This window comes from Chrysochloris asiatica, unplaced genomic scaffold (genome assembly GCF_000296735.1).
Source record: "Chrysochloris asiatica unplaced genomic scaffold, ChrAsi1.0 scaffold00101, whole genome shotgun sequence".
NCBI classification, from domain to species: Eukaryota; Metazoa; Chordata; class Mammalia; order Afrosoricida; family Chrysochloridae; genus Chrysochloris; species Chrysochloris asiatica.
The window spans coordinates 9,507,176-9,569,278 of record NW_006408619.1 but is presented as its reverse complement, the minus strand read 5'-3'; the positions used below and the strand labels follow the sequence as shown (position 1 = coordinate 9,569,278).

The window sequence follows — 62,103 nt, the reverse complement described above, 5'->3', positions numbered from 1 at the left end:
TGTTTCTGGACTGTAAGATTAACTACAACCCCATTTTTGTTACATAACTTCTACCTTTACAATTTGACAGCCACAATTAGTCATGATAACAATTATTCACTATTGAATCCTAAGAATCTTATCCCCATCTCTCTTTATCAGACCCATCTAGACAAGATGAAAACTATTCAGTGAGGACTCTTTCTTCCCCCACACATTCTTAAACTTAACTTCCTCTTGAAACCTTGTAAGCCAGTCACTTAGTGCCTTTATTGCCTCCTCATTTTAGGTAACCAACATCTAAGTTGCCTGTCCCTACCTACCCTGTGTACAGAAGGGATAGCATTGATACTTGATGTGAGGACTCCTTCCCTGTTGGTATTTTGAGCTACTATCTCCATGAGTATAGGTCAAGTTCATCAAATTGTAGCAATTTATCCTCATTTCCTTTATCAAAAATTGTTTTCTTTTTTATCTTCCTTTAGTCGAGTTCTGGTGTGGTGCTGTGGGTTAATGTGCCAGACTGCGAAGCCATTTGAACTGCAAGGCTGGCAGTTCAAGCTCACCAGCTGCTCCTCAGAAACCCTATACAGGGTCGCTATGGGTCAGAACTGACTCAATAGCACTTAACAACAAAAAGTCAAGTTCTGATTATCAAGCCATCGAGGCTAGGTCAAATGTGTACTGTCTGCAAGTCTGGGTGTTCTTGTGCATCTCCCCTCCCTTCATATCAGCTGGATGCTTCACTCTCAGCTCTAGCCCTCTGTGGCTATGTCCTTGTCCATAGGCTCAGGGATCACCAGGTCTCACCACACTTTGGACCAACCAGCCCTTCTTCTTACTCTCTTATCTCCAGGTCAATGGGAGTCTATGGAATGTGGTTGAACTCAGCCCATTTCTTCATTGCTGCCTTTTCCCCCTCTTCCACTCACCAGTAGACCAATGTGGTCATCAGCAAGCTTACATGCTTGTTTGTGTGTTTCCTTTGAGTTTCAATCTTAAAGTTGTCCTAGTCTGTTTTAAAGGGTGTGGGGAGTTGGAATCCACTGATGGCCATGGGTTTGGGACTGTTCCAATTTTTCCACCCAAGTCCTCTTTCTGTTCCAGAGTCTAATATGCAGGGTTGGTTGGTTATGTGCCACGGAGTCGATTCCAACTCATAGCGACAGGGTTTCTGAGGCTGTAAATCTTTACGGGAGCAGAAAGACTCTTCTTTCTCCTGCGGAACAGCTGGAGTTTCGAACTGCAGATCCTAAGAATCGCAGCCCTATTCGTAACCACTACGCTATCAGAGCTCCTTCAATATCCAGGGTTGTTGTTGTTGTTGTTGTTGTTGTTGTTAAGTGCCGTCGAGTCGGTTCCGACCCATAGCGACCCTGTACAGGGTTTCCAAGGGTGTTACCGCCCTGCAATTAGCTGTCATGTCTCCTCAGTCTCCTTCTGGCCTGTGAATTTTTTTGTTGGTCCTTGTTTTTCATGTCCCCTGTACTAATTTTGATAGCAAGGTAGCTCTTTAGATAAACACTGGACTGTGAACCACAAGGTCGGCGGTTCAAGTCCACCAGTCGCTCAGCAGGAGAAAGATGGGGCTTTCTGCACCGCAGAGATTTATAGCCTCAGAAACCCTGTACAGGGTGGCTAGGAGTCAACTCCGACGGCTGTTAACAACATACTAATATTGTAATCAGAAAGAGAAAGGATTGTTTAAAGAAAGAAAGTTTTTCCAAAAAAGAGGACTTCCTTCCTCTTTATCTTTGTGGCAGACAATGTGTTTCTCTGTTTACCAGAATAAAAGCGGGAAAAGCAGGGGTGCCAGGTATGGACGGGATCCGCAGAGATTGGGGCGCCTTAGCCAAATCCCGCCGTCCTCTGTCGTGTCCTCCCACGTTGTCCCTTACCCAGCGCGGAGAGCTCCGGGCCGCCGGCTCCCGCTGGACCCAGATGGGGTGAGTCAGGCCACCACCCCCGAGGGGTTGGCGGAGCGCGCGCCGCTGCATGCGGATCAACAGTTCCGCAGCCGGAGCTAGCCGCCCCGCCTCCTGGCCGCCTCTTATAAGCCCCTGCAGTGCCCGCAGCTGCCCAGCCGCCCGCTCCCCGCCTGGCCAGGCCATCCTTGCAGCATGATGTGGAACACCAACCTCCGCTGGCGACTGCCGTTCACCTGCTTGCTCCTGGAGTTGGCCATGGTGGTCCTCTTCAGCCTGTTTGTGCGCTACGACTTCGAGGCTGACCCCCACTGGACGGAGGAAAAGAAGTACAGGCACATCACCAGCGACCTTGAGAATGACTTCTACTATCGCTACCCGAGTGAGTCCCGCCCTCCCCCGCAGGCCCACCTGAGGCATGTCCGTGCCATCCCCACCTCTGCCTCCACACCTGGCTCTGGGGGGAACCTGCCTGGCAGCATCGCCCCAGCCAGCAGCTCGGGAACGGAGGGCAGGGAGGAGACGCTGCCCCACAGCCCCGGCCCCCAACAGGAACACAGTGGAATCAGGGTTGGAAAATGGTGAAGTGTGCACAATCCCTTTCCCTGTGAAACAGTTGTGGGGAAAACTCACCAGTGAGTTTATTAGGATGCCTCCCTGCCATCATTCTTGCCAGGAAGCCCTGTTCCTTCCTTGATACGGCTTCCTCAAGAGACCCGAATTCTATCTCCATCACCAGCCAGCTCTGAGTGACCCCAATTCCCTTGTCTGCTGATGCCTTTTCCCTGCAAATACTGAGCAGTCAATGGCTATGGGGGTGGCTGATGGAGCAATGTGTGGGACCAGGAATGGGCCAGGAGGCCTTGGCAACCAGGGGTGCATTACCCAGTAAGCAAGGTATGCTCTGGCTTACTTGTGCTTAGTTACTACACTGTAAAGAGTCCTGGTGTGGTGCTGTGGGTTAATGCGTCAGACTGCAAAATTGTTTGAACTGCAAGGTCGGTGGTTCAAGCTCACCAGCTATTCCATGGAAACCCTATACAGGGTTGCTATGGGTTGTGGTTGGAATCAACTCCACAGCACTTAACAACAACAAGAAGGAGTCCTGCTGTGGCACTGTAGGATAAGCATTGGACTACTAACCACAAGGTTGGTGATTCAAACCCACCTTGGAAACCCTTACAAGGTCCTGTTAGTTGGAACCAACTCGATGGCACCACCACCAACAAGTGAACAACCAAAAACAAAATAAAACAACGCCTATTGTCATTGAGTGGACTCATGGTGACCCTATAGGGTCTTGTAAGACGGAGGAGAATTGTTCCTTAGGTTTTCCAAGGAGCAGTCATCCTCATCTTTCTCCTGAGGAGCAGCTGGTGGGTTTGAACCATTGACCTTATTATGGTTAGCAGCCTAACACTTAACTCACTGTGCTACAGGGAGGGCTCCTTGTAGTGAACAAAGATTTAGTGAAAAGCATGTGGAACTATTCACGAAAGATTAGTAAGTAACACAAGTAGGCCTGTTTTACCTTGATTACTGGGTAATGTGCCCCTCTCAGGGACTGCACATTTGAGAAGAGACTTTGATTCTGTAAGCAGGTGCTGTGGGGTGAGAGAGAGATGCCAGTCATACCTCAAAGCAGGAACTGTGCTGTGGTGAAAAAAATGTGAAATTGTTCACTAAAGATTAGTAAATAAACACAAGGAAGCTCATATGTACCTTGTTAATTGGGTCAGCCAACATCGATGGCAACAGTCATCTTTTGGCTTGGAGAAGGAGAATGAGTACCCCTGATTTTGTGGGTGAGAAGGGGTCACCTGAGTTCTCTGGCATTGGTAGCGCTGTGATGAACATGCAAACCAGATCCGGGCTTTAGGCAAATGTGTTTACCTCACCTCACTTCAAGTTCCTTGTCTGTGCCTGGGGATTACATAGAACCTGCCTCACAACAGTGAGAAAACTTGGGAGAATAATGGAACAATTACTAGAAGAGCATCAAACTCAGACACTCTACGTCTTAGGAGCAGGAAGAATCGGCCCAAGGTCACCCTGGTCAGCCCAGTCTCCAGCCTCCCAACACAGGGCTTTTACCATGGCCTTGTGCTTACTGATTTTCCACTCCATTTTCTAGCACCCCATGGCAAGTCTCCTAAGTGTTGGTATTCACAAAGTCATGGACTCAGTTTGGGAAGGGAACCAAGGCTCATTTCCAACAGACACCTGTACCAACTGATGTTCCAGTCATGGCTTATATATTCTCCGTCATGGGGCATTCTCTAGTTCCAGAAATAACATTTTATTTCAGTCCAAGTAAACAAGTACATATTCAAGATGGCAGCCTGTGGGGAAAAAAAGAGCAAGTTCAGGGGGCTTCAGACTTGGTGGGGCTGTTGCCAGAAAGCTAATGCAATCCCAGACTACATTAATAGAAATATGATACCTGGGAGAAGAGAGGTATCCTGTGTGAATTAGACCATAGCCTCTACTGGCCACCCCTCAGGGTTCAGGTTTTAGGAGAGATGTTGACAGCCGTGGCCTTGGACTTAGGATCCAAAACCACCTTTCAAACTGTCTATCTTTACTGCAAACATACACTGACAGAGAACTTCCAGAGGTTCAAGCCGGATTCAGAAGAGGATGTGGAATGAGGGATATCATAGCTGATGTCTCATGGATCTTGGCTGAAAGCACAGAATACCAGAAAGGTGTTTACCTCTGCTTTATTGACGATGCAAAGGCTTTCAATTGTGTGGATCATGACAAGCTATGGACAACATTGTAAAGTATGAGTATTCCGGAACACTTAATTGTGCTCATGAGGAATCTGTACTTGGACCAAGAGGCAGTTGTTCAAACAGAACATGGGAACACTGAATGGTTTAAAATAAAGAAAGGTGTGCTACAGGGTTGTATTCTTTCACCATACTTATTCAACCTGTATGTTGTTGTTGTTGTTAAGTGCCGTCGAGTCGGTTCCGACCCATAGCGACCCTGTACAGGGTTTCCGAGGGTGTAAATCTTTACGGGAGTAGAAAGCCTCATCTTTCTCCCGCAGAGCAGCTGGTAGTTTCGAACCGCTGACCTTAAGGTTCGCAGCCCGATTCGTAACCACTACGCTACCAGAGTAGAGAGGACTTAAAATACTTATTGAGGAATATCAAAGAGCACAACCGTGGGTATGGATTGCATCTCAGTGCACAGAAAACAAGATTCCTCAGCACTGGACCAATAAACAACATTCTTATCAATGGAGAAAAGATTGAAGTTGTCAAGGACTTCATTCTTCTTAGATCTACCATCAATGCTCACAGAAGCAGCAGTCAAGAAATCAAATGACTGATTGCATTAGACAAATCTGCTGCACAAGACCTTTAAAAATATTGAAGAGCAAAGATGTCAGCTTGAGGACACCTGACCCAAGCCATGGTATTTTCAATAACCTCATATGCATGTGAAAGCTGGACAGTGAATAAGGAAGACCGTAGAAAAACTGATGCATTTGAGTTATGGAGTTGGAGGAGAATATTGAAAGTGCCATGGGCTGCCAAAAGAACAAACAGATCTGTGTTGGAAGAAATGCAGCCAGAGTGCTCCTTGGAGGTCAGGATGGCCAAACTTCATCTTTCATACTTTGGACATATTGTCAGGAGGGACCAGTCACTGGAGAGGAATATCATGTTTGGTAAGGTGGAGGGTCAGAGAGAAAGAGGAAGACCCCAGGCGAGATGGTTTGGTACAGTGGCAGCATCAGTGAGCTCAAGCATGGCAACAATTGTGAGGTTGGCTTAGGACTAGGCAGTGTTTTGTTCTGTTGTGCATAGGGTCGCTAGGAGTCGGTACTGACTCGATGGCACCTAACAACAACAACAACATCTATACTCTTCTTGCCCTGGCACAGGGCAAATGCTGCAAACAACCTTGGGACCTTACTTTGCCTGTTCTACCCTTTTCCCCTGGCTCTTGTTTATCTCTGTCCTTAGACCCAGCCCCCCAGGAAAGTGTGAGGGGTACGCCTTTCATGGACATTCATAAGTCCTCCATGTGTGTGGGCAGTTGAGGCCCTGGAGTCCCTAGAATAAGAATGAGAACTCACCACTGGGGGCGCAGCCCTCAGTCTCCCCATCCATTCGGTCCTTCACACTCCACCCTCAATCACTCACTCAACAAACACTCATCTATGTGTGTTATCCTAACTAGTTATCCTCCAAATGCAGACACTTTTGAGAGTGAAAGGAGGTAGTGTTACTAATTTGCTGGGGGACATAGGTATAAACCTAGATTGTCCCAGTCAACCAGGGCTTATGGCCACTCAGGACAAATAAAGTTGAATATTCTTGATCTCTGGCCCCAAAGAGCTCCCAGAATCGGTGAGTACAGAGAGGTACTGCTGACACCCAGGGCCTCAGTGGGATCAAGGGTTCTAGGCAGAAGTTGCTTCCAACAGAGGAAAGCAATAGTAGGAAGATGAGGGAGGGAAAAGGAAGGGGCCGGGGGGCCGGGCCAATGCAAGGGAGTACTGGGCCTGGGGGTGAGCGGCTCAGTGTGGCCTAATAGTTGTTATCATTGTTAAGTGTCATCGAGAAGGTTCTGACTCATAGTGACCCTGTATAGGGTTTCCAAGGAGCAGCTAGTGGGTTTGAACTGTCGACCTCAAAGTTCAAACTGAACCTGTGGTCCATTTCAGAAGGGGATGGGAGGGAGGTTGCTAAGGAGAGAAAGACAGTCCCCACACCCAAGGAGGGTCTTGTGTTCCTCCTGCCGCTTCTGTGAGTGCTGGTGATATCTTAGCCATCTGAGAAGGAAGTGACAGAAGAGCGAATTTAGAGAGGGAACCCCACATCAGACTCCTTGTCGAGGGTGGGAAGTAGTGGTGGTTACAAAGTGCTCACTCACTATCTGTCAGACCTGCTGTTCCCACCAAACACACATTCTCTCCATTAATTGACAACAACAACAACAACCCCTTTATGGGAGTCCTGGTGTGGTACTGTGGGATAAAGCGCTAGAGTACGAGGTCTGTTTGAGCCACAAAGTCGGTGCCTCAAGCTCACCAGCTGCTCCTCGGAAACCCTATACAGGGTCGCTATCAGTCAGAACCAACACTTAACACAACTGCCTTATGAGGAAGTCACTTTATGACCCCCATTTTACAGATGAGGAAATGGAGGCCGGAGAGGGAATGTGTCTTGCAAAGGTCACTCAATTAGGAAAACTGGGACCCAGGGTAGGAACTCTGGGCTTCCGAGCCCACACTGCTGGACCACAGTCTACCCTCTAGTCTTTCTCTTCTCCCTCCCCCAGCCTCACCCTTTGCAAGCTCATTAGGCAAGAAGGCGTAAGGTGGCTATGGCAGGAGTTGGAAATTACATGACCTCATGGCCCAGATGGGTCCCCAAGCCATAGTTCTTGGGCAGTAAGGTGATTGCCAGGGTGTAGGGTAAGGGCAGGTCACCATGATGTCTTCCTGGGTCTTGGCTCCAGGCCATCAGCACCTGTTCAGGCCTCCTTCTTAGTGGTTTGCGAAAAAGAGTTCAGCTCCAACTGGCTGGGGCCGGGGAGGGCTCAAAGCACAGCTCTCCAGGCATGGGCCCCCCAGACAGACAGCAGGTACAGAGCCAGCCAGGCATCAGTTCTAGCAGTGGCTGGAGGAAGGTTGGCTAGAGGAGAGGCCAGCAGGACCTGGGTCTAGAAGTTTCCTTGGAGGATCAGGAGAGGAAATGGGCATTCTTCTAGGAGATGACCTGGTTTCAAACACCAGAGGAATGTTACCTCTGTGTTCCCAGGGACCTGCACCTCAGATCCAATCCCGTTTAATAAAGGACAAGCTTTCAACAAGCAGAGGGCAGCGTGGCCTGGTAGTTGGCTTTAGAATTAAACAGATCAAAAATTCATCACGGGGGCCCTGTGGATGGTGCAGTTTGCTCTCAGCTACTAACCTAAAGCTTTGTGATTCAAATCCATCCAGCCGCATTGTGAAAGAAAGACCTAGCAACTACTGTAAAGATGAAAAATAAACAAACACAAACCCACTGCCACTGAGTTAATTCTGACTAATAGTGACCAATATAGGGATTCCAAGGCTGTAAATCTTTATGGGAGTAAAAAGCGTCATCTTTTTCCCAAGAAGTGGCTGGTGTGTTTGAACTGCCTATCCTGAAGTTAACAGTCCAGTGCTTACCCTGCAGCACCACCAGGGCTCCTTTCCCAGAGACCTCTCTGGAGCAGTCTTACTCTGAAACACACGTGGTTGCCATGAGTCCAAATCAATTTGATGAGGATGGATTTGGTCTTTGATTTGTTGTGTGCCATACGACCATGTAAAGGGTTTCTGACCTGGGTGGGTTTGAATTGCCAACTTTGTGGTTAGCAATCCAGTGCTTATCCTACAGTGCCATGCCAATGGCTCATCACTAAATGGACTAAACCAATTACTTAACCACACTGCACCTCAGTTATGTTCATCTGAAAGTGGGAGGGTTATTTAACGGACAGGATCTCCAGGAAGATTCAAACAGACAAGTGACTATTGTCAAGTGTTGTTGACTCAGTTCCAACTAACAGCGACTCTGTATAGGTTTTCCAAGGAACAGTTGGTGGGTTTGAACTGCTGACCTTTAGGTTAGCAGCCCAGTGCTTATCCTACAGCACCACACAAGTGACTGGGAGGACACTGATCTCCCAGCATAAAGCGAGAGCTTTGCAAACACTAACATTTGGCTTCCTCAAAAGGGAGTGAGTGGTCTGTCACTGAAGGCTATTTAAGTGGAGGTCTGGTGTCCCCTTAGGTCTGTGGCTGAGGGAATACCCCCCTGAGTGTTAGATGAAACTAGCATAGCATTTAAATTCATTGGATCTCTCCCCGGTTATCAAGTGTTTTCTGCATGCTGAATCGGTAGGGTATTGATTCTTTGCGTTTCATGGTGTAGAGAACAGTTTAGACAGATGAGCCGAACACTGTGCTGGTCAGTGGCACAGGTAGGGATCAGCCAAGACCTCCTACCCTACCTGCTTTCTTGAGACCACCGCAGCATTCTTACCTCTTAACAATTTCCCCAGAAGAATTTGCAGTGATGCTGTGGTTCAGTGGTCAGGTCCGAGGTGTGGGAGAGGTGAAGCATGGGGTCTTGAGGGGAATCAGAATGCCAGCTCTTAAAGAAATTTAGACTGGGCTGGGCTGGTCCCTTGGTGAAAATGGTTAACACTCTTGGCTGCTAACCAAAGGGCTGGAGGTTTGCATCCACCCAGAAACATCTCAGAAGAAAGACCTGGTGATCTACTTCCAGAAAATCAGCCATTGAAAACAGTGTGGAGCACAGTTCTATTCTGAGACACATGGGGTTGTTATGACTGGGAGTAAACTTGACGGGTACTGGTACTGGTGGTGGCAGACTGGCCCACACTGAAGGGAATCAGCAGCTCCCCACCTTCCGTAGGGCGCCACCATTTTTGTGTTGGTGTGCCACAGAGGAGGGTGCTGTAATGGTTCAGCAGCTTGGCGAATGTCCTCCAACTCTGAAGATCCAGCTAGCGTTCAGGTGGGGGCGCTGTCCTGAGAGAGAAGAGGACGCTGGATTGAGGCTTGGGAACTGGGGCTAGAGAAGGAAGTGAGAACAGCTGTACACTGGCACCCCTGGGGCCACTTAGTAGCTCAGTGAAATCAATGAGTTCCATCAGGGACCTCCAGGTTGAGGGAGCAGCTTCTGGGCAGAGTTGCTTGTATCACTCCAGGGAGGAGACAAGGATGGGGAGAGGCACGCCAACATCCGCTGGCCCTCTGTAAATCACCACCCCAATGCCAAGCCCCTGGTCAGTTTTAAAAAATAGTGACTGAAGTACTGTTGTTGTCATGTGCTGTGGAGTCAGTTTCAACTCATAAAGACCCTGTATAGGGTTTTCTGTGGGTTTGACTTTTCAGTTACCAGTCCAGTGCTTATCCTGCAGCGCCACCCCAGGGCTCACTGGGGTACTACTGCTGCTGCTGTGTGCCATGGGGTCAGTTCCAACGTCTAGTGACCCTGCACAGGTTTCCTCGCAATCCTCCCCGCAAAACTGGAAGATAAGCACTGAATCAAAAGGTCGGTTTGAACCACAATGTCAGCGGTTCATAACACCAGCCGCTCCTCAGAAATCTATCAGGGTTGCTATGAGTTGGAATTGAATTGACTTCACAGTGCTTAACAACAACAACATAGGGTTTCCTCGGCTGTAAATCTCTACAGAGACAGGAAGCCCATTTCTCCTGTGGAGTGATTGGCAGATTCAAGCTGCTGGTCATGCAGTTAGCAGCTCAACGCATAGCCCACTACACTACCAGTGCTCCTCACTGGAATACTTGTTGTCATTATTGTTAAGTGCCATCGAGTCGGTTCTGGCTCATAGCGACCCTGTATAGAGTTTCCAAGGAGTGGCTGGTGAGTTTGAACTGCTAACCTCATGGTTCAAACTGACTTTTCAGTCCAGTGCTCTATCCACAGCACCATGCTTAGTAGTAGCTAAATGGAGTACTTGTTGTTATTGTTAAGTGCCGTCGAGTCAGTTCCGACTCATAGCGACTCTGTATAGGTTTCGGAGGAGCGGCTAGTGGGTTTGAACCACTGACCCTGTGACTCACACTGACCTTGCCATCCAGTGCATTAGCCCACAGCGCCACACCAGGACTACAGTGGTATGCTAGTAGTAGTAACTGAATGATTGAACGGTTACTAAAGAGCAGGACTTTGCTTGAATTATCTCAAAATGTGCATTGGAAACCTCTGAACCAAGCACTCTGAGCACCTTCAAATCATTATTCTCAAAATTACTTTAGGTAGCCCCAAACTTTATGGAATATAAATTCATAAGCTGATTTGTTTTGGTTCTAAAATAGGACCAACTGGGGAGATAAAGGGAGTCCTATGTTGTTGGGAGCCACTGAGCTGTAGATTGCTCCCCATTTCAGGGGTCCAGCAAAAGTTGGCCTGAAGGTGTCTGCTTGAGCAAAAGTCCACAGCACAAGGAGGAAGTGACCTTTAGCTCAGTGCACTGTAGAGCTAGTCAGTAGGAAAACATGCAAACATTTCTGCTTGCCTACACAAACGGCAGACCTGTTCGTCTAGCAACTGTTTTGTCCTACTTGTTCTCGGTTGTTCTGTGTACCTGGAACCAGGACTGTCCTGGTGAAACTCTCCCTTTCCTGCTCTTGAGCACTATATAATAAACCAGCTACCAGGAGTCGTGGCTGCTTGATCCTCTATCAGAGGTCGACAGCCCACCTGGCCCAACTTTATTCTTAATCTCGTCTCTGTTGTTTTCTTTTAATCTCCCGTCACCTCTATTCGAGAGCTTCCCAGCTGCTCAGGCTGCAGCACTGTGTGGCACAAACAGTTAAATGCTCAACCACTAACTGGCAGGTTGGCATTCCAAATCCAGAGGCCCTTTGGAAGAAGGCCTGACCCTCAGCTTCCATAAAGTCAAAGCCTTGAAAGCTCTATGGAGGGAGGGCAGGTCTGTGTTCCATATATGGGGTCACCATGCATCAGAATCAATTCAACAGCAAGTGCTTTCGTTTGGTTTGGGAACATACAGAGAAAGGGGGCAAGAGAGTGAATCAGGGAGAGAATAAACAAGATGGCGGATCGGGTGGAAGTGCAGTGAGGAGCTCCGTCAGCAACAACACAGAATACCAGACCAAGCAGGCCCAGGGGATGATCCCAGGACTCTGAACCACAAATAAAGGAATATTTAGAAAGTTGGGAGGCTTACAGCCAGTAATTTGTAGCAGAGGCAAAAAATCCAGTGCTTTCTAATGCAAGGTATTCAGCTGCTTTCTGAGTGGCCATCTTAGGTGAGATTGAGCTGGGGAAGTATCAGAGCAGCCACGGATGCCTGACAGAATCACGGAGATAAAGGTGTGGACATTCTTTTTTTGTATCTGTTCATTGGTCTCTCGCTGCCTGCATGCCTCCATTCTGGTGACTAGAGGGGGTGCCTGAGTGAGTGGACACCCCACCCCCACCCCGGAAGGATTCTATTATGCATGCGCACAGATCTCCTCAAAAGTTGAAGTAACAGTTTCCACTTAAAACCAAACAGCAGTGCAAAACAGCCACACCACAACCAGCCCTAAACTGATTATGACTAGGAAAAAGGCCTGAACAGGGGTTGTGGAGCAGGACAGGCAAACTAAAAAGGAAACAGGCTGAAAATTAAATCCTGAGTTACATCATAACGACCAACAGTGGCATCTTAAAATTTTTCAGGAAGAAGAGTGTAAAGGGAAGCCCATCTCCTGATCACATCTACCCAGAGTCAATAAGAAAACATAAAAAAGTACCAAAACACACACCCATCTACGTTTTAAGGCCACAGCTAACCACTGAATATTCCCAAAAAACAGAAACAGATGACCATATCAGCACATGTCCAGAAAAAAGTAAAGTGACTGAGACAAATGAGATGGAGTTAGACCTACACTCCATACTGGAAGGAGGGCATTCTTTGGAAATACCTGAGAAGGAATTCAGAAAAATGGTTATAAAATGTATCAAAAACTTTACAATGGAGTTGAGAAAAATAAGGAAGAAGTTAGGAAAGCACTACAGGAACAATCAATTAAGATAGATACAGCATTGGAAACAATTCAAAACCTTCAGAAAGAGATCCAAACAATTAACAATAGAATATCAGAAATGGACAATACACTGAAAGGACAAAGGAGTAGAACTGAAGAGATGAAAGCCAGAATTAGTGAGCTGGAAGATAAATCTCTCAATACCACTAAGATAGGCCTTCAGCCTATAACTGATTGGAATACCTAAAAGGGGTTCTAGAACTTGCCCAGTGAAATAGGCCTCTTGCGGAGCCTTTGCAGAGTATAGGACCTTAGGTGGAATCTTAAGACTCATCCAGAACCTTCTGAGGTAGGATATTCCCACTAGCAAGGACAAGCAGACCAGCCTGGAACAGATAGAGCAACAGAAGATGCATCTTCAAAGAAAGAACATCAGGAAAAACCCCAAACAAAAATGGCAGTATGACTGGCTACTGCAAGAATAAGCAAGCTGTTCACCAGGAAGCCATCAAAGCCAGCAATCAAGTTTCTTCAGGACAAACCCCCCTCTAAGACTGAAACTCAAAGGGAACACATGAGCAGGCATGTAAGCTTACTGTTGAGCATGCTGGTCTACTGGTGAGTGGAAAAGGGGGAAAGGCAGCAATGAAGAACTGTCAACCACAGTCCATTGACTCCCATTGACCTGTAGATGAGACAGAGAAGAGGAAGGGCTGCTGATCCAAAGTGTGCTGAGACCAGGGGATCCCTGAGCCCATGAGGGCTAGAGCTAAGAGTGAGGCATCCAGCTGATATGAAGTGAAGGAAGAGGCACAAGAACACCCAAATTTGCAGATAGTACCCATTTGACCTAGCCTTGATGGCTTGATAATCAGAATTTGACTACAGGAAGATACAAAAACAAAACAAAACATTTTTTTATAAAGGAAACAAGGGTAAATTGCTACAATTTGATGAACTTGATCTATACTCATGGAGGTTGTTGTTGTTGTTGTTATGTGCCATCGAGTCGGTTCCGACCCATAGCGACCCTGAACAGGGTTTCTGAGGCTGTAAATCTTTACAGGAGCAGAAAGCCTCATCTTTCTCCCACGGAGCAGCTGGTAGTTTTGAACTGCTGACCTTGAGGTTTGCAGCCCAATTCATAACCACTACGCTACCAGAGCTCCTTCTAGGTCTGGCTAAAAAAGATGGGATAAGATTCTTATGATTCAATAGTGAGCAATTGTTATCATGCCTAATTGTGACTGTCACAATTGTAAAGGTAGAAGTTTTGCAACAAAAATGGGTGAGTAGTTAATCTTGTAGTCCAGAAACAGAGGACCCTAGGACCATCAAGAAAGAAGAGCATAAGCAAAATGCAGGACCCTATCCAGAGAAGCAGCAACACCAGAGATGGAGGCAGAGATGGGGACATGGAGAGAAGGAGCAGCTGAGGACTCTAGATTCATGGGAAGAAAGGGACTAAGAGATAGCAGCCAGGAGGCAGACTTGCAAAATGTGCCCTTTGGTGGTATAAATTATTATACATGCCTGAGTGTTTTTTTGTTTTTTTAAAAAGAACTATAGTGAATAGAGAGAAATACTGTTAACTGATGGTACATGGAGGGGAATGTAATTATTGTGAGGAAACAAGTTGTATGATTTGTTGAATGTAAAACTAATGATTGGCCCTGTAAACTTTCACTCAATCCACAATAACGACCTTAAAGGAAAAAAAAGAGAGAGAGAGAAAGACAGAGTGAATCAGGGAGATGCCCAAGGAGAGGGAATCTGGTGTCTATATCCACAAGGGAAGGATTAAAAAGAAAGAGACCCCCTAGTGTTAGTCAGAGAGAGACCTCAGGGCACCCAAGGAAGGACAGGGGAAGTGGTGAGAGGGGGAGAGGTAGAGAGGAAGGACTGCTCTTCTCTGAGGCCACAGGTTGACCAAAGGCAGCCCCCTGACTACCAACACCCTGCAGTTAGCGGCTCCCATGGCCCACTCAGCCCAGCCCCTGCCGACACAGCTCCTCAGTGCTACAGGACAGCTGGCCCTGCTCGTCCTGAAGGACCCTGCCCTGCTTATGCAATGCTACTTTTTCCTGAAGGCTCCTGTCTTGTCTGCTGGCTTCAAGACATACCTGCTTTCAGCCTGGATCTCTCTACCATCAGTCCCTACTCAAAGTCATAACTCTACTTGCAGACCTGCCCAACCCTAGATCCCCACTCCAACCCCACACCCAGGCTTGGTTTCTCCCATGCAGTCCCATTCCCCACCCTGCCCTGTAGTCACCTCAGACTCACCATGGTCAGGATTAGACCCAGCATCCGCCTCCTAAACCGGCAGCCTCTATCCACTTCCAGAGCTTATTAACAGAGTTCCTGGGTGGTGCAAGCTAACATGATCTGCTGCTAACTGAAAGGTTGGAGGTTAGAGTCCACTTCGAGGCACTTTGGAAGAAAGGCCGGACCATCTAGTTCCACAAGATCACAGCCATTGGAAACCCTAAGGAGCACAGTTCTCCTCCAACCCGCATGGGATTGCCATGGGTCAGAGTCAGCTCCACAGTGACGTGGTATTCACCAACAGCCCTACCACCCGGCCAACTCCCCATTCCCAATTCTGAAATTGTAGTCTTACTGTGTCTCCTTTCACGCCTCTCCTCCCATCTGCCACCCGTCCGTTCTTCCTCAGAATAACATCAGATCATTGATGATGCTTCCCTGTACATCAGCTTCATTCCCCCCACAACGGTTGGAAACGAGATAAACGATGAAATGGAGTAATACTTGGAGTCAGCTGCACACATTATGAAACCTAAGCCAAAGTGCTGTTTGTTCTGTCGCATGTAAACTTGGCACATGTTTCCTTGAGACCGAAGCAAAACTTGAGGGAAGGCTGAGAGCACCCCACTGAGACAGGACTGGCAGCTCTCCAGCATCAGTGTGCATACCCTGAACGTGCCAGAACCCTTAAACCTCCCCTAGGCAGCTGCTAACCCAGTGGTCTGTGGCCATGGCCTGGATCTGAGAGAAGGCAGATGGGGGCAAGCAAAGTGAGGGCAGTGGTAACACAAGCATCCCTGCCCCTTAGCCAGGCTCTGCAATGGGTACCAGGGTCAGTCAGCACTGTAGTTAGTAGAAGGTGTTAGACTGAAGTGGAGCCCACCTGACCAAAATCCAGCCCACCACCTTGACATTCCTGGGTGCTGCTGGGATAGCCATGACCACCACCATTCATTCATTCATGGATATTTATTGAGAATGCTTCTTGTATGGCCCTGCCTTCTGAAGGGTTTTATAGTTTAAACTTCTGGCAAGATGGCGGACTAGAGAGAGGCACTACATGGACCCTCTACAACAAAGATACAAGAGACAAAATAAAACAGACACAGATGAAAATTCTGGCACCCTGAACTTCAAAAGGAAGGTTAGAGAGGTAGATGGAATGCTTGCTTGGAGGAGAGACCAGCGGGGATAGTGAGAGGGGGAGACTGACTGGTGAACAGCTGGCCAGATGTGGCTAGAGCATCGTGTGAGCAGCAGAGGGAAGCCTGGAAGAGCATGATTTCTTCTTTTCCCTCATGCTCCCCTGGTGACCAGAAGTGTGGCCAGTGTTTACCATCATCCACCCCCAGTGCAGACCCTGTTCTCCAGGAGTTCAGAGCCACATGGTTGGGAGCCATGCCAGCATGCGGTGAGGGCTGGCTGTGCCACTTTGGTGTGCAGTTTTGGTGCCTCGATTCTTGGCTCCAGATCTGCAAAACCTGCAGAGCCACCAGGCCAGCATTTAACCAGTCACACTACCCCTAACTTTCCTGTAGTCCTAACAGACACTGAAAACAGTTCCATCAAGGGCCCCTTGAAATACTTTTGGATTGAGTGCCCTGAACAGAGCTAACACTGAGGCCAAAAGAATTCCATCTAGGGCCAGGAACGCCCCCGTCACATCCCTTCCACAACGACCTTGTGAGCTCCTTGAATTGCAGAGATTTCTCCCCAGAGATTTCTCCCCTTTGAATTCAACAACTGTACTGTTTGTTTTTACAAATATGACAACCCCACAATGCCCCAGAGACAACAGACAATTTTAGCTCACACTAAGAGACAAGAGAGAATGGCCCAACCAAATGACCAAGATGCAGAGCCAGAAAATGTTTCTGGAAAGGTAATGGGACTAACTGAAAAAGAAGTCAAAAGGTTGATAATTAGGTCCCTTCAAAGGATTAACAGAAAGATCGAGGAAAATAAGGAGAACACAATAAAAACTTAAGAATTCAGGAAAACACTACAAGAACAAACTGACAAAATAAGTGAAAATTTTGAAACAATACAAAACCTGCAATTAGAAATCCAGAAGATTAATACTAAGCTCTCAGAAATCGACAGTACAGTAAAAGGAATAAGGAATGTACAGTGAGAATGTTAAGGCAGGTAGGTGGGGTCAGGCTAGGCCTGGTACGTGCCTTTTTATATTTTTTTAACTTAAAAAAAAAGAAAAATTAGTGGTATAAAAGTAACCAAACAGTTGCCACTGCAGCCTTCTTCAAATGTACAATTCCATGACATTGATCATGTTTGTCATGTTGTCCAACCATCACCAGTGTCCATTTCCATATTTTTCCATCACTCTTCCCCGAAGCTCAGTGTCCACGAAGCAATGATTCTCTCTCCCTGCCTTGCATCTATTCCTGGTAACCACTAATAAACTTTGATCTCTGAACACCTAACTATGGGATCATACAATATCTGTCCTTTTGTTGATTTCACTTTGGTTTTTGCGTGATTTCACTCACCAAGCTTTCAAGGTTCATCATAGCCTTCCCTCCCTGCTATTCGTTTATTTGCCTGTTTATGATCTGTGTCGATTCATACGTTTCTCTTTTTAATTCACTACAGTATGTAAACCACTGGGAGCCTTCAATCTGGCCCTCAGCTCTTGTGCTATCTGTGGTTCTTTAGTACTTTGTACTTCTGTAACTCTTTTTCCTTCTCAAATCCCTTTCCCTTTTGGTATTGACTTAGATTCTAGAACCCTGTAATGTTAGCACTGGGAGATCAGCCTCATTATTAAGAAAAATGAGGCTCTAAGAGGGAATGTTGCTTGCAAAGGCCACACTGTGACTTGGTAGAAGAGATGGGTCCTAACCCAGGATTAGAACATGGCGAGGTTCAAACCCGCCAGCTGCTCCTTGGAAACCCTATACAGGGTCACTATGAGTCGGAACAACAACGATGCCTACATAACAATAAATTACAACACCTGCCCATTTTAAGTACCTATTAAGGATCCCTGGTAGATACAAACGAGTTACAAACTGGGCTGTTAACCACAAGATCAGCAGTTCGAAAATCCACCAGCCGCTCTGCGGGAGAAAGATGAGGCTTTCTGCTCCCGTTAAGATTTACAGACTGGGAAACCCTAGACAGGGTCACTATGCGTCAGAACTGACTTGACGGCACACCACCACCACCAGCACCACCATTATGGGACAGGAGTCTCTAGGTGGACAAATGGTGTATTCACTTGGCTGCGAACCAAAAGGTTGGAGGTTTGAGTTCACCCAGAGATGTCCCACAAGAAAGGCCTAGTGGTGTATGCATCCTACCAAAAATTCAGCCATCGTGAACTCAATGCAACACAATTCTACTCTGACACACATGGGTCACCGTGAGTCAGAATCGACTCCATGGCAACTGGTGTTTTTTGAATTGTGGGACAGATGTTGTGCTAGGAGCTTTACATACACATATGCAGTTAATCCCTACAACATCTGGGAAGGAAGCATTAGAGAATAAGGCTCTGAGACCCAAGTAGTTAGGTAATTTCCCCAGAGTTCCACACTGGGGAGCAGGGGTCCAAATCGAGGTCTCAGTGATGCTGGAGAGTGTACTTGCTGAGGATAGAGATAGAGGTTAGGGATATCCCTGGAGGTGATTAACCAGTGGCTGACCCGTCCACGGGATTCCTTGGTCAGATGATTCTTCCTTCTCCAAAGCAGAGGAATGGGGTGGGGCTGGAGTAGGGAGGGCAAGGTCTAGACTCTGGATTCTGAGTAAAACCCACGACCTGGCCCCTATTTTAAAGGCCCAGAGCCCCAGCCTAACCTCAGATGAATAGAGCCAGCCTGGGAGAAGGCCATCTCTCAAGGGTAGGGGCCTTCTGTATCTCTTGGCACTATAGCCCAGTGGTCTAAAGCGGATACCTGGTCCACCCTTCAGCACAGACCCTTTCCAGAGGCCAGTAAGAGAAGATGAGGGTGGTGATGGTTCCAGTTGCCTGTTACTGCAGGGACATAGGGGGAGGGGAGAGAACAGAGTGGGAAAGGTAGAGGCGTGACGAGGACCCAGCTGTCCCAGACCCAGGGCTATCACAGGCCTCTGAGATCCGCTGCTGGACCCTTCCCATAGGCTTTCAGGACGTGCACGTGATGATCTTCGTGGGTTTCGGCTTTCTCATGACCTTCCTGCAACGTTACAGCTTCAGCGCGGTGGGTTTCAACTTCCTGCTGGCGGCCTTTGGTATCCAGTGGGCGCTGCTCATGCAGGGGTGGTTCCACACCTTCCAAGATGGCTACATCTTCCTGGGCTTGGAGAGGTGAGGGCGGGACAGGACGCGGGGTGGGGCGTGGGGCAGGCGACGCAGGTGGGCGGGACCTGGTGGACCTGGAGCTATGCGCTATCTCCCGGCTACCCAGCTATCCAAGCCTCGTACACCCTGCCTGCTACCTACATCAGCACACATAGCTCCCTAATCAACAACTCCCAGGTAGGAGTTTTAATGGAGTCCAGCAGTTATGGGAAGCTGCAGGGACCCAAGGCCAGATTTTGCTCTAGTGGTTAGGCTCAGGCACATCAACACTACCCTGTCCTGCGCCCTGAGCAAGGATCCCTGGTGGTGCAGTGGCTAACATAAAGGTCGGAAGTACAAACCCACCAAGCACTCTGCTGGAGAAAGAAGCGGCCATCACTTCCCATAAAGATTGGTGGGGGTGGTTATGTGTTATGGAGTCAATTCTGACTCATAGTGACCCTGTACAGGGTTTCCGAGGCTGTAAATCTTTAGGGAAGCAGAAAGCCTTATCTATCTCCTGCGGAATGGTTGGTTGTTTCAAACTGCTGACCTTGAAGGTTAGCAACCCAACTCGAACACTACCAGAGCTCCATTGTATGAAGATTACAGTCTGGGAAACCCTATCGGGAAGTTCTGTTGTGTCCTACAGGGTCACTATGAATCAGGATTGACTTGAAGGTAATGAGTTTGGCTTTTGGTTTTGGTACTGAGAGCCAGGCTGCCTAAGTCAGTTTCAGAAGCTTAGTTGTACAGAGAACACTGAATGGGGTGCCCTCTGCCTTCCCTACATCCATACCATTAACTCTATGGCCTGGGACCACCTGAGGGGCTGCTCTAGAATCCAGCAGAAGGGCTTTACTGCTGGCCAGGAACAGGGAGGCTGGTTAGGGAAAGCAGATAGGTAGCTAGAAGCAGCATCTACTTTGGTCACACAGCATCAACCTGGTTTTCCACCTCTCTACCACCCTTCTGATGGGCTGGGCCGGGCTTTCTGGGTCCAGACTGGAGGATGCCCTGTGTGTTCCATTGTCTCCATTCTCTCAGATGGTCATCCTGTCCCCTCCCTCTACCCAGCTCCCTGTCTCCTGTAGAAAAGCAGCTCTTTCTTCCCTGGGCAAAGATCTTCCCTCCTGGCTAAGAAGAAGGGAATCCCACAATAGCTGGCCCTGGTATGAGAGAAAAGGGCCTAGTGGCAGAGAGCTCATCTGGTTGGAGGAATTGAGGAAGGATTCCTGAGAGAGGAGGCAGTGAGTGGAGGTTCTAAAAGGGCAGGTAAAAGATGGGAGAATAAGGCAAACCTCATATGTGGAGCAGCCAGGCTACTTGGGTCAGAACACAAGTTGACCACAAGGAGGAGCTCCTGAGAGTGAGACTGCAAAGGGAAGGGTAGCACTGAGTGTGTCCCGGATGTATTGGGCTCTTCACATGTTACCTCTGTTACCTGCAGAGTAGTCCTACGATGTATGTACCTATTACCACAGATTGTGAAACTAGGGCTCAGAAAGATTACGTCACAAGCCCAAATGCATGGATAGCCAAAGCCCAGATTCAAACCCAGGACTGAAAGTGCTGCTGCTTGCTGGATCCTCAGCTCTCTGCCTGTCTCTCCCATCTGTCTCCCTACAGCCTCATCAATGCAGACTTCTGCGTGGGCTCAGTCTGTGTGGCCTTTGGGGCAGTCCTGGGCAAAGTCAGCCCTGTTCAGCTGCTCATCATGACTCTCTTCCAAGTGACCCTCTTTGCAGTGAATGAATTCATTCTCCTCAACGTGCTGCTGGTGAGCAGGGCTCAGAATGGCAATCATAGGAACACTTGATGAGACAGCAAGGGGATAGGAAAAGGGGGCTAAGGAGACATGGCTGCCTGGGTTCAGCTCAGAACTTGGCATCACTTAACTTCCTGAACCTCAGTTTCTTCATCTCTAAAGTGGGAAAAATGAAATAAGGATGATAGACCTTGTAGTCGATTCATCTCAGAGCCAGTGCAGAGTAAAGGTTCCTTGTATAGTAGCTTTTTCTCTTCTTGCACACACACACACACACACACACCAAATTCCCAGATTGTTCAACCAAGAAAAGGAGTATGCAAGGGACAAATCTGGACCCCCAAGAGCATGGCCCGTGTGGCCACGTACAGCTGCATAGAGTTTGCACTGCACAACTCCAGGGGTGTCATTTCCATAGGCTGTGGCAGGAATGATGGTTAGGAGGCACCCTAGACCTCTGACTCCAGCTTAGAACCCTTCTTGGTGCCTTGGAGAAGGTCACTCAGGGACCACACCTATTTCTTAGCTCCCTTCTCCTCTCCAGTTGAACTCTAGAAAACACTTCCTAACAATTGTTGTTGTTGTTAGGTGCCATTGAGTCAGTACCGACTCATAGTGACCCTATGCACAACAGAATGAAACAATGCCCAGTTCTGGGCCAACCTCACAATCATTGCTACATTTGAGCTCACTGGTGCTGCCACTGTGCCAATCCATCTAATTGGGGGTCTTCCTTTTTCTCTCTGACCCTCCACTTTACCAAACATGATATCTTTCTCCAGGGACTGGTCCTTTCTGACAATATGACCAAAGTATGAGAGATGATGTCTGGCCATCCTGGCTTCCAAGGAGCACTCTGACTATGCTTCTTCCAACACAGATCTATTCTTTTGGCAGTCAGTGGTACTTTCAATATTCTCCTCCAACATCACAATTCAAATCCATCAATTCTTCTATGGTCTTCCTTGTTCACTATCCAACTTTTGCATGCATATGAGGTTATTGAAAATACCATGGCTTGGGTCAGGCACACCTTAGTCCTCAAACTGACATCTTTGCTCGTCAATGCTTTAAAAAGTTCTTGTCCTGCAGATTTGCTCAATGCAATACGTCATTTAAATTCAATCATTCATTTAGTCATTTTTCAGCCCCCATACTGTCTAAACCACATCATCTCTTCCTCCTGACCCATCCTGCCTCCATCCTTGCCACATTTGTCACCTCAAGCCACTGTCTACCCAGCAGCCAGGATGTCCTTTCAGCAATGTAAATCAGACCATCCCCATGGTGAAACCCCTCCAGTGGTCTTTTATTTCACTTAAAATCAACCCCAAACTCATTATAATTCTCTTCATGTGCTGTCCCCTTTCTGGACCAATGTTCTATGTTTATTCATCAAGTAGGTGCATGCTGGAGTCTGCCAGCATGTCAGATAGTGCTCCAGGCACTGGGGTACAGAGGGGAGCAGGACTCAAGTTTGGACCCCAAAGAGCTCACAGTCCAGAGAGGTAGTAAGAGAAGGAAATAGATGGTGGTCATGCAGTGTGACAATGAGCTCAGAATCTCAGTGACTCCTGGGAAGGTGCTCAAGCCAGCCTGGCAGATCAGGGAGGCTTCCTGGAGTCAAGTAGGAGCTAATCAGGAAAAGGAGTGAGCTATGGCATTCAAGCAGAGGCAGTGGAGTGCAAAGACCTAGAGGCAGACACACAGTGAAGCAGGAGGCTGCGGCTCAGTCTGGCTGGAAAGGAGGCTGTATATGTTGAGGGGTGTTTGAGATGGTGAGAGGGCAGGGGAGCAACAAAAATCGTCAAGACTCCTGGATACTTGTTAAGGAGTTTTGCTTCTATCATCAGAGAAGTAGGGAGCCACAGAGGGTTTTAGGCAGAGGAGTGGTGAAATGTCCCTTGTCTGTGATGAAAACAGTTGGAAGGCAGGAAGTCCAGTGAAAAGACTATCATAGCCATCTTGAGGAGAGAGATAATGGGACCAGGACTGGGTTAGTGCAATGAGAAGAAAGTGGTTGATTTGAGATATAAAGGAAGAGGAATAAACAGGTCTTGGATACTGATGAAGGAGCCCTGGAGGTGCCTAGGGTTAAGCATTGGGCTGCTCATTTGCAAGGTCGGTGGTTCAAACCTACAAACTGCACCATGGGAAAAAATGAGGCTGTTTGCTCCCTTAAGATTTATAGTCCCAGAAACCGTATGGGCCTGCTCTACTCTGTCCTTTAGGGTTGCTTTGAATAGGGTCTCCTGGGCAGCAATGGACAGTGGGTTTGGGGATACTGCTGGGGGGTGAGGGAAAGAATGTAAGCCAGGTGGGAAAGTCAACAGGGGGGCTGTTTACTGAGATCTGAAATATGCTGGGAAGGTAGTATCTTAGGAGTGAGTCAAGAGACAGGAGAGATTCCTTTGACCTTCAAGAACCTTCCCCAGTCTGTTACAGAAGTTCTTTTTCCACATGACAACCTGTTAGCTTCTGTTTAAGGTAAGTTTAAGTGCAACAGTCATCACTGATGATAGGGAGCTCTTGTTCTTTGCCAGACCCTGCTCTGAATGCTTTGCATCCTCATGGCTGGAACAATCATTACCCCCATCTTACAGACGAGAAAGCTGAGGCTCAGAAAGGTTAAGTGGCACTCTCAAGGTCATGCAGTTAGGAGGGAAACAAGTAGCTGTATGACCTTGGGCAGCACATTGACTGGGCTTCCCGATCTAAAGAGAAGAGGTGAGTCTGTGGTTCTAACTGGGCTTCCCTCTGAGATTGGTTCTGAGTGGAGAAGAGAAGATGAGAAAGAAGGAAGGAGGAGGCTAGCATCAACTGAGCACCTACTGAGTTCCTGGCACTTAGCAAGTGCTTTATACCCATTGCCTAGTTCCATCCTCACAACAGCCCTGCCAAGTCCCTATAACCTTCCCCACTTTGTAAATGAGGAATTCGAGACTTAAAATCAAGTGAGAGACACAGAGTGAGATAAGGCAAGAGGCACAGGGAAGGACAGATGGGGAGGGGACCAACTCTGCCTTCTCTGACTTTAGGAGACAGAGAGGAAGAGGGTGAGATGTGGCTGACTTGGCTGACTGAGAAGTTAGAGGGAGAGGATGCCAGGGAAGGGGGAAGGCAGCTACTTAACGGAGAGTGCTATTGGTCTAGGGGTGGTTGTGCAAAGGCAGTGCAGTGAGGAGAGACCCGAGAATTAAGACAAGGTGGAAGCCAGTGGGGAACAAACTACATGGGAAGTCTAGCTGCCCTGAGTTCTAGCTCTGCTTTGCTTCTCCAGCTGTGTGACTCAGTCAAGTCAGTCCCCTCTCCAAGCCTGGGTTTCCCCATCTGGTGAGGCTGTGATGCAGGGGCCTACGTGCAGCCCTGGCATTTGGCTGGCAGGCTTTACAACTTGTCTTCATGGATCACCACCTTCTCCCTTTTCCCCTCTGATTGGTCTGTGGGGGCCGCAGAGTCAGAGGCTCCTGGACTTCTGTCTTCCTGTGTGTGGGAAGAGGGAGACCAGGAGTCAGAACCTGACAGGCTGTTGCACTCCAGGTGAAGGATGCAGGCGGCTCCATGACCATCCACACGTTTGGCGCTTACTTTGGGCTCACAGTGACCTGGATGCTCTACCGACCCAACCTACAGAAGAGCAAGGAGAGGCAGAGTTCTGTGTACCACTCGGACCTCTTTGCCATGATTGGTGAGAGCTGTCATGAGGACTGAGGGTCACCATGATGGGCTTGGGCTGCCATGATTGGTGAGGTCTGGCACGATGAGTGAGAGCTACCTACCTTGTGGGTGAGGGTGCAAGGATAGAGGAGAGTCCCGTAATTGGGGAAGTCTCACATATGGGCGAGAGCTGCCATGATGGGTGAGACACATTGTTGATGGGACAGCATGGCCTTGGTGGGTAAGTGCAGGCCTCCTTGATCACATCTGATTCGCACATGGTCTAACAGGTGGCAACTAGTTCCCTTTGGGGAAAAGGCAGAGGGAGTTTGCTTGCAGACACTTCCAGGATCCTATGGGACTAGGAGAAGCTGGTTGCTCATCCAGTATTTTCCCCAGAATGCCCTAGGGCAGACATTGTTATCCAGTAACTGGTCATCTGCTCATGAGCTGAGACAGGCATGCATTTCTACTTCCTGTGTCCATTTATCTCAAAGCACACATACCAACCCTCTCACTCTTGTTTCTTAAAACTTAGCCCTGCCCTCAGGAAACTCCTCAAAGTGTAGTAAAGGGACAACAAAGCCACCAGATAATTTCTCTGCATGGAGAAAAAGACTCTCCCACATGATACTGTAGTAGCAATCATGGCTGGCCAGGAGAGTTTTCCTGAAGTGGAGTAGAAGGCAAGAGTTAGGCACTAAACATGCCTGAAACTGCAGAGGTGGGTAGCAGCTGGAATGTATGTTTCATTTGGCATCTCTGTAGCCCAAAGGACAGACCTTTTCTAACATCTTGTCTCCCTGACCCACCGGCCTATCTGACCTGGCTCAGGCACCCTCTTCCTGTGGATGTACTGGCCTAGCTTCAACTCAGCTGTGTCCAACCATGGGGATGCCCAGCACCGGGCTGTCATCAACACCTACTGCTCCCTGGCGGCATGTGTGCTCACCTCGGTGGCACTGTCCAGTGCCCTGCACAAGAAGGGCAAGCTGGATATGGTGAGCGGGGAACAGAGATGGTAAAGGGGCTTGGTGGGGAGGTGTGATTAGGTTTGTCTGTGCCTCGTGGATACTGGTTACCATGCCAACAACTTTGTAAAGCAGACAACAGCAGCACTATTTTACCCACTTTTCAGATGAAGAAACTGAGGCTTAAGGGAAAATAATCTGTCTAAATTATTACCTGTTTTTTAGCAGAGCCCTGGACCAGATCCTGGAAAGTTCTTGTGATGATTAAGGTTGGGTATTAACTTGGCTGGGCCATGATTGGCAGTTATGATATAGTTTGGCAGTTACGTAATAATGGTAGTCATCTCCTTGATGAGATCTGATACAATGCAATCACTTCCATGATGAGATCAGCTGTGAGCAGCCAATCAGCTGAAAATGAGTATCCTTGTGAGTTTGGTCCGCATCCAACGTATATGGATGTTCTAAAAAAGTTCTCTGACTTCTAAATCCATCTGGATCCTGCATCTGGCTCATCATCATCTGACCTCTGCTTTATTGAACTTGAACCTGTGGTCTGCCATGTTGCCTGTGAATTTGGGTTTTTTTTAGCCTCCACTCTCTGTGAGCCAGCAGACTTCCATCCTACCTGCCGATCTTGAGTTTATGAGCCCCTGCAGCTACACTAATCAGAAGACTGATGTCTGACCCACAGTTCTGGGACTTTCCAGCCTCTACACCCACATGGGCCATTTCCCTCTGTCTGTATGAGGATAAGTCAAAAAGCAGTGCTCCAAAGTCACAGAAACCTTTAGTAATAGAAAATATCAAAATGTGAAGATACTGTTCTTCCACATGTCCTCCCTCTAGGGCTATACACGTCTGAAGACAGTGTTTCCATTTCATATCAAAACAGCAGTTTGGGTGTCCTTAAGGGATTCAAATCATGTTCCCTTTAAAGGTTCTTTGAGTTTGAGGAGCAAAAAGAAGTCTGAATGGACAAGCAAGATCAGGGCTATAGGGTGAATGGGATAGTCTCCCAACAAAATTATCATAGGACACTCCCCTTATTACCCTTGAAGAATGAGCAGGTGCATTTTCATGATGGAAAAAAATTCTTTGGCACAACTTTCCTGGCCTTTTTCTCACCAATGTCATTTTTAATTTTCTTAAAACTTCTACCTAATAAGCCCTTGCTCTTGTCCTGTTTCCTTCAAAAAATCTATTAGGATTACCTTTTTGGAGTCCCCAGGAACAATCACCATAAGCTTCTGATCTGATCTCTCTGCCTTGCTGGCCAGCAGGTGCCTTCAGAAGTCACTCTTTTGAATTGGACCCTGCTCTCTGGATCATATTGGTTAATCTGAGACTCATCCCTGGTTTTGAATCATTCCAAAAACTCATCCTCATTAACTTTAATATTGCTTACTTCATGCACTGCTTTTGGCACCCATCAACCCAAAAGCTTGCAAAACCAAGATGTTTGCTTAAATTGAAAATACTGGACCGTGTGAGATCCCAACTTCAATAGCGAATGCATCAGTGGTAATTCTGTGGTCTCATTCCACCAGTTTCTGGACTTCAGCCACAGTTTTTTCATTCGCTGAGGTTGATAGTCTTCCCTCTCTTGGCACATCTTTGAGGTCTTCCTGGCCTTACACAAAATGCTTATCTAGAAACTGTTTGTTATGTGGAGAAGCATGCCTGTAAACTTACTGCAAAGCTTCAGTGATTTGTGAATATGTCCACTTCAGTTTTGTTAAAAATCTGACATGCATGGGATGCCTATTAAGGATGTGGGCTAATAGTGCAAGGAATGTAAAATTGGATCAGTCTTATTGATATGGGCCCACTAAGCATAAGGAGCTCTGGTAACATAGTGGTTATGAATTGGGCTGCCAACCATAAGGTCAGCAGTTTGAAACTACCAGCTGTTCCATGGGACAAAGATGAGGCGTTCTGCTCCTGTAAAGATTTACAGCCTCGGAAACCCGGTACAGGATCGCTATGAGTTGGAACCAACTCCATGGCACACAGCCACCACCACCACCAAGCATAAATTCTTCATTCAGTGTTTCAGCTCGAGACGCTAGGAAAGGATCTAATAGTTTATTTCGTTGCTTCACTGAAACATGCATTATGCAGTCGCATACACTAAATCAAGGAGAAAGATCCAACCTGCTTTGGTACACTGTACAGGAAAATAATGAAAGGCTTAGGTAAATTAGCCTGTTGGAGTGAATTTATCGGTTACACCCATAGATCTAAACCTTTTCCCACAACAGTGAGGAACAAATTTGTGAAGGGAACCCCAGAATCCTTGAAGACTACTATGATTGGATTGCTACTTTATGTAAATCAGATTTGACAATGGGGACTGCTCTAATAGAATTAAGACACCTAACTACAGTGGGGCTGATTGGACTACGAGGTAGTAGGGCCCAAGTGGTAGCATTTAATCAACAAAGACAAGGTGAGCATGGTTACAATAATGTACATCAGATTAATGTATAAGCAGTAATCCACAAATCATATGGGCCTCAGGGACAGGAATCGCAAATTTTGTGAGTGGGTCTCTAGGAGTAATAGTGAGTGGGTCGCTAGGGGTAATAGTGAGTGGGTCACTAGGAATAATAGTGAGTGGTGCCATTCTAAGGTCCAAAAGGAGGACTGTACCCACCTAGCAACACAATACTGATTCCATTGAGATGGAAGTTAAGACTGCTATCCAGCTATTTTGGGTTCTTAATGCCTCTGAACCAACAGGCAAAGAAAGAAGTTACTATATTGGCTGGTGTGAGTGATCCTAATTGCCAAGGGGAACCCAGTTTGATCTTTACATAATGGGGTAAAGAAGAGTATTCTGGAATACAAGAGACAGAAATTGTTATGAGCATTTCTTCCTGTGTCTGTGTATCCAATAGGTTAGTTTCCCTCATTTATAAAATATAAGCTGTAAATGGCACTAGTGTGTTTTTGGTTGTGCATGTGCTGGTGTCTCATGTTAGGTGTGAGGATGACTTTTTCATTGCCTTTATTTAGAGCTTACAGCTAGTGTAAGGGTGTGTATGTGCAGGTGTTTTGATGGTGGTTGTTAAGGCAGTGTGTCAGTTTGGCGGGTCCATGATTCTCAGTGTTTTGGCAGTTATGTAAAGTTACAAGCATCCCCATGATGGGATCGAATATAATGTGTTCTGAGTTCCATGAGTTCTGTTATGAGCAGTCAGTAAGGTGAAATTTAGCGTCCTTGGGTGTGGCCTGCATCCAATCATATATGTGGATGTTCTGTCAAAACTCTTTGGCTTTTTGCTTGATCTGAAACCCATATCTGGCTCGTCATCAACTGACCTCTGCTTCTTTGGACTAGAGCCAGTGACCTGCCGATCAAGTGCATCCTGGTGTGGTGCTGTGGGATAAAGCACTGGGCCAAGAGGTCAATTTGAACCACAAGATCGGTGGTTTAAATTCACCAACCTCTCCTTGGAAACCCTATACAGGGTCTCTATGAGTCAGAACATACTCAACAGCACTTAACAACAACAAACAACAGCATCCAACAGCTGGCTGTTCTACCTGCTAATCTTGGGTATGAATCAGGAGAAGCCTCCAGTCTGACGTCTGACCCATGGACTTGCCAGCCTTTACAACTGCATTTCCTTGAGATAAATGTTGGTTATGTATATAAGAGCTTCACTGGTTTCACTTCTCTAGAGAACACAGCCTAAGACAATTCTGCTATGCCCAATTGCTCTGGATGAGCTGGTTCCTTTTCCTCTGATCTTCTCCACCCGCCCCCTCCCCCAGCCCCCAAGCCTGGGATGCTAACAGCTATTCTGTGTTGAGCTTGCTCTGCAAGGTAGCCGAGACACCTCCCCTCTGCCAGGTGCCTACTCCAGGGTTCCTCACAGCCTGCTCCTTGGATTGGCAGGCTTCTTCAAGTTGCTCTACTTGCCCATCCCAAGGCAAAGAAAACTTTGTTGTCTTGTTCACTCACCTATGGAGGTTTGAGGGCTATAGTATTGCACCCCAGGGAGACCTAGGTCAAAATACCCTTCAGCTTGTGGTCTTAAGTCATTTAGCCTCTCTGTGCCTCAGTTTCCTCATTTGTAAACTTCAAAAGATAAGTGAACTTACCTCATGGGATTTTATGGTGATCTAATGAAACCATCCCTCAGCAGCCTTTGACCCCAGGTGTGTCAGTGAATACTGTTACTGTTTTGAGTGCAGAGGTTCTCTGACATGGTGCATCATATATGTCAGGGCTGCATGTACCTGTGCTGAGTACACATACATGTAGAGGACATTGGGACGTGTGAGTTGGTGCACACAGCACGCACGGACCACATACAGAAAGGGAACTCATGGATGTGCAGCCAGGCTCACAGATCTGTGGAGTGCACGTGCTCCCCTGCAGATGTGTGTGCACACAGGAAATGGACAGACCTGCTGGTGTGGGGGCTCGTAAGTACTGCTGACAACTGTCCCAAGCTGTTCCTGGTCAGCTAAGGGGCAGTGCAAATGCTCTAGGGAGAGGGCTGAGTTCCACCTACTGGGTCTCCTGCACAGGTGCACATCCAGAATGCCACACTGGCAGGAGGTGTGGCTGTGGGCACCGCTGCTGAGATGATGCTCATGCCCTACGGCTCCCTCATCATTGGTTTCATCAGTGGCATCATCTCTACCCTGGGCTTCGTGTACCTGACGGTGAGGGGCGGGGTCCTAAGGGAGGGAGGTTGGGGGAATCCCAAGTCTCTGTATGAGAACCCCCAGAATCCTGGACTACTCAAAGCCCCTGAGTCTGAGCGGCACACACCTCCCCTCTCCAGCCTTTCTTGGAGGCCCACATGCATATTCAGGATACATGTGGCATTCACAATCTGCACGGCCTGCCTGGCCTCATCGGTGGCATAGTGGGTGCGGTGACAGCAGCCTCTGCCAACTTGCAAGTGTATGGGCAGGAAGGGTGAGTATGGTGGGCAGTGGGAGGTTGAACTCTCTCCTTCCTTCTCCATCCCTCGATCCTCTAGGATCCAAGAATGTGTCTGTCTCCCTTCTTTCCTGCTCTGGGCCACTAGCATCTCTCTCCAAGCTCTACAAACATCTTAGAGACCATTTGATCAATCCACTGCTCCCATTTTGCAGATGGGAAGGCTGAGGTTCAGGGTTTAATGCATCTGTGGCCTTGGTACGCACTTCTATTTATGGAGTACAGCAATGGTGACTTGCCTCTCTGTGGGACCCTGACCTGCCCCCTGTCTCTATCCCAGGCTTGCCCATGCCTTTGACCTTGAAAGTGGCAAGACTAACAGGACCACAGATCTTCAGGGCAGTTTCCAGGCTGCCGGCATCTTTGTGTCCATAGCCATGGCCCTGGTGGGCGGTGGTGTTGTAGGTGAGTAGGAGTAACTGGGATGAAGAGGTGGAGCCTGCCTGAGTAGGGGACCGGAGGTTAGCCCAGTGCTCCCAGGCACCTCCTCTGCACTCCTGGTTGTGGGGCTAGGGAGATGCATACCTCAGCCCAAGGATCCCAGAAGGGATTTTCCCAAGATGGTAGTTCCTGATTGCCTCTGTCCTCTCACTTTGTTTAGGAATCATTTTGAAACTCCCATTCTGGGCACAGCCTGCAGATGAGAACTGCTTTGAGGATGAGATCTACTGGGAGGTGAGTTCTGTGGACATGTCCCCTAGCACAAAGGAGCTGACTGGGACCCTGAAGCCAGGGTGGAAGGCCTGCATCATCCTATACAATCGTCTGGGAGGCCAAATCTCTTGGGAGATGAAAGCTTTCCCCTCCCTGCTCCCCAGGACCCAGGGTTTGGAGGGTCGGTCTGGTATGGATGGATGTCTCTTTCTACATATGCTACAGTGGTCACAGAAACAGCCCACAGTCTGGACTGCAGCTGGAGTTTACTTCTGTCCCTCAGGGCTTCATTCAGGCATATTCTAGATCAGTGATTTCCAAAGTGTGGTCCTCAGACCAGTAGTAACAGCATCACCTGGGAACCTGTTAGAAATGCAAATTCTCAGGCCCCACCACAGACTTGTAAAATCCAAAACTCAGAGGCAGAGCCCCAACACTCTGTTTTAGCAAACCCTCCAGGTGATGCTGATTTTAAACCACTGCACTAGACCCGTGGTTTCAGCCTTGAGTGCACACTGTCATCACTTGGGAGCCTTCAACCATTTCAGAGCCCAAACCTCAGTCGCCAAGAATTTGGGTGTAATTGCTTTGGTGCGGGGCCTGGGCATAAGTTTTTGTTTGTTTTTCAAGCTTCAGGATGATTCAAATATACAGCCCGAGTTAAAAGCCACAGTGCAGGGCTCACCTGGTCTCCCTAAGAGCAAGCTGGAGACCTTGTGGAAATGCAGCCTCTCAGGTGCTGCCCCAGAGAGCCTAATTCAGGAGAGCCTGGGGCCCTCTACATGGGAAGAAGGGTCTGCCTGATTCTGGCACCAAAACCGAGTTCTGTGACGACCCACAGCTTTCAGCAGCCAGAGTGGTATTTGTGCAAATATCCAACTTGGAAATTGTTCTAGGAACTAAAAGTAGTAGAATACCAGAAAACTCAAAAATATGACACATTTGGACTTTGTGTGACTTTGGCTAGGTCTCCCACCTCATGCATAATCCTGGTGTGGCACTGCAGGATAATGCATTGGACCACAAGGTCACTCCTCGGAAACCCTATACAGGATCACTATGAGTCTAAACTGACTGTTGTTGTTGTTGTTATGTGCCATCGAGTCGGTTCCGACCCATAGCAACCCTGTATAGGGTTTCCGAGGGTGTAAATCTTTACGGGAGTAGAAAGCCTCATCTTTCTCCCGTGGTGCAGCTGGTAGTTTCGAACCGCTGACCTTAAGGTTTGCAGCCCGATTCGTACCCACTACGCTACCAGAGCTCCTGACTAGACAACACTTAACAACAACAACCACTTGCACTGCATTATAGAGGATGAGAGAATCCCCTTAGCTTCTGCACTGTTCCCTCAAGACTGACCACAGGCCTGTGTCTGTGGACCCTGGGGATGAAGGACCATCCATCATTGGCTTTCATTTAGCTCTGTGTTTTAAAAAACATTCCAGAAATTTTCAGTGTCCTTTTAACTAATATTCATTACACATCAATGTCATGCACATATCTAGTAATCCTCTTAAATTTACTCTTTTATAAATAATTTAACTTTTTATTGTGAATTGAGTGAAAGACCAGATCATCAATCTTACTTTCAACCAATCATAAGTTTGATTTCATCTCAGTGATAAAACAAAAAATACTTATTCATTTAAATGTCCAAAGGGCACATTTTGCAAGCCAGCCTCCTACCCTCAGGCACATAGCCTTTCTCAGTCCATGGGCCTGGAGACCTCAGCTACTCTCTCTATGCCATCGGCTGGCCACGGTCTCTGCTGTCATTGTTTTTCTGAGTAGGATCTCACACTCTACTTATGCTCTGTCTTCTTGATGGTCCTGGGATCGTCTGTCCCTGAAAAAAAGATTAGCTGCTCCCCACTTTTAGTTATACGTCTTCTACAATCACAGCTGTGACCATCGTGATTGATCCTGAAAACAATCAGTCACAACGGAATCATTTAGGTCTTTAATCCCTGTTGAGTTCGTTTTTTAATACGATGTGAGATTTGGGTTTTATTTTATTCTTTTGCAAATTTATTTCCAGTTTTGCCAGCACCATTTATTGAAGAGATTATATATATATATATAACATAACCATTTATAATAGAATAATTATATATTTAATAAATATTAATAATTATATAACCATTTAATATATTTTAGTCCCTCATCAAAGATCTTAAACTCACTCTTCTTAAATGGTTTTTTGAGGCGCCCTGGTGGCACAATGGTTAAATGATCGGCTAATAACCAAAAGGTTGAGCATCTGAAGCCACTAAATGGCTCTGGGGGGAAAACCTGGTGATCTGCTCCCATACAGCTTACAGCCTGTATTGAACGTAACACTGATAATCTTGTGTGTAAACCCTCACTCAATTCCCAATGAACAATTGTTTTAAACCAAATAAGAGCTAGAGATATAATAAACAAATGAAAAGATTACAGCCGTGAAAACCTGATGGGACAGTTCTACTCTCTCACATGCGGTCAACCCAGCACCAAACAACAAATGACATTTTTTTTAAATTAAAAATAAAATAAGCGTTAAAGAAAATCTGGAAATAATGAAAAATAGAGACATTCCATCACCTGAATGCTAGCACTATTAACATTTTTGGTATATTTCCTCTGAGCCTTTGTGGTGGTTGTTCTTCGAACATAAATGTTATTCTTAAACCATTGGGATATTTTGCACACAGCTTTGCAGCCTGCTGTCTCGGTAACTCCCTATCTTGAGGACCTTTCTGTGTTGTTATATTCTTAATACATTTTTGGTTACATAATTATTTCATTCTATATTTAAAGCACTTTATAGATACCATAATTAGAACCACATAAATGTAATGCTGATGAAATAAACTCTAAAATATTTTCAGTTCCCATACACAGCAGCTCACTCACTCTTGGATCTGTTTTGATCTTTGTCATGTATTCAAACATCACACCTTCTCTCAGCTCTGTATCCTGCAGCAGTATCTAATTCCAAGCAATCTAATTCCAAGCAAATGGAAGCTCAGCATTGACAAGCCCCCTCCCTTCTCCTCTACCTCTGGATGGGTTAGCTGGAAGGTGAGATGGCTTCCCAAAAGATGAGAAGGAGATAGATGTTCCCACCAGCTGTCTTTAGGATCAAGTCTAAGCTCCGAGGTTAAGATAGGGCCTATCTGTCCCATCATGCACTCTGGATTCATTTCCAGCCTCCCCTGCATCTCCCACCTCTAATCACCAACCAGGAACCTCTCTCCTGGCTCATTCCTACTTATTTTTCAAGAGTGGATTAAGCACATCCTCCCAGAATCCTCTCAACCTGGGTTACTGGCCCCTGGATTATTAGCAAATGTTATTGTCACTGTGTGACTCACCTGAATGCCTCCCATTGCCCTGGTCCTTGCCGTGTATGCTCCAACACCCAGGGCAGTGCTTGCATGGCAAGAAGTGGTTGGTTGGTGATTGTGTACCATGGAGTCAATTCTGACTGATAACGAGCCTGTATCCGGTTTCCGAGGCTGTAAGTCTTTACAGGAGCTGAAAGTCTCATCTTCCTCCTGCGGAACTATTGGTAGTTTCAGACTGCTGACCTTGAGGTTAGCAGCCCAACTCAACCACTATGTTACCAGAGTTCTTTGCAGACAGAATAAACTGTGCTCCATAGCATGCAGAATGCACAATGTTCGCTAGGTGGCGCCTACCACACACTGTTTACTGCTCCTGGCTCGCCTGGGCTGTAGGTCTAGTTCCTCCAGGACCTCAGAGCGGCCTCTTTTCTTTGCAGATGCCGGAAAAACAAGAGACCATAAGCTCCCACCCTGAGAACCCTGCCCTCAAGACCGTGGCACCCTAAACGTCCAGGGATGGTGAGAGGCAGGTGAGCATAGGTTTGACTTGTCCATAGGGGATGAAGAACAGGTTCTCCCAGGTAGGGGCCCACTCTAGGAAATCAGGAGTTACCAGAAAAGGGACAAAAAGAAAGCATGGACTAGTAGGCACAGAGTTTCTGTTTGGCGTGATGAAAGCATTTTTGGAAATAGTGTAGTGAAGGTTGCACAATATTGTGAATGCAATTAATGCCACCGAATTGTATTGCTTGCAAATGGTAAAAATGTCAAATTTTGTTATTCAAGAGAGCTTCTAAAAGTTTGTGGAAAAAAATGGAATGAAAAGATCATGGAATTTTTTCCACGAAATTTTGGAAGCCCCATCATATATTTTACCATAATAAAACTAAAAGAAAAAAAGGGAGAAAGAGAGAGAGAGAGAAAAGTTACAAATGAGGGTGGGAGCTGCGACCCCTGCTACTTAGGGTGGCGTGATCATGCTTGGTTGATGGAAGAGACACATGCTGTGGTGGAAAACATGTGAGGCTGGTCACTAACAGCTTAACAGTAAGCACAGGTAAGCCTGTACTTACCTTTGCTCATTGGGTATTCCAACAGAGTGCACACTGGACTAGGAGGAATAGATGGGAGAAGGTCTGGGTGGACAGCTGGCTTTGTTGCTTACTGTGTGACCTCTAGAATTCTCATCACTCTAGAGACTGAACCTCAGTTTCCTCATCTATAGAAACAGAGATGTCAGGTCTAACTCTATTCTATTGAGCCCCTCAAGCAAGGCTCACCCTCTCTCCCTCCCTTCCTGCCTTTCTTCCATGAACTAATATGTAAGTGGGACTCCTGATGTGGTGCTGTAGGATCAACACTGGACTGCTTGCTATACAGGGTCGCTGTGAGTTGTAACCAACTCGATAGCACTTAACAACAACAACATGATAAGCACTGCTCTGCAAGGTCAGTCTGAACTGCAAGGTTCAAATCCACCAGCCGCTCCTCAGAAACGCTATGTAGGGTAGCTGGCTTGAGAGCACTTCAAAACAACAACAATGTTGCTTTGCCTCCTCTCCAAGCCCTTTCTATTTCTTTACTCATCTAACCCTTCCAAGAACTCTACAAACGAAAGCCAAACCTGTTTCCATCAAGTTGAGGCCAGTGCATGGCAACCCTATGTATTTATTACCTTACAGATGAAGTAGAACTGCCCTAGAGGGTTTCTTAACTGTCATTTTTATGGAAGATCATCAGGCCTTTTTCCCAAGGTGGCAATGAGTTTGAACCACCAACCTTTTCATTAGTGACTGGCCTTTAAGTCAGGTCCAACTCATAATGGGTTGTAGAGGATTTCTGAGGCTATAAATCTTACAAGAGTAGAAAATCTCATCTTTCTCCTGTGGAGTACCGGGTAGACTCGAACTGTGGTTCGAAGCCCAAAGCATAATCCACTATACCACCAGGGTTCCTTTTTTGATTAGTTAGTAGAGCCACCCAGGAACCTCAGAACATGTTACTTCTGAGTAACATACTACTGTTACTTCTCCCTTTGTAATAGATGAGGAAATGAAGGTTGGGAGAGGCTCAACATCTTTAAGGCCACACAGTTGTCAAATAGAATTGGGATCTGAGCCCAGGTTGTTATCATTGCTCTGATGGTCATTACTTGATCTTCCTGGAAGCTAGGGCTTGGAGATAGTTGGGTCTGGAGTGATTTAATCAGAGGAGGGGATGTTAGGATTTAAGGAACGAGAAGAAGAAGATTGTCACCAGTTGCTTCTAATGCCCACCTCATCCAGGAAAGACTATGTCAGGACGTAACAGCGTAACAGTGGTCCACTGCTCTTGGCTCCCTCCCTGCAGGCTCCATGGAGTGTTCCAGGCCTCTGGAGGTTGCTGATGCTGACCTGGCTGGGAACAAGAGAGCAAGGCCAGCTGCTCCCTGCCTGCAGGCCTATACTCCCCTCCACCCTTGCCTGGGAATGGAGAAGGAGGAACAACAGATTGTGGGTGTGTCCAAGCCAGGTCCTAGTTGTAGAAGGCCTGCTGCCCCAGGTCTTGGTGGTCTTATCCTGAGAATGGCAGGCCAAGAGTGGAGCTGGGTCCGACCACGGTTAGACCTAAGCCCTTGGAGGGGACTACTTAGTTGCTAGCACTGCCTGCTGGGCTCCTCTACCCCCTGCCTGCCCCTCAACCAGCACCTCCCATTCTCTGTGCCAAGCACATGGCGGCCTCCGTGAATAAAGGCCTAGAGAGTCTTTGTAGAATGAATGTGAATGCTCCAACAGGACCAGTTTGAAGGACAGAAGGACCCCAAAGGCCCGGCCTCATGCCCCATGCTCCTAATCTCAAAGGGTGGGTGTAGGGCCAGTCCTCCTCCCCCAGACCTGATCCCTTGGTCCCCTACTCACACACACATTGCCACCCATCCCAGATTGAAAAGGAAGAGCTTGCCTCATCAGTGAGCCCTAACAGGGCTTACCCTTGCCCTGGGGTTTTTCTGCAAGGCCCTTTCTTGCCTTGTAAAGAGTTGAGGCACTGATTGTAGCCCTGGGTGAGCTGAGTGTCCAAGGGATGAAGGGTCTGAGCAGCCATCCCTAAGCCTTCATCCACAGTGGAAATCACCATACCTACAGTCCCCTCCTTGAGGCCCTGTTCCTAATCTCAAAGGCAGTCTCTGGAAGGGTGGGGGTAGCGCCAGACCCCTCTCCCAGCCCTCTCTTCCTCCTCCCTGCCAAGCCCACCCTGGTCTCCCTCCACAATGGTGCAAGGCTTTAGCAGTTTAGATCTCCATCTTTCATCACCTACTGAGGCCAGACTCCATGCCTTGGGCAGAGCAAACACACAGTTCCTGTCCTCAAGAGTTCACAGTCTAGCTGAGGGCAGATCTGACACCCATCATCGACCCTGAATTCTGCCAGGGGTGGCTAGAGAGGCATTTGATGCCCTTGCTCCTCAAAGCAGGGACGTCTAAGCAGGGTTTTGGAGGCTGAATAGGAGTTTTAACAGAAAGATGGCCAAAGGGCAGCATGGGCAGAGGCCCATGGGCAGGAATAAACGTGGTGAGGTTTCCCTATGGCTAGATGAGAGAAGAGGCAGAAGTATGACAGATGGCGAATAAGAATAAGACAGAGAAGATGGAGAAGCCAGATCCTTTGTGGAGCAAAGACTCCTGGGAAGGAGAGGTGAGAAGAAAAGGAGGGAAGGTCTCTCCTGCCTCCACCCCTCCCACGGCCCCTCCATTCACACACACTTACACATGGGGCTTCCATTCCTCTTGGGGGGGAGGGGGTGGACGATGGAAAGGGAGGAGGGAGCTGAAATGCAACCTATTCATGTTCCCGCGATGTAACACCCCTCATTTTCCATGCTGCGTAAAGACAAAAACCCTTTACAACCTGTTTCTGGAAGTTGTCAGCAGCTGCCAAGAGAAGCATGTTAATTAAACGTCGGCAAAGATGGAAGCCAGAGGCCCCGGCTCTAATTGGACAGTTTGCTTCCCCGGATTGAAAAACATTGTGACAAAGGAGGAGGTGCGCGGCAGCTCGGCAGGGGTGCAGCATGGCGAGTAGGGGAGCGGCGGCTTTGATTTCAGCTGATCCGTTCCCCAGCCTCCCTCCCGCGCCAGAGCCGGCCCAGCCCAGCCGGGTCCGCCCACCGAGGGCCTGGGAGGGGCCTGGAGCGCGGGATGGCGGTGCAGGTGGGGGGGTCGTCCGGTGCCGGGCTGCCAGAGATCCTCTCTCAGGCTGAGGCCCAATCTAGAGGGCTGGGGGCGGGGCTGGTCCGGGACTCGCCCCTCCTTACTTTTACCTGGGGCCTGAGAAGTGAGCCTGGAGGGCTCCGAGAGCTTGGAGTTGGCCAGTGCAACAGCCTCTGGGCGTCGTCGAAGCAGTACTGGGAGCCCAAGCCTGCCTCTTCCGGGTCAGGGCCTCTAGTCCCCAAACCAGCTCTGGGTCACCTGGGGTCGGGAGAGAGATCTTTAAAATATTGGCAGCTGGCCACTGGGCAGGCTTGTCCTGAAAACCAATCTGTGAAGGTTCTTTCTGAGGTCTGCTGGGGGACACCAAAGACTATCCTCAGTCTGCATGTCTGATGCTGTTGGATGTTGTTTATGAGAGGGAGCCTAGCTCGGTCCCATTTTACAGGTGGGGAAACTGAGACCCAGAGAGGCTGCGGTATCTGCCTTTCTGGGTCTCAGTCATTGAAAGTGTTATACTGAAGGTGATGCTAGGCTATGCTGAGACTTGAGCCTAGGTCCCTCTGACACCTGTGTCTGCGCTCCTCTGGCTCTGGGCCCAGCCTACTGCTCAGAGATGAGGTCTTCAGGAAAAGGATATCCCACTGCCGTCAAATTGATCCTGACTCATAATTATCCCATGAGACACAGTGCCCCATAGGGTCTCCAAGGCTGTCATCTTGACAAGAGTAGACAGTCTCATCTTGTTTCCACAGAGTGGCTAGTGGGGTTTGAACTGCTGGCCTTTTTAGTTAGTCGCCTAAGGCTTAATCTCTGGACCACTGGGGGTCCTTGGAGAAAAAGATAAGGGCATCCTAACTAGGGCCCTCCAGGCAAAGGGTCCCAAAGATTGTTATCACCGCAGAGCCCCATGCAGGTCTCCTACCTCGACATGTCTGACTTTCTTCCTCTGAAGTGGAGATCTCTAGCTAACAGTAACAGGCTCCTCTGTTCCCTTCCCATCTCTATATCCTCATCTGTACCCTTCTTCCATAGCCCCACCTTTGCCCCCCACCCCAGCCCCATCCCAAGCTGCTGCTCTTGGGGGCCTCAGTTCAGGGTTTGTGGCGAGAGGCCAGGCTGAGGCCTGTGAGAGCCAGGCACAAGTATGGGTAAAGGAGCCATTGTGGCTCAGCCAGGGGGATTAGAGCTACAAATTGGAGGTGGAGGGCTCGGCCATTGACTACAGCTCCTTGAGCTGAGTTCCCAAGGGGGGAGCAGCCTGTGCCTGAGCATGGCCAGGCTACCTGCTGAGGTTAATCCCCTGGAAGCGGAGCCCCAGGAACCCTAGAAACAGTGGCTGCAATGGAGAGCAGGCTGCCCCTGAGGCTGGGGGATCATGGTCCTGGATGCCAGGGCAACCTGGGAAAGAAGATGGATGGAAGGAAGACATACCCATTAGGATGTGTGTGCTTTATGAGTTCATACCTAGTATACATATGTAATCCTGGCCTGGGCATGTGTCAATGTGGGTCACATGTTCATACCTGGTATACATATGATTTGCACATGTTCGTACCTGGTACACATGTGAGTTCATACCTGGTATACATATGTACTCCTGGCCTGGGCATGGGTCAGTGTGGGTCACATGTTCATACCTGCTATGCATGTGATTTACACATGTTCATACCTGGTACACATGTGGGTTCATATCTGGTATACACATGTACTCCTGGCCTATCGGTGTGGGTCACCCTAAAGATGGGTGACCCAGTATGCTAGGGGCAATGTCAGTGCATGTGTATCTGAGACTTGGGATGCACCTTGCAAAGAAATAGGACCTGAGGGTGACAATCAGGTGGCTCTGAAGTCCCTGGCTGTGGAAGGGCAGCATGGTGAGGGGGAATGGGTGCTCTGTGTGTGTGTGTGTGTGTGTGTGTGTGTGTACTCGTATGTGCGCACGATCGAGTGGGGTGCTTGAGAAAGGCCCTTCAGAGGCGGCTGGAGGGGCTCTGCAAATTGTAATCAGATTAAGGGGACCAATCACTTAGGGCTCTTGAAAAGGTCACAAGGTTTCTAATCAGCCCTGAGCTCTGGGCCCACAAAGCCTGGGAGGAACTCAGTGGGAGCCGCCCACTGGGGGGCCATAGGGGTGGGGGCGTCTTTCTTCCCTCTCTGTCTCTCATAATTATGCCAATTTGCTAGCCAAATTGTTTGCTCAAGTGGACAGGGGCCTTGTGCCCCATTCATGTGGTAATGTGGGAACTGCAGGCCTCCTGGCTGGGAAAATAGGAGGTACTGGGACCCTTCTCCTAGGAGCAAGCTGGCCCAGGGGGTGTGGGGCATCCAGGCCTTGGGATCAAGCCCCCTGCCCACCAACACAGGACCTTTCTTCCATGAGCTCAGAAACTTCCAGATGGGTTGTGCTCTGCAATGTTCGGTTGGGTCTGCAGAGATGAGGGGTGTGGAAGATGGCAAGGAGCCCAGAGAAGGGGTGGGCAGAAGAGGGGACCTCTAGGTACCTTCAGGGTGAAAAGGACCCCTGCTGGTGTGGCCTGAGGCTTTGGAGAGTTTGGGAGCAGTGTGGGGCCTGGGAGGAGTTAGGGTGCTGGATTTCTGAGTCGCGTCAGTGCCTCTAACTGTGCCACACTTTCTACACAATCCATCATTGAACCCACTTTCTACACAATCCATCATTGAACCCAACAGCAATCCAGAGCAGCAGCAATCCTTGGCTTTCCAATCGCACAGACTAGGAGACTGAGGTTCAGAGAAATGAAGTGGCTTGCCCAAGCCACACAACTAATTGGTAAGGAGCAGAGATTTGAACCCAGCAGGACCTGTTTCCCCTGCCCCCTCTGCCCCTCACCCATCGTGAGGGTTCATTCCTCCCTCCACCATCAATCAGAACTGACTGGAGCCTAGTTCCCTATGAGGTAATGAGGATGCCACAGGGACACAATGACCCAGGGAGGGACCAGCTGGGGGGGGGGGACCCTGAGCCCTGCAATGTGCTCAGCTTACCGTCAACACGGGAACACGGGGCTGCAGGTACACAGAAGTTGGTCACGTTGCTCCACGAACCACACTCAGTTCTACTTCAGGCCGTGATCTTTGCCTAGAATGTTACACACATCTCACATCTGCCCCTTCCATTGACCTTGTCCATTCCTACTCATTCCTTTAATTTCAGGAAACATTTCTTACAGGAGCTTCCCCTGTGCTCAAGACCAAGACAGAATCACTTGTTTTATGCCTTTTTTTTTAAATGTCATTTCTCAAGTCTTTGGTACTTCGTGTGGTTAGATCATTAACAGTAGTGTCCCTGGTAGATTGTAAGGTTTCTGTGGACAGGGATCATGTCTGCATTGTTTATTGCCACAGTAAACCAGTGCCTAAGGCTTAGCCTGGCACATTGCAAGGGCTTGATCAGTATTTGTTCAATGAATGGATGAATGACAATAAGCAAATGAATGGATAAGTTATGGGTACACTGGGAGAATGAGGTGGAGGGCATCAAGCAAAGATACCAGCTGTGACTACTAATTAGATTTTGCCAGGACTGACCCAGGTGAGCAATCTGCCACTTGCTCTCTCCGTGAGGGAGGTAGCCTGTGGATAGATAGAGCAGAAACACTGAATGATTCAGGAGTTCTGAGATACGGTTTAGAGTGTCCCATCTTAACCTACCATCCCGCAGCACTTCTGTCTTGATCTAAATGTGACCTAAAAAAGTAGAAGCCCCAGATGCAAGCTAGAACAGTCTTTTCTTCAGCCTAGAAAGCCCCGCCACCTTACACTCCAGAAAGTTCTGCTTCCAGTTGAAGGAAGTAGTAACCAGAGTGAGGGATCTGGGCACAGGCCATCAGGATTACAAGCAACAAGGGTGGACAAGACTGTCATCCCTAAACTTGATGTGCAAAACAGCTGACAAGACCTATGCTGAGTCTCCTTACCTCACTTGTTCTCACACTAGGGCATGCCTTCGCCTTGCCCGTGCCTTACCTAGTTCCTGAAGGTGCCACAAGAAGTGAAACCACCAGACTGAAAGTTCTAGGGACTGGACGTAGCAGAAACTCAAACTCTTTTCAGCCAAGATACAAGGCTTAGGCCACAGGACAGGATGACATTGAAGAAGAAGAAAAAATGACAGCAAACTACTACTACTGTGACCAATTGGCAAAGGCTCTTAATTGTCCTGCACATCTATTCTACCTTTCTTGCCTAATGGTAGAGGTCACATGACCTCCTTTTAAAACCTCCATTTCCTAGAGCCTTCCCTGCAGGCGTGGCTACATGACCAAGTTCTGGCCAATGAATGCAAATGGTTGTACACTACTTCCAAGTCATGTTCCAGGTTCTGTTTTCTTCCCTGGCAGCTGACATTCAGATGAAATTGAAGTTCATGTTGGCAATGGTAGAGCAACAAGTCAGAAGGGGTCTGGGTCTCTGCTCCTCTCAGGTCTCCCATTCCATCACCGAGGACCATCCTTCTCAGATTTGTATGTGAGAGAAATAAAGTTCTATGTCAGCCCCTGTTCTTTTGAATCCTTTTCGGGTAGCAACCAAAATGATACATCAAGCCCTGGGGTAGAGGGACAGGCAGGGCTCAGGGAAAGGGGTTGTGGGCTGGGAAGGTATCTCCCAAAGTGTGAAAATTTATGAATCTCGGTTCTTAAATTCAGATGTACAAGAAACAATACCCAATGATTCTATTGCTCTTTTGTTTTCTCCTAGCTTGGAGAAATTTTTCTCTATTCTAGGAGTGTGGGAGAAAGGAAAAACTCTTCTTTTTCCTCTGTTCTTCCAAACACTCTGCCTTTGCTTTGCCCATAAATCTCATTCTCTAGAAGACTTTGATATTTGGAAGAAGATGATGGGGGAGCTATCTGTTTTCTGCACAGTTCCATCCTTCAAGTGGATGCAGAGCCAACCACCTATTGAAAGAGGGCAAGGGAAAGGAGAGACAGTAGCTGATAGGCCAGTACTAGTTCATGGTTGTTGGTGTTAGCTGCCATCAAGTCAGTCCCAATTCACGACAACCGCATAAACAATAGAACAAAATGCTGCCTTATCCTGTGTCCTCTGCAGATCAGACAATGTTTCGTTGTGATCCACAGAGTTTCCATTGGCTGATTTTAAAAGTAGATCACCACCTACACCTATAAATGCCGTAGCTCAAAAGAGGAAACAAATCCCTGCTGCAAGAACTATTCCCACCCCCTCCACACAAAGGGTAGACAGGGATGGGCAACTTGGACATTGGCTACCCAAAATGGGGGGAGGGATACAAAGGTAAGAAGTGACTGGCTTACAAGCTTTCAAGAGGGAACTTATATCCAAAGGGTGTGGATGAAGGTAGAGTCTCCAGTGAATAGTATCCAGTCTGTCCAGGAAGGGCTGATGAAACGAAATATAGATGGGTCTCTTGTGATGCAATAGTGAATAATTGTTATCAGGACTGAAGGTGAGGGTTGGAAATCTAAATAAAGGTGGATATTTTGTAGCAAGGAGGGGAGTGATTAACTTTTCAGTCTAGGAGCGGAGGGCCCTGGGACCATCAATGGAGAAGAGCAGAGAGCAGGATCCTATCCAGAGAAGCAGTGAAGACAACGTGAAGAGATGGAGTGGCTGGGGACTTGGGATCCAGAGAGGGAAAGAGGCTGAGGACTGTGGTGGGGGGTGCAGGCTTATAGGGTACACCCTTTGGTTGGGTGAGGATGCATGAACGGGATGGTAAATATGCCAATGAAACAATAGATGTAAAACTAATGTTCTCCCATGTAGACTATCACACAATTCACAATAAAACATTTATTTAATAATAAAAAAAAAAGCAGATCACCAGACCTTTCTACCTAGTTCATGTTAGTCTGGAAACCACTGAAACACAACAGCCTCACAACAACATGCAAGTCTCCACCAACAGAGAGATGGTGGTTACACATAGAGTACATTGGCCAAAATTGAAGATGAGATTCTACCATTGAACCACCAGTGTCTGCAACATAGTTGTTTACCTAGGCTCAGGGGCAAAAGTGCCATTGGGGAAGGGCCCAGAGTAGCAGATATAGAGGCACAAAAGTAAAGGAGAAGATTCAGTCATATCCAAGCACAGAGGCAGTTGGCTTCACTTGACAATATCCAATAGGTGAGTCTTGCTTCATTCACTAACATCCTGATGTAGTGCAAAGAACAGACAGACTTGGGTTTAAATCCAACTTTACCAATATTTACGTGTCTGTCTGACCTTGGGCAGGTCGCTTCACTTCCTTAAGTCTAGTTTTCTCATTTGTAAAACACAAAAGAACATCTATCTCAGATTGAGTTGCAAATATTGAGGGGGATAATTAGCTCATAGCAGTTGGGTAAAAATGCTAATACATACCGGAAATGTCACATTTGATAGTCTAGTACTATTTGTGTCAAACAATTACATATATCCCAACCATCCAAACAGCAGCCATCAAGTTGACTTGCTAGTGTGATCCCACGTGTGTCAGAGCACAGCTGTGCTCCACAGGGTTTTTAATGGTTGAATTTTTGGAAGTCCATTTCCAGCTTTTCTTCCAATGCACCTCTGTGTGGACTTGAGCCTCGAATCTTTTGGTTAGCAGCCAACTGTGTTAACCATTTGCACCACCCAGGGGTTCCAAACCAGTTGCCTTTGAGTTGATTCTGACTCACGACTATCCCATGTATACATACATACACATATCTGTTATAAACTACTCAATAAGCATATGTGTGTATGTGTGTGTATACTCTAAAAGTGGCCTCATCCACTCCACTCACCTCTGTGCATAATTCCATATTCTTGAGTGTAGACACAACCTATGACTTGCTTCTAACCAACAGGAAACAGCAAAGGTGATGGATCAATGTGACTACATGCACGTGACTATGTGGTTACTTCCTGTAAGACTAGAGCACCTGCCTTGCTGGAGTCTCTCACTCCACTGCTGGCTTTGAAGCAGGTAACCATGTCGGGGCCCAACTGAGCATGGCTTCTAGAAACAGATAGCACCCAACAACCAACAAGAAAATGAGCCTTCAGTCCTATAGCTGCAATTCATTGAATTCTACCAACAATTGCATGAATTTAAAAGTGGATCCTTCCCCAGTCAAGTTTCTAGATAAGAACTCAGTCCTATCCAATACCTTGACTACAGCCGTGCGGAGGATCCACAGAAATTTTAATATAATATATGTTGACTTATGCTGGTGAGTGAGTGATAATATTATGCAGCAATAGATAGCATATGGGACATAAATGTACACATAGGGCATAATTGTTTTATACAAGTATCTATATACTATATACACTTTTGACCAAACATGGTATTCAATTCCCCTGGTCACAGTGATTGGCCAGATATGGGCACATGACATAAGTTAGGCAAATCAGATGCCTTCCCTGAGATTTTTGTACATGATGTTGGGGAAAGAGGTGTCTTCTTTTTCCTTGCTCAGATGGTATGATTTGACTTGCTCAGATGGTATGATGTAAGCCTATGATTGACAAAAATCCATGCTCTCCTCCTGGAGAATGAATGCAGCAAACTCACAAAGAAGGAGACCTGAGACACATTGAAAAAAGCCTGGTTGGCATCATCTGAGTACCAGGATCCTGCTACCCCTGAGACAAGGCCATCCTTTGATCTCTCAGTTGCATGAGCCATTGGTTGGAGTTGCTTCCGACTCATAGCAACCCTATACAGGGTTTCCAAGGCTGTAAATCTTTATGGGAACAGAAAGCCTCATCTTTCTCCCACGGAACAGCTGGTAGTTTTGAACTGTTGAATCAGGTTCACAGCCCAATTTGTAACCACTATGCTCCTTAATCACCTTTTTGTTTCTCTTGGCTCCAGTTGCAGACTCTAAGCTCCTGGAGGTCAGAGAATCTACCAGTTTCTAAACACTGTTCCTCATATGACCCAACTCAGAAAATTCTTCCAGAATAAATACAGCAAACTACAGCTGGATGAAAGGGCTTGCCATGTGTCAAGCATCAGGAAAAGCAGGCATTTATATGATCTCATTCAAGCTTTACAAACAATGCTACATGATCATTACTGTATCCAATAGGCAATTTTGGTTGTAAGTAACAGAAAACTTCAACTTAAAATGGTTTTAAGGATAAAGGGATTTAATTAACTCCCATAACAAAAAGTCTAAGGATATATCAAGATCGGTATTTCAAACCCACCAGCTGGTCCTCAGACACCCTATACAGGGTCACTATCAGGCTTTGAGTAGGAACTGACTCGATGGCTTCAGACATGGTTCAGACAGGACTATAATCTGGTTTCCTGTGATACCCATGGCTCCACTCTACTCTTCAGGGATGATTGCCCATAAAACAAGATAAGCATGAGCTTACTTGTGTCTACTTACTAATCTGGAATTAACAGTTTCACATGTTTTTTACCACATCCAAGATGTGAGTTTATGTTAATGGGGGAGGAACAACTCAGAAAAGGAGGATGGGGATAGTTGTTCAACTTGAAGAATACGTATGATCAGTATCAGTGAATTGTGTGTGGAGAATAGGTTGAATTGGTGTAGGTTTTGTTCTGTATGTTCTCCACAACAGCAAAACAAAATATGTCCTGGTTCATTTTCCTCATTTACTCTTCCAGATGAGCTTGAGAATCGCTGTCTAAATGCCAGTCTCAACGATACCGCATTGTATCCAGGGTTTAATTCAGGAAGGATTCACCTCTTGACAATACTGAGTTTTTCATCACCTACTGAGGAGTCCTGGTGTGGCACGGGTTAATGCGCCAGACTGCAAAGCCATTTGAACTGCAAGATCAGCAGTTCAAGCTCACCAACTGCTCCTTGGAAACCCTATACATGGTTGCTATAGGTCAGAACCAACTCAATGGCACTTTACAACAACAGAAATTCTGCAGGAATTTAAATGTATTTCACACAATTACGTGGACTTAGGCATGCTTTGTTATGATCCCAAATGTAACATATGAAGACGATATTATCATGCTCTTTCCCGCTTCCTGGATTTTATGAAACTGAGAGTCTAATCATGGCAGGTCAAGCATGTGACCATTTTGTATCTCTGGGGATTGTCTCATTTCTCATATTTATCACTCAGTGGTGACTCCGTTATACTTAAGTTTCTTTCTGAGAGCAAAGAAACCTTTCCCAGAAGCCCCAACAAGTTTCTCCCCATGTCTTGTTAACTGTGGCGATTTAAAAACATGACTCTGAAAGTCTTTAAACATATCCTGTTGAGAGTTGGAGTCTCTGCCTTCCCTCAAGTCTGAGGTTAGGGCTGCTTGACCAATAGAACACAACAAAAATGACACCGTGCCCAATGACCAGGCCAAGACCTTAAGAAAAGTCTTCAGGTTTTTGCCTAAGGAGCTCTGGTAGCGTAGTGGTTACGAATTGGGCTGCGAACTTCAAGGTCAGCAGTTCGAAACTACCAGCTGTTCCGTGGGAGAAAGATGAGGCTTTCTGCTCCCATAAAGATTTACAGCCTCGGAAACCCTGTACAGAGTCGCTATGAGTCAGAACCGACTCCACGGCACATATTGGAAATCAGGCACCATGCTCAGAGGAAGTCCAAGCTAGAGAGATTCGAGGTCCCCAAATACAGTCTAGATTGTGTAACCAGCCAACAGCCACAACCACTTGCCAGCCATGCCAGTAAACCATCTTGAAAATAGATCCTCCGCAATCCCAGTTAAGCTGTCTCACAAATTCCCACCCAGATTGCAGATTTGTTGAGCAAAATAAGTGCTTGTTATTTTAGGCTAAGCTTTGAGGTGGTTTCTTGTTGTTGTTGTTGTTGTTGTTGTTGTTAAGTGCCATTGAGTCAGTTCCGAGTCATAGCAACCCTGTATAGGGTTTCCGAGGAGCAGCTAGTGAGTTTGAACCGCCGATCTTGCCGTTCAAACAGCTTTGAAGTCTGGCACATTAACCCGCAGCGCCACAGCAGTAAATAACTGTGCCAACAAGTGCAACATGCTTCAGTGCCTAAATGTGGGACTGGTACCTCTGTGAGAGACTTAAACCAGTCAGAACCCTCCTACTGAGGCTGGGTCTAGGGTTAGAGCTGGGTTACCCTTCTCCGAGCCAGGGACAAAAACCAGGCCTTTGGTTGTTGTTGTTGTTGTTGTTGTTGTTGTTGTTGTTAAGTGCTGTCAAGTCGGTTCCGACCCATAGCGACCCTGTATAGGGTTTCTGAGGAGCAACTGGTGAGCTTGAACCGCCGATCCTGCAGTTCAAACTGCTTTGCAGTCTGACGCATTAACCCAAGCGCCACCCCAGAACTCCAGGGCTCTGGTAGCAAGTACAAAAAGTCAGTGGCTGGTAGGTGCTGCTGGGGATATTAGGTCCAGTGAGGTGAAGTCACTGGCCTGAGGTCAACTAGAATGTGGCAGGCTGCTCTCCAACCATCAAGCTGAAACTATTATTATCATCACCACTCCTAGTCCACCTTTAAAAACTTGTTCTAATGTCCCCTCCTCCACACAGCCTTCCCAAATGCCATTTCACCATGGCACACCTCCATGTAGACTGTACCACAGAATATGTCCATCCTATGTCCATGTGGTTTAACAAGGGTGGGAACATTGGTTTCTGTCTCTCCCAAGACCCAATGGAGCATTTGGCACAGAATAAGGAATCAGGTCCAGTTGAGCCTTACCTTTTGTGGGCCTTGGAGTCAGTATTCAAGAACATCCAGTATCTAAAAGATCCTTCTTCTTCAAACCCACCAGCTGTTCCTTGGAAACCCTATACAGGGTCCCTATGAGTCAAAACCAACTCCAGGACACCAAACAACAACAATGCTAACTGAGTGTGTGTGTGTGCAGCATTTCCTCAAGATGGATTTCACTGCAAAGGCCTCTGTTACCGGATGACACTCGTGTGTTTCCTCAGTACGCCCAGGGACTGGTGTTCTCCTCTGCCCCTAAGGAAAGGTTATCCTACAAGGTGGGTACAAGTACTTAGACTGTACGAGGAAGTAAAATACAGAGGCCTGATGGGTGGTCTGTTTATAGTAAGCAGACTGTAAAATGGGCAAGGTCTTGAGAACAATACTTTAATCCTCCAAGAACCCCCCTAGGCTCCCTGTCTCAGGTCAACAAGGAGATATTGGGGATTGAGCCACATTAGGGCATCAAGTGGGCCCATCATAGGTACTCAGGGGCCCTTTGGGGGAGGGGCTATGGGACTACAGTTCTTAGAAATCATCCATCCCTGAATATCCACTCAATGAACATTTACTGAGTGTTTTCTGCATATGTCCCAGACACTGGGCCAGGTGCTAGGGATACAAAGGAGTTCTCCTGATGTTGAGACAAACTTTTTGATTCCCTAATCACTCTTTCCACAAGGAACTCTGGTAACCTGGTAATGTAGAGGTTACTAATTGGGCTGCAAACCTCAAGGTCAGCAGTTCGAAACTACCAGCTGTTCCGCGGGAGAAAGATGAGGCTTTCTGCTCCCGTAAAGATTTACAGCCTCGGAAACCCTGTACAGGGTCGCTATGAATTGGAACTGACTCCACGGCACATAAACAACCAACCAACTAATCACTCTTTCCAAGTGTGCCCCCTAGGCTCCCTGCCTTAAAGCGGGCACTGAATATCATAGCTCAGAGTCTTTCTGAGAGCCCTGGAGACCCTTCTGCCAAAGGAGACCAGGGGAACCTAGAGTCACCAAACACATACCTGGAGCTGGGTGCCCCTGCCTCTCTCCTCTTTCTTTCCCACCCTGTCTGTGGGCGTTATCTCTGGCTTTCTCTACCTGTCTCACTCTGTGTCCGTATCACTCTCCTCTGTCTCTGTCTCCCTCCTCCCATAGTAAGCCCACCTTTCTCTAAATGCTAGTCTGGTTCCCCCTCTTTCTGCCTCAGTCTCTCCTTGTTATGTCTTTCTCCTTGCTTCTCTCCTTCTCTCTCCATGACTCTCTATCTATGTCTATCTCTCTTCCTCCTCCCCCCACTCCCTCTTGCCCTCTCTGGAGGGTGCTGCTGGATCATGCCAAGCCCAGAGGGAAGGTCAGAGCACCCTGCCAGGACCAGTACAGACTGCCATTAACCTGTCACTTCTGCTTCCAGGCGGGTAAACAGCGGGGACTCGGGGAAGGCGAGGAATTGCCGACACTGGAAATAGCAGATCTTGGCTGGGACTGACAACTGAAAGCAAGAAGCACTCAGAGGGTGGCAGACCCGTCCCAGGGCACCAAGGATAACTGGCGTGTTTCTGGACCAAGCCCCACATCGCGACCCTCTTTTGACTGCTGAGCAAGGGGGTGGTGAAAGAAGAAAAAGGCTGTTAACTACAGTCAAGCATTCCTTATTTGCATTCTTGGGAGCAGAAAATGGAGACCTCAATCAGGCAAAAACCAAAGGTCTCAGACTCAGCAGCCTGCAGACCATGGAGGCCTCTGTGGTGGCTTTAAAGTATGAATCAACATTTTTAAGTGGGTATATTTCACATTTTTAAAATCGGTTGTGCTTGAGGTCTTGGCCATGCTGGGCTGCTGATGAGCAGCAGCGCCCCCTTGCGGGTCGTTGCACAGTCCCCTGCCCGGCCTCTCTACGCTGGGAAATGTGTGGCCTTTGGCAATGCAGACTTCCTCTGACCAGAGGTACCACCAACTCACCACTGAGCCTCAGCTTTCCCATCTGTCAGATGGGCGGTTGGACTAGCTGAGGGGTATGACTTACCTTTTGAGCATCTAGTGAAAGCTACGAACCTCCTCCTTAGAGAAATGGGCCTGTGCACAGATTTACCTATGATTATAGGTATCACATGCTCCTCTCCAAGGGGGCCGTGGGTCCCAGGCTAAGAACCTTGGTGGGCTGCTAGGTCCCGTCTCCCCTGCTTCAGCCAACAGAGTGTGAATTTGGCCACACAGAGACCTGACTACCTGGGATCATCCTTTCTCTGGCTTATGCTGAGGCTCTCAGCCCGCAGCAGCTGCCCACAGCGCATCGATATGCAGGAGGGGTGCGGGCTGGGCTGGCTGTCGTGGGATTTGCATAACGCACTCCGGGAGGTAAAGGCCCTCCAGGCGGCCTCTCTGTGCAGCGCCTGCCTTTGTCCCTGCCCAGGACCAAGCAGGACAGCCCGGCAAGCGGCTCGTACACTTTTGACTGCCAGATGAAACGAGGGGGGGTGTCGAATAAAGAAGCTGCCTGGGCCAAGCATGGGGGCACTTTGTGTCCTTCCAGACGGAGTTACAGACGTCTGTGAAACGTCAATTATGGTTGAATAAAGACGTCTGCTCGGTCCAGACGCGCCCCCTTTCAGCTCGCGAGGTGTTTCCAGGCCCAGTCTGGGATGCCTTTGGCAACCTAATTTGGCGATTGTTACTCTATAAGGGTACTGGCATGCATCACACCCAGGGTGAATGGAACGAACTGAGCTGGGCTGGGCTGGCGTCCGGAGTTGTGTCCTGGAATGTAGGGCAAAGTGGGAACAGAAAGGAGCAGCGAGGCCTCCCCTTGCCTCTCCTCCAGGCCTGGCCAGGCTGGGTGGGGGACACGCAAATGCCCCTAGATCAGCCAGGGCCCTCCCCCAGGCCTTTGTTGGTACCACAGAAGCTCAGCACCCCTGGCTGCTATTGGTTGGGATTGGGGTCACAAGCCCTTGTAATAGGCTAGTATGATGCATTGTTGAGGGGGCTAGTGATGGGGGGAGTGTCAAAAAGCCTGTTTCTTAACATAATTGACCAACCCTGGGACCAGCACCCTCCAGCCTTCTTGCCATATGAGATAAATAAACCTCTATTTGTGTAAGTTCATTGGACTCCCAGTTCCTGATACAGAGGAACAACCCCTACTCATATTCCTGGTCTCATACATTCAGAGCATCAGAATTGGCACTCCCAGCCTTGTGGGGCATCAGGAGCTAGGACAGGGTGTGGGTTCTGAGCACTGTGACCAGAGCTGCCCCTTACTGAATGCTGCTGTCTCCTGAGCTACCTTGTCCTAGAAAGCCTCATCCCTTGTGGATGTTAGACAGCAAAGGCATTCTCTGAGGACTCCATGTGGGTTCCTCATCCTACTGATTTTGAATCCTGCTCTCTGGGAACAGGCCCCTTGGCTTCCTGGATCAGGCCTGACACCCATGAAAGAAAGTCAGTGAGTCACCTCCTTTGGGGTAAAAAGGAATCCTGACTTTCACAATGACCCTGCTCTGGACCACACGTGTTTGTATACAAACACCTAAACAAGTCCCTCAACCTTGAGAAGTGGCTATGGGCATGGGCACAGGCCCTGGGTCAGACTGCCTGGGTTGATTCCTGCTTCTGTCCTTAACAGCTGTAAGGAGACCTCAGCAAATCAATCAACCTCTCTCAGCCTTACTCTCCAGAAACACAAAGATTAATGACATATCCAGAGTGAACCTGGAGCAAGAAGCAAGGTTGAGGTTCAAACTCAAGGTAGTCTGACTCCAGAACTCATTCACTTTCTAGTTACCACGGTCCTAAGGAAGCCTAAATGCTTGAGTCGCATCCCCCCTTTGGATCTGGGTCTATCTACATGGGGTGATGGCCCAGGGATGGAAGAGCCCCTCTTTACCTCCAGCTCCTTCTCTCCTAGGTTCCCACTCGCCACTCATCAGTGGCTGTGCTGAGGTAGAACGTCCCAGGTATGTGTGCATGTGTGTGTTTGTACATGCATATTGCACATGAGTATTGTGAGGTTGTGCACGGGCATGTCCCATAGACACAGATGCCTGGAGCAGATGGCTTGAGCCACAGTACAAGTCCAAGATGGGCACGCCACCACGCCTAAACTATGGGGTTGAGGGCTGGCATGAGTCTAAGAGGTCAAGGAGGGTGGAATTTTCCTGAGGACAGAGAAGTATCTGCATTTCACCCCAGACACTCATGTGCCCAACTGGCCCATGTCCTTACTGAGAGAGCGAGGACCACATGGTGGCATTTGCATGAAAGTTCTGACTTGTAAGTAAGTATGTGTCATACCAATAAGAGCACTTAAGATTCTGTGGATTTAATTTGTTTTTTAATAACTGATAACTTTCTTCTAGTACAAACATAAAAACTTTTGCAGGGAGAAGTCTTTGTACTCTGTTCCTTAAACCATAACTCTGTCATTCAGCTTCTTGTGTGAGTCCTTCCAGAGCGTACTTTGTTGTTGTTACGTGCCGTCGAGTCAGTTCCGACCCATAGCGACCCTGTACAGGGTTTCCGAGGGTGTAAATCCTTACGGGAGTAGAAAGCCTCATCTTTCTCCCGCGGAGCAGCTGGTAGTTTCGAACCGCTGACCTTTAGGTTTGCAGCCCGATTCGTAACCACTACGCTACCAGAGCCAAAACCAAACCAAAGCCACTGTCATTGAGTTGATTCCAACTTAGGGCATCCCAAGTGTTAAGGAGTTGTTGTTGTTATGTGCCGTGGAGTCGGTTCCAACTCATAGCAACCCTGTACAGGGTTTCCTGTACCTTGCTACGGAAGCAGAAAGCCTCATCTTTCTCCCATGGAACAGCTGGTAGTTTCCAACTGCTGACGTGAGGTTCGCAGACGGATTTGTGACCACTATGCTACCAGAGCTGTGCTTCAGTAGGGTTTTCTTGGCTGTAGTCTTTACAGAAGCAGATCTCCAGACCTTTCTTCTACGCTGCTGCTGGGTGGGTTCAAACCCACCAATCTGTATGCTACTATTCAAATGCAAAGTTTTTCACCACACCGGGACCTTGCAGAACAATGCAAAGATATGTTCTGATTTTTCCTCAGTTTTTACAAAAAGGTGGCACACTGTACTCTAACTTGCTCTTTTGTTGCTGTTGTTTAATAACAAAGTATCTTGGGGATCCTTCCCTATCAGAACACAGAGAACTTCCTCATCCTTTTATTCAATTGCAGAGTATTACATTAGCCAGGCCTCTCTGGAGGCCCATTTGGGTTCTTTCCAACCCCTTGCTTTCTCAAATGTTGCAACAAATGACCTTGTACAGAAATCAGTTCTCACCAGTATGAATGTAAATGTAGGATAAAGTCCCAGAAGGAGGATTGCCGGGCCAAAGCTTATATACATTTATAATTCTGCTAGATCTTGCCAAATTGCCCTCCATGAGGCAGGTGCCACCTCCCACCAACACTATATGGCTTAAGAGATCTTAACAAATGTGGGCCACTACCTGTGTAGAGCTGTACCTGCCCTGAGTTTCCATTGGAATCCAATCATGAGGGGCTTCCCTTGTACATGTATGCAGGTTTCTTCATTCCCTGGCCTCGGACTGGCACCCATGTCAAGTCATACACATGGCTGTGCTAGGCCAGCAGCGTTCCAACCAGCTTTCTGCCTTCTCAGCCCGCTGTTCCCTTTCTCCCCAGCCTCTTCCTCTGGAACACTTACCAAGGATGGAGCTCCCCGCAGCCTCCCTAGCCCCACACATGCACCTGTGCACACACACACATACGTCAGTCATTTCTGAAAAATGCAATCTCAGAGTCCCAAAGGAAGAAGTGCATCTTCATTCAACACTTCCATGAGCTCCTCTTATGGGCCTGGCACCCTGCTAAGTGCTGGGATGTGATACTTGTGATACGTGATATTGGCCAAGTGCCTTACACGCCCCATCACCGGCATGTAAGGGCCTCCAGGGCCCTCTTGAGTAAGATGAGGTCTAGGGACATAGAGGTTTGCTTCCAAGTGCCATTCTCGTTCTAACAACCTATCATTCCAAAATCGTTTTGTCAGTCCTTGTCTATATCAAAGGGATAAAAGACTTGGAAAACACTCCTGTGGGCTAGTAAATGACAGCACTTATTTATAAGGCTGGCTTAAAGGAGATCAATCCAGAGAGCCCTTTGCAAGCTGGTGAAGAATTGTGTGGGGGTAGGGTGGGGGTGGGGGAGACAGGAAAGGGGACTGTGTGTATTCAACGACACATCCCTGTGAATAGGACCTCCTTCCGACTACATGGAAGAACCCAATTTTGTGTGAAATCCTGGCGAGACGCTTACTAACTTTATACATTTGGGCCTCAGTTTGCCTCATTGCAGAAACTGGGTACCTTCATACTTCCATCAGATGGCTATTGTGAAGACTGAATGAGATCCTACTAAGTCAAGTCGGCACTCAGGAAGTGCTCAGCAAACAGCCGCTTTCCTAGGACTTTCCAGGAGTCAGCTTTGGGGCTGCAACCCAAGGGTCAGACTTGAGCCAGACCTGCCTGGTGCCCTCGAGCCAGGCCACTGGCGAGTCTGGCGCCGAGGCCGACCAGGGCCCCGGCGCTCTCTCCACGGCGTCTGGCCAGGCCGGGGAGGCAGACGAGGCAGCGAGTGACAGCTGGGAAGGTTTAATTGCTCCTCAGTGGCTTGGGAGCACCTCCCTCCCTTGCCTCCGATCTGCATTTCAATGTGAGAAGAGTGGAAAGTAAGATGCTGCTCAAAGGGGTTACAATGATTAATCATTTAAAAAGCAAGATCTTAATTACAGGCCGCAATTTTTGCTATTTAAGGAGTCCATTAGTTGCCAGAAAGAAGAAGAAAAAATTATCACAGGTTATTCTCTGAAAGTAGAGTGGAGGGGGAGGGAAGTGGGGGAGGGAATCAGCTGCTGCTCCAAGATTGGGAGGGGGGCAGGGGTCTCACCCCCACAAGAGGCCTGACCAGGAGTGGTGTGGGCCCTGCCTTGGTGTGTATGTGTGTTGGGAGTTGTGTGTGTGTGTAGGGGTGGTAATAGATGCAGTTCACGGCATGGAGGACATGGCATAGGGGAGGGTGTTGGAAAGTCAGACCTTCCTGCCCCTCTGCCCCCACCCCCAGCTTGGGCCTGGCTGGAATCCCACCTGTGGGTGCCCCTGGAGGCCTCCTCTGGGGCGTGGCAGCTAGTGATCAGCCCCTCCCCCACCTCCTACTGACCCCTGACTCTGCCCTGCTCAGGATGTGGAGGGTTAATTGCCAGACCCTCCCTATGACCCTGCTGTGGATTTTAGTCTGGTCTCTTAGACCTCAAGGAATACAAAGGGGGCTGATGGGGACATGCAGTGTTGGGGAGCAGATAAAAACAGGCAAGCTTCGTTAGTGGATTCATTTACTGATCTTCAGGGGTTTAAAGGTCAGAAGATCAAGCTCTCTGGTATCCTCAGAAGCTTCCATGAGGAGGGACCTGGATGTCCTCCTCACACTGACCACCCTTCCACCTCTGCCCAGCCCCCAGATGTCTCAATCGGTGGCTCCAAGCCTACTGCAGGCTAGACTCCAGGTCTCCCTTTCCTCCTAAAAACCCCAACTGGACGCATCGCTGAATCCCAGAAAACAAATCCAGCACCCAACCCAGATTGTAGTATGCCTGATACTACAAAAAAACTAAAAACCAAGCTCACTGAGTTTTTGTCGATTTCAACTCCTGGAAGTTCTTAACAGGAGCAGAAGCCTCAAGACTTTGTTCCACGGCTGCGCTGAGTAGGTTAGAACCAGGAGTCAATTGAGCACTTAACCGATTGCCTCACCCAGGACCTTCAGAATTTAAAACTCAGATGAGTTAAAAGTGGTCAATTCAAGCTGGGACCACATCTCAAACTACACTTAACTTCTAGGATACCTTACGTTTAAAATAAACTTGCAATGGCGAAGTTTGCCAGCCTACCCAGAGGAAGGGTTTATTCTCGCCAAGTCTAGCTAGATATTGGAAGTCAAATAAATGAAATCACTTCTATTAACAACCTCCTGCCAGACTGATTAAATGCCTCTGGGTGTGTGTGCACGCGCCCATCAGCCCGTCTGTTCTAATGTTTAGGCCCCCAGCGGGCAGGTTACTAAATCGGATTGAATGATAATCCCAGAGATTTCCTGAGGGGAAAAGGGTGGGCCCTAGTCACAGACACACAAGATAGGTTTAAATGCAAAATAGCCTAACTGGATTTGTCGTGATTGTACCCCAACCCCTGTTTCCTCCATACTCAGATGCCCTCCCCACCCCCACCCCAAGAAGGGGACAGTGTCTGTCCCTTTAATTGCCAGGTCTCCCTACTCCTGGGGCTGGAGCTACGCAGACCCTTTTCCATTTTCTCTTCACCACCACCCCCACTCCCCTCTGAGGCTGATTAATTGCAGGGTTAGGCACCCAAAACAGGCTGGACCGCATTATTTCTGATGTTGTCACCTTTCACTAGACAAGGCGCTGCCTGGAAGCCACAATAATCAGCAGCTTTTAGCTTGTCACTCTCCCGACAGTCTACTTAGACCAGGAAATGGCAAATCTGATGGAAATAAGAACTTTATTATCTGTTTCGTTCCTTCCAAGAACGGAAGCTAAGGCTGGAGGAGCATGAGAAGGCCTGGCCCTCCCTCCAAGGCCGCCTCTGCAGCGGAGCGCGCGCACACACACACAGGCCCCGCCAGCCGCGGCTTCGTGTGCACATCACTCACGGGGTTCCTTGTCCACTTAGGCGATGGGAACCCTAGCCCACATGCTTCAGAGAACTGCTGAATGTTCGCCGGAAAAGTGCTTTAACACCAGGGAGTTCCCCTCTTCCCTCTCTACCTGTCGCCTTCTCAGCTGTGGCCCCCATACTATACAACTTGTGTGCGTGAGCGCCCCCTCTGGGTAGATACCATTCTCGCAGGCACACAGCCTGGGTTCTGGACATACGTTGGATCTTAACCCACCTTCTACACCCCAAGGCTGCCTGTATGGTGGTGGTGGTAATGGTTGTGTGCTGTGGAGTCAGTTCAGACTCATGTTGTTGTTGTTAAGTGTTGTTAAATGCCGTCGAGCTGGTTCTGACCCATAGTGGTGGTTATGTACAGTGGAGTCTGTTCCGACTCATAGCACCCTGTATAGGGTTTCTGAGGCTGTAAATCTTTACGGGAGCAGAATGCCTCATCTTTCTCCTGCAGAGTAGCTGGTAATTTTGAACTGCTGACTCTGAGATTTGCAGCCCAATTCGTAATCACTATGCTGCCAGAGCTCCTTTGCCTGTATGGTACAAACAGTTAAACAAGCTTTGCTACTAATGGAAAGGTTGGCAGTTCAAGTTCACCCAGAGGCACCTCAGAAGAAATGTTGGTGATCTACTTTCAAAAGGTCACAGCCATTGAAAAAGTTCCAGACAGTTCTACCATTTTTCACCCCTCAATGTCTGCCAGACTGGGGAGCAAGCCAAAGACGCTGCCCGTGCCTACCACCCAGTTGACTTCCTTGGACACCCTGGAGCTGACCTGGGCTGTCCAGCTACAGCTTTTCCCACAGGGTCACTGGCTGGTCTGTGTAGCACCATCTCCACGCCTCCCCTGGTTGTGGTTTGCTCTGTCCTTCTGGGCCACCCTCCCTTATACGTAGGATTAGAGGGAACCTGGGATGTGCAGATCCTTCAAGGACACCCAGGCCTCAAACGTCACCCCATGCTTACTCTCACCGGCCTGTCCCACCTGGGATAGGTTCCCACCCCTCTTCTCAGGAGTGCCCTCTCAAGGAGACTGAGTCAGTTCTGACCCAAAGTGACCCTGTATAGGATTTCTGAGGAGCAGCAAATGAGCTTGAACTACCGACCTTGTGAATCAAATGACTTTGCAGTGCATTAACTCACAGCACCACACCAGGACTCCACACCAGGAGCCTAGCAGGTCTGAAAAGGCCCCCTAACGAACTGACCTCTAAGAGCTGATGAATCTTTCCCCCCACCCACTCACCCACTCACCCACTGCCTTCGAGTTGATTCAGACTCATAACAACCCTATAGTACAGAGTAGACCTGCTCAGGATTTCTAAGGCTGTAAATCCTTACCCAAGCAGACTGCCTCATCTGTCTTCAGCAGAGTGGCTGGTGGATTTGAATCGCCGACCTTGCAGTTAACAGCCCAAACGCTTAATCCACTGCACCACCAGGAATCATTTGATGGGTCTTCTTGTTGTTACTTGTTGGGTGTGTTATCTAATTGGTTTTGACTCATAGAGACCCTCTATAGGGTTTCCGAGGAGCTGCTGATGAGTTTGAATCATCGACCTTATGATTCAAGTCGACTTCGCGATCCAGGGCCTTATCCCACAGTACTCTGAAGGATCTTGTTGTTAAGTGCCGTCGAGTTAGTTCCGACCCGTAGAGACCCTGTATAAGGTTTCTGAGAAGCGGCTGGTGAGCTCAAACTGACTTTGCAGTCCAGCGCATTAACCCACAGTGCCACACCAGGAGCAGACAAAAGAGAGGCCAGTGTTCTGTCTAGAAGAACCAGCAGGTGCTGAGACATCTGTTCAGGGAAGTGTCTGGCTCTGTGTAGCTGGGGCATGGGACAAGTAAAGGTGTATGAATCCGATGGAGTCTTGAATTTCTGGAGACAATGGGAACATGGTTCTAACTGATCTCAGAGAGTGGGCGAGTGGAAAGAATAGGAAGGAGAGCTTTGCAGAGAGGTGATGTGCAGAGGAGATAGGGGCCAGGTTAACAGAGGTGCCTGGGGACACCCAGTTCCAGGGTGTGGCAACTGTCCAGCAAAGGGAGGTAGGGTTTTAGGGGGGGGATACTGTTCTCTTTTCTGATTCAAATAGAGGCACTACACCGATTATCTCTGGTGATACCACCCCACCCCCCCTTTCTGGAGTGCCTGTCCTGTGAAAGGAGTTGCCCCAGCTTTCCAACAGCAGCTCTCTTGAGACGTCTCGGTTGGTGGCCAAATGTGGGGCCAGGAGAAGGTTACCTGATGGCCCTGCCTAAATCCTCTCCTCTGAGAGCCCTGAGCCCTGACCATCTCTACTCTGTAGTACAAACTCACACAAGTCCCTTTCCCTCTCTGGAAAGCTTCAGTTTCTTCATCTGTTGAATGGAACAGGTTTTACACACACTGGGCTGTTTTGCACACACTGGGCAGTTTAGCCAGCTAGCAATAGAGGCTTCTTCTGCTGCCTGGAACTCTGACTCCATGAGGCCTGTGACCCTCAAGTCAGGGGCCAATGTATGAAGGACAAGAACCCAATTACTGGATCCATCCACTCCAAACCTTCTGCCTTGCTCAGCCTGGCTCTGCAGGGGTCAGACCCTCTTTAGCACTGGCAAGAGGCCCAGGCTAAGTGCCATCCCCAGTAGGGGGTAGCCCCTTGTCCTCCCCCACCTCACAGTCCCTCTTCTGCTCCAATGGACAGCAAGGAGGTGGGGATGTATCTGGCTGCTTCCCTGCTTCCCGCCTCATTCCCACAGCTGTGGCTACATTCCCACCCCTGCCCTGGGCTTTTGTGGAAGCTGAATTCATGTGGCATCTCAGAGGGACAGCTCCTGGGTGGGCGGACAGATGGGAGGGGAAGATGCCATAGCCCCCCCCACCCCCAACACACACACACACCAGGATTCTCCTCTGCCTCATCTGCAGTGCCAGGGCTGAACAGATGGTAGCATCTCAGGAAGGAGCGAGGTGTGTGAAGGGGCCCCTGGGCTGGCTGGCAAAGGGCAGTATGTGGCCTAACCCAGAGGCCCCTGTGGACCTTAGGCAGCCTCTAGGGGAAATCAGTGACCTGAAGTCAAGTGGCCCTTGCAGAGTCCACGTACGGTCAGAGTTCAGCAGACCTTGGCTAAGTTTCTGCTCTTCCACTTCCTAGCCATGTGACCTTGGACAAGTCACTGGACTTCTCTGTGTGTTCATTCTCTGTGGTGGTCACGGTGGTGGCATGCCATGGAGTCAGTTGTAACTCATAGTGAGCTTGCATAGGATTTCCTAGGCTGTAAATCTCTATGAGAGCAGAAAGCCTCATCTTTCTCCCAAGGAGTGGCTGGTAGATGCGAACTGCTGACCTTGAGGTTAGCAGCTCAACTCGTAATCACTACGCTACCAGAGCTCCCTGCGAATTCTCTAGTACAAAGTAAAAGGAACTAGTGATACCTATTCTGAAAGGTTGGTATCACAGGATGCATATGAAGCACCTGTCACACGACACAACTACACATATTGTTGTTAAGTGCTTACGAGTCGGTTCTGACCCATAGCAACCCTGTGTAGGGTTTCCAAGGAGCAGCTGGTGAGCTTGAACCACCAACCTTGCTGTTCAAACGGACCTTGCAATCCAGCACATTAACCCGCAACACCACACCAAGACTCTAGTCATCACATTAGGTGTGAGCGAATTAAATGTTTGACAAAATATGTTGTTCTTGTTGTTGTTAAGTGCTGTCAAGTCAGTTCCGACTCATAGTGACCCTGTGTAGGGTTTCCAAGGAGTGACTGGTGAGTTTGAACCACTGACCTTGTGGTCCAAACTGACCTTAAGGTCCAGCACTTCTTCTATGGTTCCACACTAGGACTCTTTGACCCAATATAGCAGGCTAATTTTTAAGTTAATAATTGTGTATGGCCCATGAATGATGTTATATGTTTTGGCAGAAAAAAGGTTCCCCACCCCTATGGAGGGTCCAAAGACAGGGCCCTGGATTCCAGGAAGGGTTGGCTACAATTTGAGTTGCTGTCTCCTTTCTGAGTACTCCCAGGCATTTGGATAGGCTCAGGAGTATCCCCCAGTCCTTCCTTGGTGGGGTATTGCACTAGGCAGATTAGAACCTCCCTACTGAGTTAATGGTACACAAAAGGAAATTGTTAATGTTCAACCGTTTCAAGAGGTAGCAAATGATCAAGAGCCAATGAT

The 62,103-nt window shown here is 48.1% G+C and overlaps 1 protein-coding gene across 1 annotated transcript; it reads left to right on the top strand.

Moving 5' to 3' along the window:
- Positions 1–2,099: 2,099 nt before the first annotated feature.
- Positions 2,100–34,860, top strand: RHCG (Rh family, C glycoprotein). Its single transcript, XM_006867171.1, has 10 exons — positions 2,100–2,286; positions 18,850–19,036; positions 20,639–20,789; positions 24,318–24,465; positions 25,269–25,435; positions 29,951–30,088; positions 30,211–30,347; positions 30,652–30,776; positions 30,973–31,046; positions 34,792–34,860. Exons 1-10 carry the CDS (start codon positions 2,100–2,102, stop codon positions 34,858–34,860), a joined length of 1,383 nt encoding a protein of 460 aa, XP_006867233.1.
- The last annotated feature ends 27,243 nt before the right edge of the window (positions 34,861–62,103 follow it).

What these genes read in the sequence shown, in the direction of transcription:
- RHCG (XM_006867171.1), top strand. Translation starts at nt 2,100, where the DNA reads ATGATGTGGAACACCAACCTCCGCTGGCGACTGCCGTTCACCTGCTTG. An exon ending in AGAAGGGCAAGCTGGATATG is followed by an intron (nt 25,436 to 29,950) that starts GTGAGCGGGGAA and finishes TCTCCTGCACAG; the next exon opens with GTGCACATCCAGAATGCCAC. An exon ending in TGGGCTTCGTGTACCTGACG is followed by an intron (nt 30,089 to 30,210) that starts GTGAGGGGCGGG and finishes TCCCCTCTCCAG; the next exon opens with CCTTTCTTGGAGGCCCACAT.